The 72,089-nt window shown below is 40.0% G+C and overlaps 1 protein-coding gene across 2 annotated transcripts; it reads left to right on the top strand.

Annotated features, from left to right (window-relative positions):
• Window positions 1–33,145: 33,145 nt before the first annotated feature.
• Window positions 33,146–59,751, top strand: LOC101093921 (nuclear RNA export factor 2). Of its 2 annotated transcripts, XM_011291825.4 has the most exons (21): window positions 33,146–33,306; window positions 36,392–36,575; window positions 36,809–36,962; window positions 37,250–37,333; window positions 37,457–37,561; window positions 37,682–37,762; window positions 37,883–37,952; window positions 38,100–38,188; window positions 38,308–38,415; window positions 38,593–38,702; window positions 40,355–40,391; window positions 40,795–40,863; window positions 40,949–41,004; window positions 41,145–41,252; window positions 41,373–41,431; window positions 41,541–41,656; window positions 41,751–41,793; window positions 42,366–42,438; window positions 42,988–43,170; window positions 59,289–59,349; window positions 59,489–59,751. In XM_011291825.4, the coding sequence occupies exons 1-21, from the start codon at window positions 33,294–33,296 to the stop codon at window positions 59,531–59,533; spliced, it is 1,848 nt and encodes a 615-aa protein (XP_011290127.4). In that variant the 5' UTR covers window positions 33,146–33,293; the 3' UTR covers window positions 59,534–59,751. The 2 variants fall into 2 exon arrangements, with proteins under 2 accessions (XP_011290127.4, XP_044907031.1); XM_045051096.1 differs by lacking the exon at window positions 42,988–43,170.
• Window positions 59,752–72,089: the final 12,338 nt, after the last annotated feature.

Here is a 72,089-nt window from a genome sequence, read left to right as displayed (position 1 = left end):
AGGGTTGATGGGGTGTGGGAGGGAGGAGAGGGTGGGTGGTGGGTATTGAGGAGGGCACCTTTTGGGATGAGTACTGGGTGTTGTATGGAAACCAATTTGACAATAAATTTCATTAAAAAATAAAAATGTGTAAGCTGGAAAAAGAAACTGAGTAAGAAGTAAAATATCTGACAAAGATGAATATGTTGGTTTTATTTCCTTTCCTTTTTCTTCCCTCCCTCCCTCCTTCCTTACTTCCTCCCTTTGTTCCCTTTCTCTCTCTTTATTTGAGGTATAATTGACATATAAGATTATATTAGTTTCAGCTGTATAACATAATGATTTAATATTTGTATATATTGTGAAATGATTATGACAATAAGCGTAGGTAAAATCCATCACCAAACATAGTTACAATGTTTTTGTGGTTGTTGTTGTTGAGAATTTTAAAACCTATTCTCTTAACAACTTTCAAGTATGCAATGCAGCATTATTAACTATAGTCACTATGCTGTACATTTCATCCCCATGACTTATTTTATAACTGGAAATTTGTCACTTTTGATTCTCATCATCCATATTACCCATCCCCCGACCACTGGCCTCTGGCAATCACCAATTTGTTCTCTATATCTATAAGCTCAGATTTTTTTCTAGATCCATATATAAGTGTGATCATATGGTACTTGTCTTTCTCTTTCTGTTTTATTTCACTTACTATAATGCCTACACAGTCCATCTATTTTTTCCCAGATGATGGCAAGTTTTTATTCTTTTTATGGCTGAATAATATTCCATTGGGTATATGTGTGTGTGTATAATCACATACATATAAAATATACATTTATAAATGTGCATTCATATATGCATATATGGTATACTTTTAAATATATAAATTTATTTATTTATTTATTTATTTATATTTTTCAATATATGAAATTTATTGTCAAATTGGTTTCCATACAACACCCAGTGCTCATCCCAAAATGTGCCCTCCTCAATACCCATCACCCACCCTCCTCTCCCTCCCATGCCCCATCAAGCCTCAGTTTGTTCTCAGTTTTTAAGAGTCTCTTATGCTTTGGCTCTCTCCTACTCTAACCTCTTTTTTTTTTCCTTCCCCTCCCCCATGGGTTTCTGTTAAGTTTCTCAGAATCCACATAAGAGTGAAAACATATGGTGTCTGTCTTTCTCTGTATGGCTTATTTCACTTAGCATCACACTCTCCAGTTCCATCCACGTTGCTACAAAGGGCCATATTTCGTTCTTTCTCATTGCCTTGTAGTACTCCATTGTGTATATAAACCACAATTTCTTTATCCATTCATCAGTTGATGGACATTTAGGCTCTTTCCATAATTTGGCTATTGTTAAGAGTGCTGCTATAAACATCGGGGTACAAGTGCCCCTATGCATCAGTACTCCTGTATCCCTTGGGTAAATTCCTAGCAGTGCTATTGCTGGGTCATAGGGTAGGTCTATTTTTAATTTTCTGAGGAACCTGCACACTGCTTTCCAGAGCGGCTGCACCAATTTGCATTCCCACCAACAGTGCAAGAGGGTTCCCGTTTCTCCACATCCTCTCCAGCATCTATAGTCTCCTGATTTGTTCATTTTGGCCACTCTGACTGGCGTGAGGTGATATCTGACTGTGGTTTTGATTTGTATTTCCCTGATAAGGAGGGATGTTGAGCATCTTTTCATGTGCCTGTTGGCCATCTGGATGTCTTCTTTAGAGAAGTGTCTATTCATGTTTTCTGCCCATTTCTTCACTGGGTTATTTGTTTTACGGGTGTGGAGTTTGGTGAGCTCTTTATAGATTTTGGATACTAGCCCTTTGTCCGATATGTCATTTGCAAATATCTTTTCCCATTCCGTTGGTTGCCTTTTAGTTTTGGTGGTTGTTTCCTTTGCTGTGCAGAAGCTTTTTATCTTCATAAGGTCCCAGTAATTCACTTTTGCTTTTAATTCCCTTGCCTTTGGGGATGTGTCGAGTAAGAGATTGCTACGGCTGAGGTCAGAGAGGTCTTTTCCTGCTTTTTCCTCTAGGGTTTGGATGGTTTCCTGTCTCACATTCAGGTCCTTTATCCATTTTGAGTTTATTTTTGTGAATGGTGTGATAAAGTGGTCTAGTTTCAACCTTCTGCATGTTGCTGTCCAGTTCTCCCAGCACGATTTGTTAAAGAGACTGTCTTTTTTCCATTGGGTGTTCTTTCCTGCTTTGTCAAAGATGAGTTGGCCATACGTTTGTGGGTCTAGTTCTGGGGTTTCTATTCTATTCCATTGGTCTCTGTGTCTGTTTTTGTGCCAATACCATGCTGTCTTGTTGATGACAGCTTTGTAGTGGAGGCTAAAGTCTGGGATTGTGATGCCTCCTGCTTTGGTCTTCTTCTTCAGAATTCCTTTGGCTATTCGGGGCCTTTTGTGGTTCCATATGAATTTTAGGATTGCTTGTTCTAGTTTCGAGAAGAATGCTGGTGAAATTTTGATTGGGATTGCATTGAATGTGTAGATAGCTTTGGGTAGTATTGACATTTTGACAATATTTATTCTTCCAATCCATGAGCAGGGAATGTCTTTCCATTTCTTTAAATCTTCTTCAATTACCTTCATAAGCTTTGTATAGATTTCAGCATACAGATCTTTTATATCTTTGGTTAGATTTATTCCTACGTATTTTATGCTTCCTGGTGCAATTGTGAATGGGATCAGTTTCTTTATTTGTCTTTCTGTTGCTTCATTATTAGTGTATAAGAATGCAACCAATTTCTGTACATTGATTTTGTATCCTGCAACTTTGCTGAATTCATGTATCAGTTCTAGCAGACTTTTGGTGGAGTCTATCGGATTTTCCATGTATAGTATCATGTCATTTGCCAAAAGCGAAAGCTTGACTTCCTCTTTGCCAATTTTCATGCATTTGATTTCCTTTTGTTGTCTGAGGGCTGATGCTAGAACTTCCAACACTATGTTAAACAACAGCAGTGCGAGTGGGCATCCCTGTCGTGTTCCTGATCTCAGGGAAAAAGCACTCAGTTTTTCCCCATTGAAGATGATGTTAGCTGTGGGCTTTTCATAAATGGCTTTTATGATCTTTAAGTATGTTCCTTCTATCCCGACTTTCTCAAGGGTTTTTATTAAGAAAAGGTGCTGAATTTTGTCAAAGGCCTTTTCTGCATTGATTGACAGGATCATATAATTCTTATCTTTTCTTTTATTAATGTGATGTATCACGTTGAATCATTTGCGAATGTTGAACCAGCCCTGCATCCCAGGAATGAATCCCACTTGATCATGGTGAATCATTCCTTTTATATGCTGTTGAATTCGATTTGCTAGTATCTTATTGAGAATTTTTGCATCCTTATGCATCAGGGATATTGGCCTGTAGTTCTCTTTTTTTACTGGGTCTCTGTCTGGTTTAGGAATCAAAGTAATACTGACTTCATAGAATGAGTCTGGAAGTTTTCCTTCCCTTTCTATTTCTTGGAATAGCTTGAGAAGGATAGGTATTATCTCTGCTTTAAACGTCTGGTAGAACTCCCCTGGGAAGCCATCTGGTCCTGGACTCTTATTTGTTGGGAGATTTTTGATAACCGATTCAATTTCTTCGCTGGTTATGGGTCTGTTCAAGCTTTCTGTTTCCTCCTGATTGAGTTTTGGAGGCGTGTGGGTGTTTAGGAATTTGTCCATTTCTTCCAGGTTGTCCAATTTGTTGGCATATAATTTTTCATAGTATTCCCTGATAATTGTTTGTATCTCTGAGGGATTGGTTTTAATAATTCCATTTTCATTCATGATTGTATCTATTTGGGTCATCTCCCTTTTCTTTTTGAGAAGCCTGGCTAGAGGTTTGTCAATTTTGTTTATTTTTTCAAAAAACCAACTCTTGGTTTCGTTGATCTGCTCTACAGTTTTTTTAGATTCTATATTGTTTATTTCTGCTCTGATCTTTATTATTTCTCTTCTTCTGCTGGGTTTAGGCTGCCTTTGCTGTTCTGCTTCTATTTCCTTTACGTGTGCTGTTAGATTTTGTATTTGGGATTTTTCTTTTTTCTTGAGATAGGCCTGGATGGCAATGTTATTTTCCTCTCAGGACTGCCTTCGCTGCATCCCAAAGATTTTGGATTGTTGTATTTTCATTTTCGTTTGTTTCCATATATTTTTAAATTTCTTCTCTAATTGCCTGGTTGACCCACTCATTCTTTAGTAGGGTGTTCTTTAACCTCCATGCTTTTGGAGGTTTTCCAGACTTTTTCCTGTGGTTGATTTCAAGCTTCATAGCATTGTGGTCTGAAAGTATGCATGGTATGATTTCAATTCTTGTATACTTATGAAGGGCTGTTTTGTGACCCAGTATATGATCTATCTTGGAGAATGTTCCATGTGCACTCGAGAAGAAAGTATATTCTGTTGCTTTGGGATGCAGAGTTCTAAATATATGTGTCAAGTCCATCTGATCCAATGTCTCATTCAGGGCCCTTGTTTCTTTATTGACCGTGTGTCTAGATGATCTATCCATTTCTGTAAATGGAGTGTTAAAGTCCCCTGCAATTACCACATTCTTATCAATAAGGTTGCTTATGTTTATGAGTAATTGTTTTATATATTTGGGGGCTCCCATATTCGATGCATAGACATTTATAACCATTAGCTCTTCCTGATGGATAGACCCTGTAATTATTATATAATGCCCTTCTTCATCTCTTGTTACAGCCTTTAATTTAAAGTCTAGTTTGTCTGATGTATATAAATATATTTATAAATCCAATATACATATAATATCTGTATTTATATCTCTATCTATAATCACAATTCCTTTGTCCATTCATCCATCAGTGGACACTTAGGTTGTTTCCTTGTCTTGGCTACTGGAAATAATGCTTAAATAAATATATGGGTGCATATCTTTTCTTGAATTAATGTTTTTCATTCATTGTCATTGGACAAATACCCAGAAATGCAAATGCTGGAGTATATGGTAGTTCTAGTTTAAATTTTCTCAGAAACCTCCATAATGTTTTCCATAATAATTGGTTGCACCTATTTCCATTCCCACCAGCATTGCATAAGGGTTCCCTTTTCTCCACATCCTCTCAAACACTTGTTATTTCTTCTCTTTCTGATAATAACCATTCTAATAGCTGTGAGGTGATATCTCACTGTGGTTTTGCTTTGCATTTCCCTGATAATTAGTGGTGTCGAGCATCCATTCATATGCCTAGTAGCCATCTGTATGTCTACTTTGGAAAATTGTTTATTCAGATCCTCTGCTCATTTTTTAATTGTTTTGTTTTTTTGTTTGTTTGTTGTTGTTTTTGTTGTTGCTATTGAGTTGTGTGAGTTGTTTATATTGTTTGGATGTTAGCCAGTTATATATAATTTGCAAATGTTTTCTCGCATTCCCTCGGTGAGAAATGCAAGTGTTTTCACTTTGTTGAGTGTTTCTTTCGCTGCACAGAAGCTTTTTAGTTTGATGTAGCCGGCTTGTTTATTTTTTACTTTTGTTGCCTTTGCTTCTGGTGTCAAATAAAAAAAAAAATCATGACCAAGATTGATGTCAAGGAGCTTACTGCCTATGTTTTCTTCTAGGGTTTTATGGCTTTAGGCTCCATATTCCAGTCTGTATACCATCATCAGTCTATTTTTTTGTATGGTAGAATAGGGTGGTCCAGTGTCATGCTTTCATATATGACTGGCCAGTTTTCCCAACATCATTTATCAAAGAGCCTTTCCTTTTCCCACTGTATGTTCTTGTCTCCTTTGTCATGAATTAACCATATATGCATGGGTTTATTTCTGGGGCTCTATTCTGTTGCACTGATCTATGTGTCAGTTTTTATGCCAACACCATACTGTTCTGATTATTAGAGCTTTGTAGTATTGTAGCTTTGAAATCAGGACAGATGCTTTCTCCAATTTTGTTCTTCTTTCTCAAGATTACTTTGGCTATTAAGGGTCTTTCATGGTTCCATACAAACTTTAGGATGATTTGTTTTATTTCCTTGAAAAAAGAAAACGCCATTGGAATTTTGACAAGGATTGCATAGTATCTGTATGTTGCTTTGGATAGTATGGACATTAAAACAGTATGAATTCTCCCAATCCATGAGCACAGAATATCTTTTCATTTATTTGTGACTTCAACAATTTCTTTCATCAGTGTGTTATAGTTTTTGGTGTACAGATCTTTCACCTCCTTGGTTAAATTTACTTGTAAGTGCTGTGGTCTTTTGGATGCAATTGTAAATAGGATTGTCTTCTTAATTTCTCTTTCTCATGGTTTTTTATGAGTGTATATAAATAGTATTTGCATACTGATTTAGTGTCCTGCAACTATACTGAATTTGTTTATAAATTCTAACAGTTTTTTTTTAGTGAAATCTCTCATTTGTTTTTTTTTTTTTTTTTTACATAAAATATCACGGAATCTGCAAATAGTGACATTCTTGTTTATTCCTTTCCAGTTTGGTTACTTTTCATTTCTTCTCCTTGTCTAATTGATCTGGCCAGGACCTCCAATACTAAGTTGAATAAAAGTGGCACGAGTGGGCATTTTTGTCTTATTCCTGATCTTAGAGGAAAAGCTACCTAATTTTCACCATTGACTATAATGTGAGCGGTGGACTTGTCAAATATGGCCTTTATTATGTTAAGGTACATCCCCTGTATAACCACTTTGTTGAGAGTTTAGATAGGTGGGTGATGGATTTTGTCCATTGTTTTTCTGTATCTATTTTGATGTTTCTATGACTTTTATCTTTCATTATGTTAATGTCGTGTATCATATTGTGTGATTTGTGGACATTGAGTCATCCTTGCATCACTGGAATAAATCCCATTTGATGATGGTGTATGATCATTTTAATAGATTCGGTTTGTTAATATTTTGTTGACAATTTTTGCATCTATGTTCACCAGAGATACTGGCCTATAGTTGTTTGTTTGTTTGTTTGTTTGTTTGTTTTGTAAGGTCTTTCTCTGGTTTTGTTATCAAAATAATGCTTGCCTTGTAAAATGAACTGGAAGTGTTGTCTCCTTTTTAATTATTGCTAATATTAATATTAATATTAATATTTTGGTAGAATTTCAGAAATATTGGTATTCTTTTTTTAAAGTTTTAATTTAAATTCCAGTTAGTTCACAGACAGTGTATTATTATTTTCGGGTGTAGAATTTAGTGATTCAACACTTACACATACAATACCCAGTGCTCATCACAACAAGTGCACTCCTTAATCCTCATTGCCTATTTGAACCATCCCCCACCCACCTCCCCTCTGGTATTCATCAGTTTGTTCTCTATAGTTAAGAGTCTGTTTCTTGGTTTGCCTCCCTCTTTCTGTCCCTATGATAGTGTCTGTTTTGTTTCTTAATTCCACATATAAGTGAAATCATATGGTATTTGTCTTTCTCTGACTGACTTATTTCACTTAGGGTAATATTCTCCAGCTCCATCCATGTCATTGCGAATGGCAAGAATTCATTCTTTTTTATGGCTGAGCAATATTCCATTGTTCTTTATCCATTCACCAGTCGTTGGGCACTTGGACTGTTTGCATAATTTGGTTATTGTAGATAATACTGCCATAAACATCGGGGTATGTGTATCCTTTGAATTAATATTTCTGTATTCTTTGGGTAGTGCAATTGCTGTATCATAGGGTCCTTCTATTTTTAACTATTGGAGGAACCTCCATACTGTCTTTTACACTGGCTGCATCAGTTGGCATTCCCACCAACAGTGGAAGAGGGTTGCCCTGTCTCCAGATCCTCACCAAAACCTGTTGTTTCTTGTATTGTTGATTTTAGCCCTTCTGACAGGTATGACATATCTGGCTGTAGTGTTGATTTACATTTCCCTTATGATCAGTGATGTGGAGCATATTTTTATGTGCCTGTTGGCCATATGGATGTCTTCTTTGGCAAAATGTCTGTTTATGTCTCCTGCCCATTTTTGATTTGCATTATTTGTGGGGGTTTTTGGGTATTGAGTTGTATAAAAGTTATTTATATATTTTGGATACTAACTGTTTATCACCTATGTCATTTGCAAATAGCTTCTCCCATTCCAGAGGTTGCATTTTAGTTTTGTTCATTGTTTCCTTTGCAGTGCAGAAGCTTGTTATTTTGATCAAGTCCCAACGGTATATTTTTGCTTTTGTTTCCCTTGCTTCAGGAGACATATCTAGTAAGAAGTTGCTATGGTCGGTGTCAAAGGGGTTACTGCCTGTGCTCCTTCTATGATTTTCATGGATTCAGGCCTCACACTTAAGTTTTTCATCAATTTTGAGTTCACTTTTGTGTATGGTATAAGATAGTGGTCCAGTTTCATTCTTTGGCATGTTGTGGTCCAGTTTTCCCAATGCCATCTGTTGCAGTGACTGTCTTTTTCCCATTCGATATTCTTTCCTGTTTTGTCAAAGATTAATTGACCATATAGTTGTGTCTTCATTTCTGGGTTTTCTATTCTGTTTTATTGATCTATGTGTCTGTTTTGGTACAAGTACCGTACTGTTTTGATCACTACAGCTTTCTAATATAACTTAAAATCTGGAAATGTGATGCCTCCAGCTTTGCTTTCCTTTTTCAAGGTTGCTTTGGCTCTTTGGGGTCCTTGGTGGTTCTGTACAGATTTTAGGATTATTTGTTCTAGCTCTGTGAAAAATGCTGTTGGTATTTTGATAAATATTGCATTAAATGTGTAGATTGTTCTGGGTAGTGTAGACATTTTAACAATATTTATTCTTCTGGTCCATGAGCATGGAATGTTTTTCCATTCCTTTGTTTCCTCTTCAATTTCTTTTATCAGTGTTTTATAGTTTTCAAGAGGTCTTTCACCTGTTTGGTTAGGTTTATTCCTAGGTATTTTATGGTTTTGGTGCAATTGTAAATGGGATCGATTCCTTAATTTCTCTTTCTGCTGCTTCATTATTGGTGTATAGAATTGAAAAAGATTTCTGTATGCTGATTTTTGTATCCTGCAACTTTACTGAATTTGTGTATTAGGTTTTGCAATTTTTTGGTGGAGGCTTTTGGGTTTTCTATATAGCGTATCATGTCATCTGCAAATAGTGAAAGTTTTATTTCTTCCTTGCTGATTTGGATGCCTTTTTATTCCTTTTTGTTGTCTGATTGGTGTGGCTAAGACTTGTAGTGCTATGTTAAATAACATTGGTGAAAGCAGACATCCCTGTGCTGTTCCTGAACATAGAGGAAAAACGCTCAGTTGTTCACCATTGAGGATGATGCTGTGAGTTTTCCATATATGGCCTTTATTATGTTGAGGTATGTTCCCTCTGAACCTACTTTGTTGGGGGTTTTTATCATGATTGGATGTTGTACTTTGTCAAATGCTTTTTCTGCATCTCTTGACCTGATCCAATGGCTCTTATCCTTTCTTATATTAATGTGGTGCATCGCATTCATTGATTTGGGAATCTTGCACCACTCTTGCAAACCAGAAATAAATTCCACTTGATCGTGGTGAACCCAACGAATGGGTTAATTTTGCTGGTATTTTATTGAGGATTTTTGCTTCGATGTTCATCATGGATATTGGCCTGTCATATTCTCTCTCTCTCTCTCTCTCTCTCTGTCTTCCTTAGTGGTGTCTATATGGTTTTTGTATCAGAGTAATCCTGGACTTATAGAATTTATTTTGGAGTTTTCCTTCCTTTCTTTGGAATAGTTTGAAAGTAGTAGGTATGATCTTTTTAATTGTTTGGTAGAATTCATCTGTGAAGTCATCTGGCCATGGACTTGTGTTTGTTGGGAAATTTTTGATTACTGATGAAATTTCTTTTCTGGTTATTGGTCTATTCAGGTTCTCTTTCTTCCTGTTTCAGTTTTGGTGGTTTAAATGCTTCTAAGTTGTCCAATTTGTTGGAATATATTTTTTCCTAATGTTCTCTGATTTGTATTTCTGTGATGTTGATTGTTATTTAACTGGGTTGATTTTATTTAACTGGGTCCTTTCTCTCTTCTTTTTGCTCAGCCTGCATAGAAGTTTATCAATTTTATTGATTTTTTTCAAAGAACCAGCTCCTGGTTTCATGATCTTTTCTATTGTGTGTGTGTGTGTGTGTGTGTGTGCACTCACCTTAGTTTCTATAACATTTAATTCTGCTCTAATCTTTATTATTTCTTTCATCTTGCTAGCTTTAGACTTTAATGGTTCTTTTTCTAGCTCCATTAGGTATAAGGTTAGGTTGTTTTTTTGTTTGTTTGTTTTTGTTTTTGTTTTTGTTTTCTTTTAGATTTTTCTTGCTTCTTAAGGTAGGCCTGTATTGCTATATACTTCCCTCTTTGGACCACTTTTGCTGCATCCCAAAGGTTTTGGACCTTGTGTTTTTATTTCACTTGTTTCCATGTATTTTTTTTAATTTCTTCTTTAATTACCAAGTTGAACCATTCATTGTTTAGAAGCATGTTGTTTAATCTCCATGTATTTGTGGCCTTTCCAATTTTCCTCTCCTGGTTGACTTCAAGTTTCATAACATTGTGGTCAGAAAAGATGCATGGTATGATCATAATCTTTATTTGTTGAAGCCTAATTTGTGACATAACATGTGACTTGTTGTGGAGAATGTCCCATGTGCACTTGAAAAGAATGTGTATTCTGCTGTTTTAGGATGGCATGTTCTGAATATATTTGTCAAGCCCATCTGGTCCAGTGTGTCATTCAAAGCCATTGTTTTCTTGCTGATTTTCTGTTTAGATGACCTGTCCATTGCTGTAAGTGGGGTGTGAAAGTCCCCTACTATTATTGTATTATTCTGAATTAGTTCCTTTATATTTGTTATTGTTTTATGTATTTGGGTGCTTTCATGATGGGTACATAAAAATGTACAATTGTTATATTTTCTTGTGGAATTGTCCCATTTATTATGATATAGTGTCCTTCTTCATCTCATGTTACAGTCTTTGTTTTAACGTCTAGTTTGTCTGATATAAGTATTGCTACAGCAGGTTTCTTTTGACGTCCACTTGCATGGCAAATGTTTCTCCATCTTCTCACTTCCAATTTGCCTTTGTCTTTAGGTCTGAGATGAGTTTCTTGTAGGTAGCATGTAGATGGGTCTTGATTTTATCCATTCTCACACCCTGTGTCTGTTGATTGGAGCCTTTAGTCCATTTACATACAATGTAATTACTGATAGGTATGTATTTAGTGACATTTTATTGCTTGTTTTGTGTTTGCTTGTTTGTATGATTTCCTTCTGTAGGTTTACTCTGATGCTTTCTTCTCTTTGTCAGTTGTGGTCTTTCCTTCCTTTCCACTCAATGAATCCCCTTTAGTATTTCCTACAGGACTGGTTTAGTGGTCATAAACTCCTTTAGCTTTTGTCTGGGAAACTCCTTATGTCTCCTATTCTGAATCATAGACTTGCTGGATAGAATATTTTTGGCTGCAGATTTTTTTTCCATTCAGCACTATGAGTATACCATGCTACTCTCTTCCGGCTTGCCAAATTTCTGTTGAGAACTCCCAAGCAAGCCTTATGGGGTTCCTTTGCAAGTTAAGGACTTCTTTTGTCCTGCTGCTTTTAAGATTTTTTTCTTTATCACTGTATTTTGCCAGTGTAATTATATGTCTTCACATGAGTCTGCTTTTGGTGATTTAGGTGGGAGTTTTCTGTGCCTCCTGGATCTGGATATCTGTTTCCTTCCCCAGATTAGGGAAGTTTTCCACTATTATTTCCTCAGATAAATTTTCTGCCCTCATTTCTCTCTCTTCTTCTTCTGGGACTCCTGTAATATGAATGTTATTACATTTGATGGGGGTCACTGAGTTCCCCAAGCCTCTTCTTGTGTTGTGTAAGTCTCCTTTCTCTCTTTTGTTCAGCTTCATTGCTTTCCATCACTTTGTCTTCTAGGTCAGTAATTTGTTCCTCTGCTTCTTCCAGACTGCTGTTCATTACATCAAATGTGTTTCTTGTCTTGCCTATTGCACTCTTTATCTCTGATTGATGCTTTTTTTTTTTAACTCTGTGGTAAGGGTCTCGCTGATGTCTTCTGTTCTTTTCTCAAGCCCAGTGAGTATCCTTATGATCATTGCTTTAAATTCTCCATCAGGCATGTTATATCTGTTTCACTTAGATCCCTAGCCATGGCCTTATCTTGTTATTTCCTTTGGGATTAATTAATTCCTCTCTCTTGGCATTTTTGTCTAAGTCTCTGCCTTCTTCTGTCTTGTAAAAGTCAGTTATGTTTCTTACTCTTGAGAGTAATGGCTTTATGAAGAAGAGGTCATGTAGTGTTCAGGGCCTGGAGCTCCAGGAAGTGTCTCTGGTGTGGGCTAGGTGCATACTGCTACTGTGTTTTTGCTGCTCTATCCTTCAGGCCAATCATCTGCAGAGGCTCTCCTTGCCTGCTGTGGGCAGTGTTTGGTTCATGGCCAGAATATGGCAAGTTTTAACTGGGTGTTAAATGAGACCTGATAGTACTTCCACTGGAACTGAAGCCCTGCAGAACTCTCTGGTCAGAAGACATAGTGTGGGCAGGAGTTTCTTCTCATCTTCTGGGGAAGGGGCCTGCCACACCAAGACTGAGGCAAGCTTGACTGAGAAGGGCAGTCCCATCAGGACACAGGGATGTGGGGCTTGGTGAAAGCTAAGTAGGCAGCCTGTGTTGGCACTGCACTGCTTCCTGCATGTGGCTCTGTGTTTACGCTGAGGGTCGGGGTAGAGAAATGGCACCAGCCAACTCCTTTGTCCTCAAAGAGACGTCTCTGTGAACACTGCCTCTCAGGGAAGCACTCTGAAAAGTGCAAATGATCTCTCCCCTGTGTGTCCCAGGCATTTATCAGATCACTGCTTCCATCCTGTCTGCCTCCAGGTTATTTGCCTGCCTTCTCTTCAGGAATAGCGCATTACCCTCCACACTGTATCCCAACCAAGACTGCTGACCTTTAACACTCCAGGCTTTAGACATGTGGTGTGGGCAGGGCCTTATGGCAGTCTTCTGGGGGAGGAGCCCACCACACTGGGACTGAGGCAAGCTTGACCAAGAAGGGCATTCGTGCCAGAGTGGAGGGGTGTGGGGCTTGGTGTAAGCAAGTTTGGCAGCCAGTGTGGGTGCTGTGCTGCTTCCTGCAGGTGGCTCTGTGTTTATACTGAGGGTCAGGGAAAGGAAATAGCTCTGGCAAGCTCTTTTGGCCCGGAAGAGGCATGTCTGCGAATGCGGCTTCTCGGGAATACAGTCCAACAAGAGTGAATAAGCCCCATGTGTGCCCTATTCATCCTTCAAATCGCTGTTTCCAGGCTATCTTCCCCTGAATTGTCTACCTGCCTTCTCCCAGGAGCAGGGCGGTGCCCTCAGGGCTCTATCCCAGCCAAGTTCACTGACCTTTAAAACTCCATGCTTTAAGCCTTGTTAGTTGTAAGAACTCACAACAATCAGCCCCTCTCATTTTCCTACCAATGACTTTGGGGACATGTTGTTCTTGTGTGTTCCCCTGTGTGCTCTACTCTCTCTTGCCCTTCTTTTATGAACACAGCTCCCTACCCTCGGTAGGACCTGTGATCCATTTCTCCCCTGAGCCACATCTCCACATTTCTTATCTTCTTTGATGTGGCTTCTTCTCTCCCTTTAGTTGTGGAGTTTGCCCTGTCATGCTTCAGGTTGATTTCTGGAGTACTTATAATAATTTGATAGTTATCTAGTTGTGCTCATGGGATGATATGAGCCTGGCAACCTCTTATTTCACCGCCATCTTCTCTTCTCCTCTGTGGTATAAATTCTTTGAATATTTGGAAGAATTTAAAAGGAAGCTGTCTGGTTTTGGATTGTTTTGGGGGGGATTTTTTGTTTTGGGTTTCTTATTTATTTATTTACTTATTTATTTATTTATTTATACTATGAAATATATGGTCAAACTGGTTTCCATACAAAACTCAGTGCTCCTCCCAACAGGTACCGTCCTCAATGCCCATCACTCACTCTCCCCTCCCTCCCACCTCCCATCAACCCTCAGTTTATTCTCAGTTTTTAAGAGTCTCTTATGGTTTGTCTCTCTCCCTCTCTAACTGTTTTTATTTTTCCTTCCCTTCTCCCATGGTCTTCTGTTAAGTTTCTCAGGATCCACATAAGAGTGAAAACATATGGTATCTGTCTTTCTCTCTATGACTTATTTCACTTAGCATCACACTCTCCAGTTCCATCCACGTTGCTACAAAAGGCCATATTTCATTCTTTCTCATTGCCACGTAGTATTCCATTGTGTATATAAACCACAATTTCTTTATCCATTCATCAGTTGATGGACATTTAGGCTCTTTCCATAATTTGGCTATTGTTAAGAGTGCTGCTATAAACATTGGGGTACAAGTGCCCGTATGCATCAGCACTCCTGTATCCCTTGGGTAAATTCCTAGCAGTGCTATGGCTGGGTCATAGGGGAGATCTATTTTTAATTTTTTGAGGAACCTCCACACTGTTTTCCAGAGTGGCTGCACCAGTTTGCATTTGCACCAACGGTGCAAGAGGGTTCCCGTTTCTCCACATCCTCTCCAGCATCTATAGTCTCCTGATTTGTTCATTTTAGCCACTCTGACTGGCGTGAGGTAGTATCTGAGTGTGGTTTTCATTTGTATTTCCCTGATGAGGAGTGACGTCAAGCATCTTTTCATGTGCCCGTTGGCCATCTGGATGTCTTCTTTAGAGAAGTGTCTATTCATGTTTTCTGCCCATTTCTTCACTGGATTATGTGTTTTTTTGTGTGTGGAGTTTGGTGAGCTCTTTATAGATTTTGGATACTAGCCGAGAAGGGCTGTTTTGAGAAGGTGGGCCTGCTCAGTGGTGGTAGGACCCCTGACCAAGGTCCTGAAAATAGACCAGAAGAAGCACTATCTTGCTGTGGACTTGGCTCAAATCCTGCCTGTCTGTAATCCTGTCATCATCCCCTTCCACCAAAGGTCTTGGGAGGAGCCACACTCATCCAAGCCCTCAGTTACAGGCCCGTCAAACTTGGACCTGACTTCTGTCCTTGAAGTTGTTCTATGACTCAGTTCCAGTGCTGTTTTACTATGACCCAAGGTAGTCTCACCTGCCCAAAAGACCCAGCCAAGGGTCAAAACCCATAGACATCCCCTGTAACAGTCCTGCAGACCTGAGAACTGACTGAGCAATCCTGCTCTGCCATGGTCCAGATGAAGACCTGATCAGTCAGGAGGGACAAGACCAGGGACCCAGCAGGGACTCAGCAGAAGCAACAACCATACATACCCTGGATAACATCCTCACTAAACTCAGACTCAATTGCAGCCATTGAAGTGGTCCCACGACCTGGTGAAAATTTCAGTAATAAGATAAATAAGTCCTAGAGAATCGAGTGTACAACATTATATATGTACATGCAATGTGCACATAATAGTGTATTATTATATACATTAAATTTGCTGAGAGTAAATATCAAGTGTTCTCAAGACATACAAAAAGATGATGACTCTGTGAGATGATACATGTGTCAATTAATTTACTTTACAAAGTATACATATATAAAATAATCATTTTACAACATATACATATATCAAATAATCATGTTGTACACTTTAAATATACATAGTTTTGGGGTGCCTAGGTGGCTCAGCCAGTTGCATGCCTGACTCTTAATTTCAGCTCAGGTCATGAACTCTTGGTCATGAGAGTGAGTCCTGTGTTGGGCTCCGTGTTGACAGCACGGATCCTGCTTGGGATTCTCCCTCTCCCTCTCCCTTGACCCTTCCCCTGCTCTCTTTCTCTCTCTCTCTCTCTAAGAAAAAAAAACATTAAAAAAACAAATAAATATATACAGTTTATTTTTTATTATACCCCAATAATGCTGGAAAATAAAATAAACCTTTGCCACCTTACGGGAAAAAAAACCCAAAAATATATTATAAAGCTATCAATAAAGCATGGTACTGTCATAAGAACAGACATATTGAACTATGGAACAGAAGAGGTATCCTAGGAATTGCATCTGAAGTCAACTGATCATCAATAAGTGTTAAGAACACACAACTGGAAAAGAATAGTGCCTTTAATAAATATATAGAAACATTTTCTTGACATCGGTCTGAGTGACGATTTCTTGGATATGAACACAAAAGCACAGCAACAAAGGCAAAAATAAAGTGGGATTGTGTGAAACTAAAAATCTGCACAGCACAGCAAAGGAAACAATCAACATAATGAAGAGACAACCTATGGAATAAGAGGAAATATTTACAAACCATGTATCTGATAAGGGGTTAATATACAAAATATACAACGAACTCAAACAACACAATAGCATAAAAACAGACAGACAAACAAAAATATGTTAAAAATGGGAAAAGGACTGGAATAGACATTTCTGAAAAGAAGATACACAAATGGTTAACATGTACACGAAAAGGTGCCCAACATCACTAATCATCAGGAATACAAAACGATAATGAAGTATCACCTCACATAAGCTAGGATGGCTATTAACAACAACAACAGCAGCAACAACAACAACAAACAAGAGATAGCAAGTGCTGGTGAGAATGTGGAGAAAAGAGAACGTTTGTACACTATTGGTGGAAATACGAATTGGTACAGCCATTACTAAAAACAGTATGGAGGTTTTTCAAAAATTAAAAATAGAACTACTATGTGATCCAGCAATCTTATATCTAGGCATATGCCCAAAATGGTGAAATCGATACATACACATACATGCACGGAATCACACACACACACACACACACACACAATGGAATATTGTTCAACCTTTAAAAAGTAGGAAATGTTATCATTTGTGACAACATGAATGAACATGGAGGACACTATGCTAAGTGAAATAACCCAGACACACAAAGATGAATACTATATGATATCATCTACATGTGAAATCTAAAACAATTTAGGTAAAGTTGAACTCATAGAAGCATGGGTAGAACAGTGTTTACCGAGGGCTGGGGGATGAGGGAAAATTGGAATATGTTGGTCAAAGGATACAAAGTTTCAGTTACCCAGGATGAATAAGCTCTGGAGATCTAATGTACAACATAGTAACTATAGTTCATAATGCTCTACTGTTTTTTGAAATTTGTTAAAAGAGCAGATCTAAATGTCCTATCACAAAAAGAATGGTAACTGTGTGAGGTGCTAAACATGCTAATTAGCTTGATTGTGGTAATCATTAACCCTTTTACAACATATACATATACGAAAACATAATTGCTATATCCTCTTGGTGAATTGGCCTGTTTATCATGACCTAATAACTTCTTTGAGGCTTGTAACACTTTTTGAATGAAAGTCTCCTTTGTACGATATAAGAACAGCCACCCCTGCTTTCTTTTGGTTACCATTTGCATGAAATATCTTTTTCTATGCCTTGATTTTCAGCCTGTATGTGTCCTTTGAGCTAAAGTGAGTTTTTTGTGGGCAGCATATATTTAGTTCCTTTTAAAATCCTTTCAGCCACTCTATGTCTTTTGGTGGAGAAATAATCCATTTATATGTAAAATTATTCTTGATAGGTAAAGAATTACTATTCCCATTTTTTTCTGTTTTGTAGTTCCTTTGTTTCTTTCTTCTTTTCTTGCCATCTTCTCTTGTGAGTTGATGATTTTTTATAGTGCTATGCTTTGATTCCTTTCTCTTTATCTTTTGCATAACTCCTATAGATTTTTGTTTTGTGGTTACCAAAATGCTTATATAAAATATCTTATAGATATAACATCTATTTTAAGCTGATAACTTATCCTTGATTGTATACAAAAACTCTAAGCTTACTTCCTACTTACCTTATTGATGTCACAGTTTACATCTTTTTGTAGTGTGTGTCCATTAACAAATTATTACAACTGTACCTATATTTAATACTTTTGTCTTGTATACTAAAGGCAAAAGTGCTTTCCTTCCATCATTATAGTGTTGAGTGTTCCAAGTTTGACCCTATTCTTACTTTTACATGTGAGTTTTATACTTTGGTATGTTTTCATGTTCTTACCTAGTGTCTTTTTGTTTCAACTTGAAGAACCACCATTAGCATTTCTTTTAAGGAATGTCTAGTGGTGAATAACTCTCGCAACTTTTCTTTGAGAAGGTCTTTAACTATCTTTCATTTCTGAAGGACAGCTTTTCTGAATTGAGTATTCTTGTTGTCAGGTATTTTCTCCAGCACTTTGAATATATTATCCTGCTCTCTCCTGGCCTGCAAGATTTCTTCTGAGAAATCTGCTGTTGCCTTATGCTGTTCCCTTGTATGTCATCAGTGGCTTTTCTCTGTTTTCAAAATTTTCTCCTCATCTTGCCTTTTGATATTTTTATTATAACGTGTCTTGGTGTACCCTTCCACGGGATGATACTGTTTAGAGACTCTTGAGCTTTGCAAACTTGTATGTTCATATCCCTCAAGGATTTGGAAAGTTTTCAAACATTATTTCTATAGGTAAGATTTTCCATTTTTTCCCCCCTTTTCTCTCTTCTTCTTGGTCTCCCATCAGGCATATATGGGTCCATTTAATGGTTCAAAAAAATTCCCCATAGGCTTTCTTCACACTTTTTCATTCTTTTTTCTTTCTTTTTTTTTCTCTTCTGATTACATATTTTCAAGTTACATGTTTATGAGTTCACAAACACTACCTTCTCTTACTAGTTTTCCTCCCAACATTATGACATCCTTCAGGAGAAGGGAGAACCACAAACACAGTGTCTTGTCTTTACTAAATTCCTCAACTTTAACCACTGTGGACAATTTGGTCTGTTGCCTTTTCTTTAATATATTTATGTAGCCATGCCACATTGCAGGGGCCTAGCAAAATAATCCCAACACATGGATAGCATTGTTTGCCTAAGCCGGAAACAAGAAAGATCACATCAAATTTATTTGGTACATACAGACAAAGCTGCGGTTTCCCATACAAATCAACAAAGAGGTGTTTGGGAATTGCATGAAAAAAAAAAAACTATAGTATATATTTTCCTTCTTTATCTTTTCTGGGGAAGCACAGACAGAATATAAGTACAATGAAATCTAATGAATTCAGATTCCCCTCATGTGTAACTGCTATAATTCAGGTCAGGGGACAGGTATGATGTTTAAAACTTTGCGATAGTTCCCTTTTCAGTGCTTATTTAAATGAAGGAAAAAAAAAAAACAAGAAAAAAAATAAAAAAAGGGGCGCCCGGGTGGCTCAGTTGGTTAGGCGGCCGACTTCGGCTCAGGTCATGATTTCGCGGCCCATGAGTTCGAGCCCCGCGTTGGGCTCTGTGCTGACAGCTCGGAGCCTGGAGCCTGTTTAGGATTCTGTGTCTCCCTCTCTCTGACCCTCCCCCGTTCATGCTCTGTCTCTCTCTGTCTCAAAAATAAATAAACGTTAAAAAAATTAAAAAGAAAATAAATGAAGGAAACGTTTTTAACTAACATCAAGCATTTTATATACTACTCTTACACACACACACACACACACACACATTAGAGATAGGTTTGTATCTATACATAAACCTTAATTAGAGGTCATTACGTAGACTCAACTTTGGCTGGGTTTAATTACTGATAGTACTTGCAGTTATTTAAATGGCATTTCAAAGAGATCTCCCATGATCTCAACTTTTCAGTAGCTGCCACTGGTTTTCCAGATTTTGCAATTAGTAAGGCTGAACTAATATTACTTTCTGTTGAAAACCTGGTGGGTGACCAGAACAGAGTCTGGAGCCAGACTTCCTGTGGGTAACACTTGGTTTGCCACTTACAATATCTGTGACCTCTTAGACAAGTGATTTATATACCTCTGTACTTCACCTTCCTCATCTGTAAAATTCTATAATAGTACCTACTCTGTAGAGTTACCTCTCTTAAATGAGTTATCTCTTTAAAGTGCATGGCCCATAGTAATCACTATACACCTTTCCTCCACTCCCCAAATGAATGACTAAAACTCATTAGAATCCTTATAATTAACTTCCTTTAGACCTGCATGAAATTAAAGTCACAAATGCTTACGTGTACCTACTGCTTGGGTTCTTACAGTAGTTTCTACATTATGCGCACAATTATGGTTTGGGGGAGGCTGTATTTTATTGTTAAGTATTAATTTGCTATGTATTAAATTTCATGTGGTATTGGGAAAAAGCACATAAAATTAACACATTAAAGAAGGATGGGAGTAGGTAAAGCCCAAGCTTTTGTGCTGTGGAAGGTCACCTGGAGGCACCAGCATCACAGAAAAGACCAGCAATGTGGACAATCTCAGATCTCCAGGTCTCCTGAAGATAATATTCTCCTGAAACATGCAGATCAGACGAACGCTACTGTCAGGTGAACCCTATTGAGGCCCTCCCAGGCACAGGAGCACTGTGTGTTCCTAAAGCTGCCAGTCATGTGGATGCTGCCATCGTGTGGACAATAGTTATGTGGCAGGCCCAGCCATACCTGTCATGTCAGCACCATGGGCTTTTAAACCCAAAGGTCACGTGGTCTTTGTCTCTGTTGCCACTATGGTCGTGTGGTAGATCCAGCTCTTCAAGTCACTAGAGCATCATAGACTCCTAAACCCTGCCTGTCACCCTTCTCTCATATAACCCTTACTGGTTACCAGCATGTGAAAGCTTCAGCCCGTGATGTCATATAGGTGACCTGTTGCTTTGGGTCATGTGGATGCTATGGTCATATACCCCTCCCTCCCCCGCCCCCCACGGTACATGCCCAGCTCAGCCGTCTCTGTCATGTGAAGACTGTGGGTTATTAAACTCTATAGATCCATGTATAGGCAACAGTGTGGCTCCTACCACATGTGGCAGACAAAGCTCTTGTAATCATGTGAGCAGTGCAGCTACGTTATCACTGCTGGCTATGTGGATCCTATGGTCATGCTCCAGGATATGATCATGCGAGGCCCAGTTCTCTTGATCATGTGAAAATTGAGGGCTCTTGAACTCTGTGGTGGATCAGGAGGTCTCTGGGGTCATGTGCCCCCCCTAAGGTCATGTACAAAGGTCTGCTCTTTAAGTGTGTGCAGAGTCTCCTGAAATGTTGCTTGGTTTAGCCTTGTGAAGAGTCAGCCTGATAGGTTCAGAAGACCTTCAAAACTGTGGTCTGCACCCTGGCTCAGATGAGACTCTGGCTCATATCCCAGCCTTTCTATTAACTTTTATACCCTGCCACAGCGGGTGGTACTTGGGCAGGAGGAGTGCCAGCGGGTACAGAAGCTTATTCAAAGAACTGGTGGGAAAGGGGGCAGCCAAGCACTCTCAGGTCAAGGTCTGGCCAAATGACAGAGGGTTGGGTGTAGTTTGGGGGAGGACTTCTGAATGTGGCTTAACTTTTGTGCTCCTGAGAGAGAAGCCTGTGGGTGTGTGAGACCTGATCCTGGACTCATGGGAGCTGTTGTCTGTAGAGAGTGAAGTGGAGGAAGAGAATGGAAAAGTGGGGTGGTGGGGAGGGGGCGGCAAAGGTTCATGGACTTGTCTGTCATTTCTCAACAGCAGGGCTCTGGAAGCCGTGTGGGATCTCCCCTTCCCCACCTTCACACTAAAGCCCTACCCCTACTTATCAGCCTGCCATGTTCACTGTCTGTGCAGTGTGATGGCCTCTTCTGACATCCTCTGACCACGTTGTTATTGAAGACAACAGAGACCTCCTAGATACCAATATGTCTAGATGACTCCAAGTTTCACCTTGATTTCTGCCTCTGATTTTGTAAGATCCTCATTATTCCTTTGATATATTTTCCCAGCAAACATTCTAATCATGTGCTCAGAGTAATAGCAAAGCAGAACTAGAGTGAGATGGGGAGGGGAGGAGGGGGAAGGGGGAGAAAGAAGGAAGAAGAGAAGATGGGAAAGAAAGAGAAAGAAGGAGAGAGAGAGAGAATTTATTTTCAAGAATGTGTTATTTCAGGAAAGTGTCAAAGTAGCCACAATGTAAAGATTCAGACTTTACTTCTTATATTTAGTTTGAAGTTCAGTAGCTTTACAAAGTATATCTGGGAGTGGGGTGACAATCTTGTCGTGTGTAGGATCTGTAAGTGGCTTAAAGTAGTTCAATTCATGGCAGAGACAATTCATTTCTGGTCCTCGCCCCCTCTTCCCAACTTTCTAACCATTGTTTCTGAGACTCCTTGTTGAAAACTCCCTTCTTACCCTCCCTTGGAAAACAATAGTGAGTTGATTTAAGAAAACATCTGGTGAAATCATAGGTGTTACTCACATCTGGTATATCGTGAAAGTGATATTGAATGAGTAAAGTGGAGCAAATAGCAAGATTGTGCTTACATTTATGGAGAATTTGAATACTTCTTGACACCTGGTTCAAGGATATTGTCACTCGTGATAGTTTACACATAGCTTAAATAATCCACTTTATTTTCCTCCCATTTCAGCACTTCCAAGTTTGTTCTGCAAAACACTGTGGCCACGAAACAGCAACAACAACAAAAATGCACCCTACTTTAGAGAAGTGTGGGCCATACAGTGTGGGACTGTATGGTAAGTGAATTTCCATTCTGTAGGACATTTTTGTAGATAATATATTGATATAAAATAGGAATCTCAAAGGGGGGATAGTTTCCCCAACTTATATGGGGAGGGAACATTTTTCCACAGAGCATCTGAGGTACTTGTGCTCTTCATAAAATATTACCCTTTCCAAGCCAAATCTTCTACCACTTGGAAACCTTGTGCCTTTGTTTACTAAGAGCATTGCAATATACATTCATAATAATTGTAACCTATTCTTCTTCCCACTAAGAAGTTACTTATTGTTTTTTAATTCATTTTATCTTATCTCAATGGCCAGTCTCTCTCCTGCTTAAATATTTTAACTTTTTCATTCTTCAGAAATAACCCATTTATAAGCATGTTTCTGACAGGGTGGTGGCAGAAGAAAAAAAATAAGTAAGTACATAAGTACAAATCATTAGGAAGTCTTATCTATAGCAACAAATATAGTGCCCCCAACCCCCACTCCAGAAAGCCATATACAACTTAGCTGTTAGGATCAGCAGGCACAAATATCTCTAATTTTATACTAGCATGCCACACTTTTCAAAGGATAGTTTTGTAGTTAGTAATAATTATAGCTGCCATGTTTTGAGTCCCTATTATATGTCAAGCACTGTAATAACCTTGTCATGTAAGTTAGCTCATTTAGCCCTTGGAAAAATCCTGAGTGGGTGTTATTTTAATTTACACATGAGATATGTGAGTCAGGAGAGGCTGGGGGTATGCCATGGTAATAGACAATTCCCATATCAATGGCTTATTCCTCACTCCTGCTAGATGTCCACGGCAGGTGCACATCCACCACAGGCTGGTGGACGTTGGGAGTCTGAGCGATTCTTATTGGAATGACTTGGACATGAAAACTGACAGAGCAACTACCATCTAGAAAGTTGTCAGTCACTGTGCCTGAGGGGAGGATGGCCCTGGATGGTTTCAAACCAACAACCATACATTCTGGCTCAGAAATAACACATGTTATTCCCACCCCATTAGCCAGAGCTAATCACATACACAGCCTCGCCCAAACGAAGGGGGTCAAACAAGAAGTGCAGTTCTACCAGGTTCCTGGAACAGGGAAGAAAGGGAAACACTTGGCAAACAACACCACCGACTACTGCATGATGGAACTGAAACTCAGAGAAATTGAGTACTTGCATAAAATCACATAGCCAATAAGTGACAGAGCCAGGATTTGAATTCAGAGAGGTATGTTTTCAAAGTTGACGTTCTTTCCATACTTTTTTCTACATTGCATGCTATTATTTTAAATGAAATTCATATATACTTATAACAGAGATGCCATTACTTCAATGCTGCAATTCCCTCTTCCTCATTCATCTGATGCTCCAACAGAAAGATTGAATAGACATGACAGCCGTGCCTGAAAAGACCAGCATTGATAAGCCACAGGTCTCTTTCAAACAAAAGAATGTATCGGATATTTGAATGTCCATGATATTCAAGGATAAAAATTAAAAAATAAAACCTGATGGTTGATGAAAGGGCTGTTCTCTGATCACTTACTTGATAAAAAATAATCTTCCCATATTGTCAAGGAAAATAATAAAAATAAGAGTAGACATTAATGAAAATAACAACAGGTATGACAGAGATCAACAAAAATGCTAGATGTCAGCACTTTAGAGAGATAACATAACAAAGAAACCTCTGGCAACATGGGCCAAGAAAATTAGAGAAAAAGCACAGATATGCCACTTTTGGAATGAAAAGGTTGTCATGCTTACGGTTACAGCAAAGATTCAAAAGATAAGATAATATGAAAAAATATATGCTGATAAATTTAAAATTTAGATTAACTAGACAAATCCCAGAGAAAACTGTCACTTTCCATACTGGAGAAATAGGAAATCTTAATATTATTAAAAGTATTCTTGACCAGGAACACATGAGAAGGTAAAATTATTAGCTGATCTTAATCAGTTACATAAACGCAAAGTGAATAAATAGATTAATAGTAAACTAACTCCAGCAATGGCTAAAACAGGTAATACAGCATGATAAAGTTGTCTCTAATGCCAAGCATGCAGCAGTGGTTTAACATTAGGAGATCCATAATATAATTTATCATATTAGCGGAATAAAGGAAGGAGGAAAGGGTGATTATCATAAAATATCCAGTAAAACAGGCATACAAAAAACTAGGCAGCTGGTCAAGACTAAACAACAACAGTAACAATAATTCTCAGCCATTCATAAATAGAAAGACAGTTCTTTAAACTGACAACAAGTATTAAAGAAGAACAAACTACACCAAACATCATACTTAAGAGTGAAACATTAGAAGCTCTCCCTTTAAAATCAGGAGACAAAGATAACTCATACAACCACTTATCTTCAACATCACACTGCATCTCTTAGGTAGTACAGCAAGCCAAAATACATAAGTGTATGCATACATACATAAATTAATAAATGTGTACAAATGAAATAAAGCTGCCAATACAATGAGGTTATCTTAATGTAAATTCAAGAGAAGCTATAGAAAATTAAAATCATAGAGATTAATAAGTTAGTTGGTGTAAGACTAATATATACAAAATAACTGTAACAAATGGAAAATACCATCTTCATTCTGAATACACCATTTGCAATAGCAAAATTTGTAACATTCTGAAAAATTCTGAATCGGCTCCCTTGACAACTATTCCAACACTTGTAAACACTCATACACTTTCCTGTTCTATAGAGACTAGAAAGATAAAATCATGAAAGGAAATGTGTGTGTGTGTGTGTGTGTGTGTGACAACACATACACATTAACCAGAGCCCATTACAGCTAGGGTTCTAAATGGGATCTCAGCTGTATCATGCATATGCACCATTCTGAGACTTGGAGGTGTAACTGAATGACACGGGAGCTACGTATGGCTCAATGGCGTGGTCAGCTATGTATAATGGGAGAGGTCTCTGTTTTTTGTGAAGCAACCAAAGAGTGCCTAGAATTCAGTCTCTACTATACATGTCAATTAGCAGACAGGCAGCAGTGGTATTTCAGCTATAACAGTCCCGTAGCATGAGTAGGTTTCCCCTGACTGGGCAGCATCCAAGCCTGCTTTTCTGGCCCTCACAGAGTTTTTGTAAGCTATGTAATATATTTTATTAAAGATGTATCATTTTTATAAAATAGCTAGAATGAATTCTGGCATGGACAAATGAGAACCTTGATTAACAGGGTACTTGACACCAAAATTGGTTGCAAGCAAAGGGCCCTGAAAGAAATGGGGATCTGGGATAGATTATTCGATCTAGATGGATCTGAAGATAGTAAGGATCCAAGTGACATTAGAAGATGAAATATTGGTATTCCATGGCACATGATGGTGAAACAGCTGCCAAAGTTATCACCTGTGGTCACTTGAAATGAAATGCCTTTGACGTCAATATGAGGGTGGATCTAGCAGCAGCTTTTGGGGACTTGGAAGACATGCCTCTCCCCCACAGCATTGAGAAACATATTGGTGAGGAGGGCGTCTTCATCTTTGAATCGTTCTGAGGTGGCTGATTTGTGCAGGCCACAGGTGGGTGGAAAGGTCCTACCCTTGGCATAACCCTCATTTCAGTGGGGATGATGGGATCCTGGAGTCACAGGCCAAGTAGAAACACTTAGCCTCCTGGGTCAAGGTGCATGTCAATTTGACACAAATGGTTGTTTTACCTACAGCAACCTTTGAAGGTAGCTCATGGATCAACAGATCCTTTGGATATTGAAATATCTGAGCATCCTCTGAAGTTGCATTTGATCCATGTAAAAGTAAATGAAATATAAATAAATATACATTTATAATAAAATATAAGAACATAAAATATAAATAAAACTCTAGATATGGTGACTTGAGCCATCTTCATGGCAAATGCTGGTCCCTTAATCAATTCCCACACCTGAGCCAGAACACCATGAGCAAATGGATTACCAAGGAATAAGACCCTACAATGAAGTCACAAGTAACTACAGTAAGTATTCTTCCTGGGCTTAGTCAAAGGGACATCCAGCCATTTACCAGAGTAACTGTACACTTGCTTTAAGGACACTTGCTCTAAGCCAGAGCTCAACAAACTTTTCCTGGAAAGGGCCAGCTCACAAATATTTGAGGCTTTGCAGGTCTTTTAGCCTCTAACGAAACTACTCAAATATGCTGTTGTTAACCAAAAGCTGCCATAGACACAGCATGGCTATGTTCCAATAAAACTTTATGTATGGACACAGACACGTGAATTTCCAATAATTTTCGTGTGGCAGGAAATATTATTCTTCTTTTGGTTGGTTGGAAACCAAATACATAAATACCATTCTTAGTTTGCAGGCCATACAAAAACAGGCCGATGGCCAATCCCTGCTCTAAGCTAATGGAATCACTAGTTACCCAAAATAACACTGAGCAGAAAGTCAGCAGAATGAGGTGGCAGCCATTCGTATGGTTCTGGCAGGCATAAAAGCTGATGCTTTTTAACATAGTGGTTTTCAACCTTTGTTGCACACTGTAATCACATGAAGAGTTTAAAACCTGTAGCTGCCTGGTTCTGCCCCCAATTCTGCTTTAATTATTGTGGGTAGAGCCTGGTGCGAGTGACTTTTTTCCATCTCCTTAAGTGACTCTTATGTGTAAACAAGGTTGAGAACTACTTGACAATTTGATAAGAGTGCAAATATTTTCCATATTTAATTTTTAAATTTTATGATTGTTTTTGAATAATAATATTCCAATAAGAATGAATAGATAGCTATTCTGGAAAGTATGAAATAAGAGTTCCCATGTGAGAAAAGGAGAAGAATCTCCTTTTAAAGAAAAAAGGAGGAACGCCTGGATGGCTCAGTCAGTTAAGCATCTGACTTTGATTTCAGCTCAGGTCATGATCTCATGGTTCATGAGCTCAAGCCCCATGTTGGCCTCTGCACTGACGGCACAGAGCCTGCTTGGGATTCTCTCTCTCTCTCCTTCTCTCTCTCTGCCCCTTCCCCACCCCACCACCTGCTCTCTCTCTCTCTCTCTCTCTCTCTCTCTCTCTGTCTGTCTCTCTCTCAAAATAAATTTTAAAAAAGCATTTAAAACTAACTAACTAAATAAATAAATAAAAATGTTGAGTTTAAGAAGCCAGGCACAGAGGAGTACACGATATATGATTCTGTTTATATGAAATTCTAGAACAGGAAAAACTCATATGAGAGAAGATCAACATTTGCATGTGTCTGGAGCATGTAGAGAGATTAACTGGGAACCTTTTGGGGTGTGCTATGTGTTCCATATCTTCCTAAGGTGGTGGTTAGACCCAATCTCTCTGAGTTTTATATATAAGGAGCCTGGGATCAGGAAAAGTTGGGTGAATTGGCTAAGGTGATACAGCTTATTAACCAGCGAGAAGATACTCACATCTGCTTATCAGTGATCAATTGTTCCTATTGTGCTTTCTAGTGAGTCTATAGGAATAGTGCTTCCCACCCCCCCCCCAACGCCCCTCCCCTCAATCATTTTGCAAAATCCCGACCCAAGGACAAATATCCTTTTAGGCAAGTAAAGCATAGATATGAAAGTATACCTATTATGCGTTCTAGCCACCCATTTATAAACATGGTTGACACTCTCACATGTTCTGTCCCTTTGACTTCTTTATGATTACATTTACACATAAAAACCAAACATCTGTTAATATCTTCTTCTGAGAAACTATGCGTAATATAGTTTTATATCCTGACTTTTTTTTCTTTTCACATGATTATCATGTGGTGTGAGGAATATTTTATCTTGCTTTTTGTAATCTACCACTCAAGCCTGAACCATTTCTTGAATAATAACGTGCCCTTAAAAAAAAAAAAAACTTATTGTCAAGTTAGCTTACATACAGTGTATTCTCGGCTTCAGGAGTAGATTTCTGTGATTCATCACTTACATACAACACCCGGTGCTCATCCCAACAAGTGCCTTCCTTAATGCCCATAGTAACAGTTTTTTTTTTTCTTTTGCCCAAATTTTGGAAATGGGAACTTAAGCCCCCCACTTAATCCCTTCATATGCCTGTTTCAGTCTCTGATTTTTTTAAATTTTGGTTCCCTTCAACAGTAGGGCTGCCCTATGTAACCATTGCCACTTTATAAAATATGTAAATAGCTGACACTGCAACCTGCCCCCACACACCCATCTGCTTTCCTTCTTGCAACAACAAATGCAACTAACACACATTCAGCCCTTATTAAACCTCAGATGTTGTATAAGTACTTGACCTAGTAATAGCTAACTTCTTTGTACTGCTTGTTAGGTCACAGGCATTTCTCCAGGGGTTTTATGTATATTGCCAGATATTAACTCAATTCTTACAATTTTCTCATGAGGTAGAAACTATCACTATCCTCATTTAAGGGAAAAAATAAGGTGAGTGACCATTCAGTCAATGTTAGTTGCCCTGGACCACAGCATTTAGCACCAGGATTCAAACACTAATTGATCTGACCTCAAATCCTATGCCCATAACCAATAATGTGTGACTCTGTGTTAGGGCTGAAATGAGCACTGAGATGGCACTCAAAGTCCAGTGGGCAACGATGGGTGTGGTGTCTGGGACCAACATGCCCTGAAATCTGGCCCTCTGTCCAAGGGACCCATTTTACACTCTGTTACCCTGTACCATCTCTCCTTTCTCAGACTGTGTGGGAACCGTTTCTCTTGTCTTCAACTTGAAGATGAAGTAACAGAGACAGACAAAACACACATAGAAAGAAAGGAAGGCTTCCAGAGGGGTGCATATCACCAGGATTAATCCAGTACCTCAGAAGCTTTTTCCACTTGTGCTTCACTCTCTTCCCAATGATCACCCTCACCTTTCTGGCCCATACACCCATCCCTTGGCCTTTTTACTCTGTATGTCAGGTACCCATGTCCCTTCTTTCCCATCTCTCTTTGATTCCAGGGACAATCATTTCTACCCTTCTTCTGTCAATATCAGCCACTCTCGTCTTCATGTATCAAAGAGCTTATAAAGAAGAAGGAAATCTTGCCACTTGCACCAACATGGTTGGGGCTAGAGAGCATAATGCTAAGTGAAATAAGTCAGTCAGAGAAAGACAAATACCATATGATTTCACCCATATGTGGAAGTTAGGAAACAAAACCAGTAAGCAAAAGGAAAAAAAAAACCTGAGAGAGGGGAGAGAGAAAGAGAGAGAGAAAAGAGAAAGAGAGAGAGAGAGAGAGAGAGAGAGAGAGAGAGAGAGAGACAAAGCAGGAGACAGACACTTAACTATAGAGAACTATCTGATGGTTAGGAGAGGGGAGGTGAATGAAGGGATGGATGAAATAAGTGATGGGGATTAAGGAGTGCACTTGTCGTGACGACCACCAGATGATGTATGGAACTGTTGAATTACTATATTGTATACCTGAAACTAATATAACACTGTACATTAACTAACTGGAATTCAGATAAAAACTTTGAAAAAAGTACAAGCTTCCAGTCATAAGAAAAATAAGTATTAGGGATATGACAACATGAGGATCATAGTTAATACTGCCATATGGTATATTTGAAAGGTGTTAAGAGAGTTCTAATCACAAGGAGATGTCTTTCATGTCTTTTTCATTTATTTATTTTTTTGTATCTATATGAGATAATGAATGTTAACTAAGGTAATTTGGTAATCATTTATGTAAATAAAATAATAATACTGTATTCCTTAAACATACACAGTGCTATATGTCAATTATAGCTCAATAAAAATGGTGTAAAAATGGGAATAAAAGGGGGGCGCCTGGGTGGCGCAGTCGGTTAAGCGTCCGACTTCAGCCAGGTCACGATCTCGCGGTCCGTGAGTTCGAGCCCCGCGTCAGGCTCTGGGCTGATGGCTCGGAGCCTGGAGCCTGTTTCCGATTCTGTGTCTCCCTCTCTCTCTGCCCCTCCCCCATTCATGCTCTGTCTCTCTCTGTCCCAAAAATAAATAAACGTTGAAAAAAAAATTAAAAAAAATAAAAAAAAATGGGAATAAAAGGGCCTGTTAAGCACAGCCATATCATTACATGTATGATATATGTGTATGTATATATAATATATATATTATATATATATGTATGTAGGTATATATATACATATATATTATATATGTATGTATGTATATATATTTATATATACATATAATATATATATGTATTATGAAGTATATATTATATGTATATATATTTCAGCAAAGAATATTTTGTATGGTGAGTTTTAAAAGTGAAATATCTGGGGGTGTCTGGGTGTTTCAGTTGGTTAAGCATCTGACTTCGGCTCAGGTCATGATCTCACAGCTTGTGGGTTCAAGCCCTGTATCAGGTTCTGTGCTGACAGCTCAGAGCCTAGAGCCTGCTTCGGATTCTGTGTCTCCCTCTCTCTCTCTCTCCCCCTCCCCTGCTTGCACTGTCTTTCTCTCTCCTTCAAGAATAAATAAATGTTAATTTTTTTTTTAAAGTGAAATGTCTGGGTCAAAGGATAAGAGTGAATTTTTTTAAGAGAGAGAGAGAGAATGTAATGTGCATGAGCACGTGTGGGGAGGGGGCTGAGGGAGAGAGAGAATCCCAAGCAGGCTCCGTGCTGTCAGCACAGGCTCAAACTCATGAACTGTGAGATGATAACTTGAGCCAAAATTAAGAGTCGGCCACTTAAATGCCTTTTGAATACTTGAGCATAGTGTAGACTCTCCTGCACTGTTAGTAGAGAAATATATTGGTGTAAATATATTAGGAAATTGTCTCTTAGGAAATTGTCTCTTATAATTTAAAATATTTATGTGCTTCTTCTGGGAAGCCGTAGAGCATGGACTCAAATCTTGAAACTGCCCTAAATCTCAAGCCATGCTTCACTGGGCCATTTGTTCCCCACAATTAGAAATACCTTTTATAGAGAATGCTAGTACTTTAAATTTGAAAATCAATTCAAATATTAAAATGCAAAGATGTAAAAAAACTTATTTTTTTAATGTTTATTCATTTTTGAGAGACAGAGTGTGAGCAGGGGATGGATTGAGAGAGGGAGACAGAATCTGAAGCAGGCACCAGATCCTGAGCTGTCAGCACAGAGCCTGAAGTGGGGCTCCAACTCACAAACCGTGGGACCATGACCTGAGTCAAAGTCAGATGCTTAACCGACTGAAGCACCCAGATGCCCCTAAGAAACAAAAACAAAAACAAAAAACAAAAAACAAAAAACAAACAAAAAACATAAAGGGAATATTAAAAACAAGTAGCACAGGTGCTTGGGTGACTCAGTCAGTTGAGCATCTGACTCTTGATTTCGGTTCAGGGCATGATCTCACGGCCCTGGGATCAAGCCCTGCATCAGGCCCTGTGCTGAACATGGAGCCTGCTTGGGATTCTCTCTTTCTCAAAAGTAAATAAACATTAAAAAAATACAAGAAGCAAAAATTGGCCATATATAATACATAATACATGAAAAGAAAATGTACATTAGAGTCCAGTTTTCTGTGGCAATGCACTTTCCAACATGATTTGAAATACATGTATATGTAATCTAATTATACAAATGTAAAGCAGATAATATTAACACATGCCCATGTGCGCATGCACATACGTGCGAGTACACACACATACACACACACACACTCTTACTTTCCTCTGAGATAAGGATGATAATGCTGTCACCAAGCTGAGCACCCACAGACATATATATAGGTCCAGAACAATCTTCCTACACATACCAGACACCCAGGAAGCTATCTCTGCTGGATTTAAGGAAAGCCTCTCCTCATTTCTGTCACCAGTTTGCAAAAGCCTCCCTTTCCTACGATTAGAAAATCAGTAGTCTTAGCTATAATCAAGAGGGGGGGGGAATTAGCTCTATTTCTAACTGTACGTAATGAAAAATACTAATTTTGCAAAAGTAAAATTCAACACATGCTAGTTTTACAAGCAGGTTATGAAACAGTTCTGTAGTCCTTCCCCCCCCTCCCCCGCCCCCCGCCCGGAATAAATAGATGTGGTTAGAAATGGTTGAGATGTATGGATTCTCAAAAGTGGCTTTGTTGATCCCAAATCTACATTGTTGTCTACATTCATTTAACAAATACTAACTAGGCCCCATTATATGCCAGACACTGTCAGCTCAAAGTGACTCAACTTGCAAATCCTGTGATCTGAACAGATTTCTCCATCTAGTTCAAGACAGATCTCTCCAGTTGGTCCAAGGCACCTGGACCCTTCCCCCACCCCCAACCCCCAAGCAGGAGTGACCAGCTCTTGGTCACAAACCATCATCCCTAGTCTGCTCACAGAAATCTGTCCTGGAGACCTGAAAGTTCACCATTAAAATAGAACCAGCACAGTAGCTGGAGGAACCCTTAGGATGTTGAGGCAGACCAATAGTGAGGACACAATTTCTGTTCTGCCACGGACTTGGCTGAGAAATCCTGGGAAATGGACATAACCCTTGTGAGCCTAATATTTGTGGTCTGACAAGGGACTGTGGATACAGTCATCATGGGGTTTCTGTGAGGAGGTCAAAGAAATCTAATGAGTCTGCCCAACATTGAGCAAATGTTGGTTGCCACAGGGCAAGTGTTCATTTACTTCCCATCCTGTTCTTTCCCTACCATAGCAGGGATGGAATTGCCATGTGATCAGTGGCCTAGCAATGTTGTAGGCAGAATTCCAAACTGACACAGGAAGTAGCCATGTGAACACATGATGTCATAAAGGATACTCACGACCATTTCTCCATGGGAGGATCAGTTGGTACTTGGTGGAGCTTGAGGAGTAACTCGGGCAGCCTGGGTGAGAGATACCAACTGATTTGTGATACTCGTGTTATTGCCTTTGATTCTGGCAGAGCGACGGCAAGACGGGGATCGTGCTGAGATGCAAACCTTCAGTAAGTGGATATGCATGTGCACACGTGTGTGTGTGCACGTGGTCCCTCTGGCTTTTTTTTGTAATGTTTATTTATTTTTGAGAGACAGAGAGACAGAGCACGAGCAGGGGAGGGGCAGAAAGAGAGGGAGACACAGAATCTGAAGCAGGCTCCAGGCTCCGAGCTGTCAGTGCAAAGCCCATCGCGGGGCTCGAACTCACCAACCGTGAGATCATGACCTGAGTTGAAGTCGGATGCTGAACCAACTGAGCCACCCAGTCACCCCTTCTCTGGCTTTTTAATCATGTGCCCACTGTCCTGTGAGATTCTCAAAACAAGGCTATGCCCGAGATTGCTCTGGTCTGAATCACCTTGATGAGGGAGGCCTCTGTCCCTGTTTAGGCACCCAAATTAGCTGGTCGGTCTGGGGATTGCTGTAGCTGTTAGCTAGCTCACTTTTACACTTTCCCATTGTCGATGTTATTTCTGAAGTAATGTCACTTCTCAAAAATGACTCTGATGCCCCCATACACCATACGTTGACCACAGGCCCTTATTCCTCCTTTTAATATTTAAGTTTTTCCTTTAATTGGTGGATTTTCAGGAAAACCGGTTGGTTTCCTGCCATTCTCCAAGTGTCATCAATAAGGTTCCTCTTTGTTGTTGTTATTGTTTAGTATCATTATAAACTCATGGTCTTTTAACATGTTGATGACATCAAACCATTGTTACATTGTTTTGAGCAGAGAAGTCAAATGATTTGACTTATGCTCTGCTGCTGGTGACCTGGACCTGGAAGGCAGTATAATCCAGGAGATAGATAGATGTTGGTGTCTTGGCCAGGGTGGTGGTAATAATGGTGGTGGTAAGAAGTGGCTAGATTCTGGATGTACTGGAGAGAGGGGGTGAAAGAATTTCCTGATCTGTTAGATATGGAGTGTGAGAGAGAGAGCACTCCAGGTTGCTTTCAAGTTTTGAGGACTGAGCCATTGGCATTTCTGGGTCAAATGCTCTATCCATGTTTAATTCCACTTCCAGTGCCACACAGGAAAAGTCCCAAAGGTTGTGAGTAGCAGGATTGTCTTGACAGCAAGGCCACAGAGTGAAAGCAATGACTTCCCAGAGGAGTAAATCTGAGGCCTGGTCGTAATCACTACATCAGGGAGCAATCAGCAGTGAACAGATTTTTACTCATAATCGTGCCCTGAGACAGCATGGAGTAATTGAGGTACAAAATGTACAACACACAAACCAAGAGAGCCTTAAATATTAGAATCCAAAAGGAAGCTGGTTTCTACCAGTCTGGTTACCTTAATCCTCCCCCTACTGCCCACTCAAACCACTAGTATTATTATCTGCTGGTACAGTGTTTGAGTTTAACATGGTACAAATAAAATACCCTTAGTGAATCCACTGTGGGAGAGGGAATTGGGACTGATATTTCTGTAGATGCCAGAAAACTCCCAAATCTATAATTTACGTGGTGAATGATATATGTTGGCAGGGAGTATTTGTGGGGGGAGGGGTGAACATCAATACAACAACTAGGGGTGAATACAGGGTGAAATACCACCAAGACATGGTCTAAGTATACCTGTGGCTACAATGTCCAATAAAGTAGGCATCAGAGCAAAGAAAATTGATAAGAGACAGAAAGAGGCTTTACATAATGATAAAAGGATCAATCCACTGGGGAGTCATCATGATCCTAAAAGTGTACGAACCAAACAACAGAGCCTCAAAGTACATGAAGCAAAGCCTGATAGAGCTGAAAGAAGAAATAACCACGTATGTAATTATAGTTGGGGGCCTTCAACACCCCCCCACTCAGCAAGGGATAAAATTACTAGAGACAAAACCAGCAAGGATATAGGACATCTGAATAACATAATAAGTTAACAGGATCTATATTACATAAATAGGGCACTCCACACAATGACAGCAGAGTGCATTTCCCCCCCAAATCAATGTAACATTCATCAAGCTAGATCATCTTCTAGACCACCAAACAAACCTCCACAAATTTTAGAAGAATTGAAACCACACAGGGTGCATTATCTGACTATAATGAACCTAAATTGGAAATCAATAATAGAAGGAAAAAAAGAAGAATCCCTACACACTTGGAAATGGTAGTTGACTTATCATTCCAGTTTGTCATTTATTTTTTTTTTAATTTTTTAACGTTTTATTTATTTTTGAGACAGAGAGAGACAGAGCATGAACGGGGGAGGGTCAGAGAGAGAGGGAGACACAGAATCTGAAACAGGCTCCAGGCTTTGAGCTGTCAGCACAGAGCCCGACGCAGGGCTCAAACTCACAGACTGTGAGATCATGACCTGAGCTGAAGTCGGACACTCAACCGACTGAGCCACCCAGTCGCCCCTCCAGTTTGTCATTTAGATCCTTGTTATAGAGGAGCTGAGTTTAGGGAAAGTTGTCTCTTGAGCTGAAGGTATTTCAGGCTGGGCAAAAAGAAAGCTTACTCTGGATATTTCAAACTGAGTATTGTTGACAGCAAGTCTGGAGGGAGAGGGACAACTTAGGAGGCTGTTACATCAGTCTCACCTGACATTAAAGCTTGTACTACACCAGCAAAGGAAATGCAGCTTGCTGATTGTCAGTGGGCTCAGTTTGGTGGCTGATTATATTTGGGAAGTGGGAGAGAGATTGCCTTTGTGGTATTGGTGTGGTTGTTAAGCCTGAGATCAGGGACAATTCAGATGTCTTCCTGATGTATGGCTGGTTTCCAATCTAACTCATGGATGCACACATCTCTGTTGTTTTCTTGCCTTGTTTGTTTGCTTTTTTTAAAATAAATCCTGCATCATTCTTTAAAAGGTTCAATACAGTTTCTGCTTCCCCTGCTCATCTTCGGTCATGTCCTCCTCCTCCCCCAAGATTCCTCCCCTGATAGTGCCATCTGTCCAATAAGGCTTTCCTATCCAGACAAGCAGAGGAGTTTCCTTTCTGGGGTTTGTGGGATTGGACCCTTAGGGCAGGTTGACATTTTGCTTGCCCTACCATGGTGTTAGCCTAAGATGTGGTACATGGTACGTGGACCACTGGTGTGTCTTCAAACTTGTATTTTTGTTCCCCTTTTGAGAACCCGATGGTGGTGGTAGTTCACATCAAGGACGAAAGAAAGTTTGGAGTTCGTTCCGAGGTAATTTTGGCAAGAGGAATCCCCATGATGAACGGGATGGATATGACCCTCAGCTCTCACAACACCAGGAGGATGATGGAACTGTGATGATGAGGGATATCCAGGAGTACCCCCAAGTAAGACAGTAAGTGACCAGGCAGCCTGGTTTGCATGTAGCAGCCCCTGGGACTATGCAACCCTTTCACTCCCCTTTGGTCTTCTGTTTCTTCTCTCACTGGAAAACTGAAGAACGCTAGAAGTGGAATAATGGTTGAGCAATCCTACTTGTAGTCCTGGTTACAGAGAGGTGAGGGTGTACAGACGAAGACTTTCTTAGCATTTATGGCCACTCTCCCTCTCTCCACTTACCCTCTGCAGCACTCCCTATAGCACCCGACACAACAAGAGGAGAGCAAAATGGCATAATGAAGGCCATATCCATATTACTGTGTGGAGAGATAGAAAACTTCTGAAGAGACAAATGGGGGAGAATACACAAGATGGAACCCCAGGGAGCTGGTTCAAGATCACCGTGAGTGTCTTGGCAAGATCTGCATTAGATAGAATATCCTGGAACCCTACAAAAGGAAGACCACATTAAACAACCTTACATCAATTATTTGGAGGAGAGCTTTCCAATGGAGAGAAAGAGGGTTTAGGAAATCCATATTTCACACAAAAATAAGAAATAATGCTAGTGGTCCCTTCTTTAGAAGCCCTGTACAGCTCAGTAGAGGGTTGGAAAAGAACACCATCGGGTCTGTTTTCCAGCTTTAATTCCATGTTGTCTCTCCTCCCATCTCTTCTTTTCATCTCTAGATTCCCTATGGGGGAAAGTATGACAAGACATGGCTAGTGAATTCAATCCAGAGCCATTGCAGTGTCCCCTTCACTCCAGTGGATGTAAGGGAGGATGGTGAAGCCAGATGAGTGGACAAAGGGAAGTGGGGGGGGGGGGACTGGGAGGAGCCCACTGAGCAGGAAGACTCTATCCTTCAAAGTTATTGTTGCCTCCCTCTCCTGTAGTTTCACTACGTGAAAAACCAGGCTCGGTTCTTTGTCCAGGATGCCAGCATTGCCTCTGCATTGAAAGATGTCAGCTACAAGATTTGTGATGAGGAGAACCAAAAGGTATGTTTTGCGGGCATTACCTGTACCTAGTCCCCGGGGTGGGAGGAAAGGCCAGGGGCTGGTGGTCTTCTTTGGAATCAGGGTTCTTGGTGCTTACCCGAGCACCTCACCTTCCTGCAGATATCGATCTTTGTCATTGCCTCTAATGTACCCTACTCTGTGCGGTATAAGTTGAAGCCAAAAGAAATGAAGCAGCTAAAGGTAATGCAGACTCAAGGCCCGTTGCATGCCCACACCCAGACCCACCTCCTCTTCCTCCAGCCCCCGATTTTCCTATCCCTACCAGAGCCTCAGAGTGGATTTCTCTGCGTTTCTCTGCAGCTGACCATGCACAAACGCTATGATGTCTCCCATGAAGCTCTTGACCTCCAGAGTCTCCGCTTTGACCCAGGTACAATTGATAGCAGTAATTCTAGGGCAGGTGAGGGCACAGGGATCTGCCTGGGAGGAAGACTGAGGAATAGTAACGTGGGGAGGGGTTGATGCTGGCCCTGGACCCCTCTCAGCCTTCTGTTTGCCTCCTCTTGGCTTCCTGAAGACTTGGTGGGCCATAATATTGATATAATCCTGAATCGAAGAAACTGCATGGCTGCCACCCTGCAGATCATTGAAGAGAATTTCCCTGAGGTAAGGCCTTAGTCCCAGTGCTGTTATCAATAGTAGGGGTGGAACTCATGAGGTGGAGGACAGATTTGTCTCTGAGGCCCTAGATAGTAACTGTCACTCTAACTCTTCTTCACCAAAAGCTGTTGTCCTTGAACTTGAGCAACAACAAACTATACCAGCTGGATGGCCTGTCTGACATTATACAGATGGTCCCCACAGTCAAGATCCTGAACCTCTCCAAAAATGAGGTGGGAAGAGGGAGCCAGATCAAAGTTAGGGGTGACAGTGGGTGGCAGTGCTCATCCGAGTGATGACAGTAGGCAAGAGAAGGTACCTATGTAGAAGGGTGGGGGCTGGGGGTGCAAGGGCCCGCGTGTCTCTCTTTCCCTGGGACTCCTTCCCAGCTTCCTCCCCATATTTCTCAGCTGACCTTGGTGTGGGAGTTAAACAAGATGAAAGGGCTGATGCTTGAGGAACTTTGGCTAGACGGGAACCCCTTGTGCGACACCTTCCCAGACCAGTCCACCTACATAAGGTCAGTGTGAACCCCTCTCACCCTGCCTGGGAACCTTTGCCCCCTGGGAGCCTGAACTGTCCCTGAGAACATATGTATGAAGGAAGCTGCAACCCTGGTCCTCTGGAAGGACCTGAGGCTCCACCTTCTCCTATGTGTCCCTCACCTGTAAGGAATTTCCTTCCTCTGACCTGCTCACCTGTTTCCTGTTCTGGGGTCTGTTTCCACCTCTCTGCATTCAGCATTCATTAGCATGCCCTCCAAGCATGTTCTCTAGGAAGAAGGGCTTCTCCTCCTTACCAGGGCCAGGAGTGATCAACCTTGAGCCAGATTCTGGTGCCCTGGACTGAGAAGGTTCCTCCAGCCCAGGGCATCAGGCTGAGACAGGCCTTCCTACTTCCTGCTGAGATGGCACTTCCCTCCCTGGTTCTGAGAGGAGACCTCCTTCCCTTGCTCCAGAATGGTTCCCCCTCAAATCTCAGGCTGCCGTGGTGGCTTTCCTGCCCCATGCTGAGGGCCGAGGCTGTGAATGGCTTCCATGATGAAATCCATTCCTCTGACCCAATGCCAGGAGCTTGGCCTTCCTTGGGAGAAACTGGAGTTCCCTGAGTCAAGGGGCCTGAGACTGCCAATGAGCAGAGGCTTCCTGAAGCAGGAATGGAAGGCAGAGAGCAGAGGTGCTTGAGGAGACAGAAGGACAGGACTCTCAGAGGCACTGCCCCCTCCTCACCCACCGCCCCCCAACACGTCACATCATCCTGGCTGTTCCTTCAGAGGAGCCCTGGGTAGCCCAGCACAAGTATGAATCCTCAGGCTGGGAACTGACTGAGACAGGCACAGGTGCACAGGTGCCATCAGAAGGGAAGATGGTGGTCATAAGAGGGGGCCACAGGCCCTCAGCCACATGCTGACCTGGGGCCTGACCCTCTACTCCTTCTGGGGAAGGTGTCCTGCCCCCGTGGCTGCCTCGTTCCCCATGGCTAGGTCAAGCTGAGTTCACACAGGTGACAAAGTTTCAACCAGCATCCAATGGGCCCCCAGCCCAACACCTGCATGTTTTCCATCTCTACCTCAGCTGCCAGGGCCAGCCAGAGCAGATGAAGGAAAGGGCTGCAGCTGGGGAGCCATTTCCCCCTTCTTCTCTCTTCCTCCCTGGCCCCCACCACCATAGTAGAGGTTTTTTTTTCCTTTCCCTTTGCTTTGCTTTCTCTTCCTCCCCTGTCTCTACTCCCCTATGTCTCTGTCCCCCCTCCCCTCCTACCTTCACCCTATCTTCTGTTTTCCTCCTCCTCTCTCTCCCTCCCTGCCACCTGGATCTTGCCTCACTGACCTCCCTGCCTCAGCATCTCGGGTCATCCCTGGGGTGTCGTGGTCCTGAGGAATGCTGGGACCTTAGTGAGGTAGCAGAGCCCTGCGCTCCCACCCCATTCCCTCTTTTCTCCGGAGCCTTCAGTGGGAACCTGGAGGAAGGAAGGAGGTAGGGAAGGGAAGGTAGCCGTGGACCCTGGACTCCAAAGGTTGCTTCTTGGGTCACTGAAGAAGGGAGTGAGGGCAGTCTAGGTGGGAGCTACCCAGTGGAAAGGAGAAGGAGAGGAGGTAGGGGGGAAGGGAAGGAGGCAGGCTTTGCAATCCTGAACTATCAGTCACTTCTTTCTATTTTGGGTTTTGGACAGTGCCATCAAGGATTGTTTTCCTAAGTTGTTACGTCTGGTAAGTGCCTACATTCATCATTGTCTTTTACTAACATTGATCACCTCCACACCTACCCTCAAGCCCTTTGGGTCTTACCTAGATTATATGTTTGTGTCATACCCTTACCCATTTTAGGGGACCAGGACTCCTGTAAAAGACATGAGTATACTCTCTGGAAAAAATGTCCACAAACATGTGTGTGTACACACACACACACACACACACACACATTGCATATAATAATAGAGACTTCCAGGACCTCATGATGAAGACGCCCACTATAATCTTGTTCATGTAAATTCCAGTGCCCTTTCAGAGCTGACCTCTTACCCTCACCCTCTCTTGGGCTCATCTTTTCAACCCTGAACATCCAGGGCCACCTCCCTGGGCTCCACTGCTGACTTCCTCTTCCCCTCTCCAGGATGGCCAGGAGTTATCCCCACCAGTTACTTTTGATATTGATACACCCTACTTAATAAAGCCCTGCAAGGTGAGGAAAAATTATCAAATGACATTTGGAGTATTGAGAGGGAAGCTTTATCAGCCACATAGTCTCAAAAGTCTTTTGATTCCAGGAAAGCTACAAAGGATCTGAGATATTGAAGAGTCTAGTCTTGCAATTCCTGCAGCAGTAAGTACACCTGGGAATCTAGGGAAGTGGAAGGCTAGGATAGGTGAGGCCACCCAAGCTCAGGACTGCTGACTGTGTCTTCAAAATCTCACTTTGGGTCCAGACCACAGAGACAGACTGTCCTTATTACTCCCCCACAGGTACTACTTGATGTACGACTCTGGAGACCACCAGGGTCTCCTCAGTGCTTACCATCATGAGGCCTGCTTCTCCCTGACTATTCCCTTCAACCCGGAGGACCAAGCCCCGTGAGTAGCAAAGCTCAGACTCTGCTTCTGGGACATGTGGCTCCCCAGTGGACACAGGGCAGCTCCTAGAAACACCCACACTGGCCAGACCATCACCTCCTATTCCTCTTTCTCTCCTAGAAGCAGCTTGTGTGGGTACTGCAAGGAAAGCAGGAATATGAAGAAGCTCAAGGACCCCTGTGCGTGTGATGGGGGAAGATTGGGCAGGGAAAGGGGATGTGAAGGAGTAATTATAGGGCCCAGGGTGTGGCAAGCCCTGACCTTCGCTTGCTTCTCCTCCTCCCGTAGGCCTGTGGGTTCAGCTGCTGAAGCATACAAAACGTGACATTGTGTGCTCCCTCGGTATGCTGCCCAAAACTCAGCATGACCTCAGCTCCTTTGTGGTGGACATGTGGTTCCAGACGGTGAGCACCTGCTTCCTCCCAAGGGCAGTCCTAGAAAGCCACAGTTGGGTAGGAAGTTTAGGTTGACTTTAGCACCTGGGCTCTTCCCTTTTAGGAGATGATGCTCTGCTTCTCTGTCAATGGGGTGTTCAAGGAAGGTGAGTGTGTGTAGAGCCCCTTTCCAGATGCCTCAGTGCTCCCTCCCCGCTGGCTGAACTCCCTCTGATAACTCTCCTAGCTTCCCTGATCCCTTTCCTTCCATTCCTATTCCCACTGTGTTCTCCTGCCTCCACTCTGCCCCCAAGCCAACCTGGTCTGAGCTGGGTCTATGCCTGTATGCCCCACACAGCTTTGGCACTAGGGATAGTCTGTGGAGTTTGATAGCTGTCATCTCAGATCCTTACTCTGAGAACTACTTGGGGCAGTTACTTAACCTCTAAGTTTCCTTGTTTGCAAAATGGGGCTAATAATACCCACCTCTCGGGAAGCTGCGGAAAGTGAATCAAGTGAACTTGTGAAGAGTTTGTCACAGCACCTGTGACATAGTAGAGGCCCTATCACTGGGAGCAGATTGCTCCTACTGTTGCCATCTCCATACCAGACACCATGGATCCCAATGAACAATTGTCCCTCCCAGCATGAGTATCAAGGCATAACCTGACTGGAGAACACTGTGTGAGCATGTGAAGCATGTGTGACTCTAAGGGAGTATTGTTGTTTGTTGTTAAAGTGGAAGGAAGATCTCAGGGTTCTGTTCGTGCCTTCACCCGGACCTTCATTGTTACCCCTGCCAGCAATTCCAGGTGAGTACTATGTTGTAGGTGGGAATGCCATCCCAGCCCAGGCCCAGGGGTGTAGGAGCATGGTGGTGTAGACATCTTGGTTTTCTCAGTATTGTGGAAAGCCAACAGGTAGATATCCAAGGAGCAGTCTAGTCTGGTGGTTAAGAGCATGGGCACTGGAGTTAGAGCACTGAGTTCTCTTCCTGACCCCAGCATTCTCTAGGTGTGTATGACCTTGGTTAAGTCACATGACCTCTCTGTGACTCATTGCCTTCCCTGAAAAATGGGGATTAGACTGTCCACTCCCTTGGGCTATTGTAAGGGATAAATGTGAGTGTAAACTCATCCCTGGGCTGCAGGGTAAGTGCATATCTACTGAGGCTGGTAGATAGTCTCTGCAAAAGTGGTCTATTTGGGAGGGGTAGAGGTACCAGCCAAGCAATCTGGAGGACAGGCACAGTAGGGGTATGGAAGGAATCTGGTTGCTGAGTGGCAGTGGGAGTGAGATCATTGTTAGGGATGTGGAGTTGTACATCCATTCAGTTGCCTGAGGGCACATTTTCCCTCCAGTATATGCATCGTGAATGATGAGCTGTTTGTGAGAGAGGCCACCCCCAGTGAGACTCAGAGTGCGTTCTCCATCCGAGTGCCTACACCCACCTCCAGCTCCATGCCCACCCTCTCCCAGGAGCAGAAGGAAATGGTGCAGGCTTTCTCCACTCAGTCTGGGATGAAACTCGAGTGGTCTCAGAAGTGAGTGTTGGGTGTGCATGGGAATAAGGGTGGGTTGGACAGCAACTTGGGGAGGGGGGAGGCAGTGAATCAAAGAAACTCACAGGAAATTTGGAAAAATAACTTTTTGGAGAGTTAGCTTCCAAAAGAAAAAAAAAGTGGACCCATGGAAAAGGATTCATACTATTATACATGTGAAGAGTTTAAAAACAGTATAATGCTCAATGAGATTGTCTTATATATGGAAAATCTGAAAGAATCCACCAAAAAAATTACTAGAACTAATACACAAACTCAGCAGGGTTGCAGGATAAAAGGCCAATATACAAAACTCATTTGTATTTCTATGTACTTGCAATGAGGAGTCCAAAAATGAAATTAAGAAAACAAGCCCATTCACAATAGCATCAAAGTAGTAAAATACATGGGAACAAATGTAACAAAAGAAGCACAAATCTTATATTCCCAAATCTATAAAACGTTGTTGAAAAAAATTAAATAAATGAAAAGACACCCCATTTCCATGGGGTTGGAATATTGCTAAATATGTTAATATTGTTAAGATGGCAGTAATAGCTAGAGAAATCTACAGATTCAACACAATGCCTGTCAAAATCCTTCTTTGCAAAAATTGACAAGGTTATCCTAAAGTTCATACGTAAGTGTGCCAAAACAATCTTGAAAGAGAAGAACAAAGTTAGAGGATTCACACTTCCCAATTTCAAAACTTGCTACAAAGCTATAGTAATCAAGACTGTGTGGTGCTGGCAGATAGACAGTACATGAATCAATGGAGTAGAATGGAGAGTCCACAAATAAACCCTCACATTTATGGCCAATTGACTGTCAAATGAGAGTGTTGGAAAATAATCTGGCAGGAAGAAAAAAAGTCTTTTCAGCAAATGGTGCTGGGACAACTGGATAGAAATATGCACAACAAGGAATTTTGACCCCCTGATTCACATCATGTACAAACATAGCCTATAAATGGATGAAAGATCTAAAGGTAAGAGCTAAAACTATAAAAATCTTGGAAGAAAACATAGGCGTAAGTCATCATGGATTAGGCAAGTGTTTCTTATATATGACACCAAAAGCACAAGCAACCAAAGAAAAAAATAGATACATTGGACTTTATCAAAATTAAATGCTGTTGTGCACCAATGGACACTATCAAAAGAGTAAAAATCCCACCAACAGAGCGAGAGAAAATATTTGCCAATCACATATCTGACAAGAATATATGAAGAACCCTTGCAGCTCAACAATAAAAGGACAAACAACCCAATTTAAAAAGTGGAAAAATGGTCTTAATAGACATTTCTCCAAAGAAGATATACAAGGGGCCAACAAGCACATGAAACACCTCTCAACACCATTAGTCATTAAGGAAATGCAGAATAAAAACCACAGTGAGGGAAGAGCCAAGATGGCAGAACAGCATGGAAGTTTTTTGTGTGTCTTGCATCCATGAAATACAGCCAGACCAATACTAAACCATCCTACACACCTAGAAAACTGATTGGAGGATTAATGCAACAATCTGCACAACCTGAACCAAAGAATTCAGCAGGTACATGGAGCTGAGAGGTGAATTTGTGAAGCGAGAAGCTGCAGAGGGTAGGGAATGGCTTTTGCAGGCAGAGAGAGGATGGAGACTGGGGACGGGGGGAGGATAATATGGGAAAAGTACCCCTCCCCGAAAGCAGCTGGAGAGAAAGTAGAAAATTGGAAACAGCCGCAGGGACTAAACTAAAAAGGGAGAAAGGAGAAAGGAGAGGGTTTAAATTCCATTAAGATTGTAAACAAGGGGAGCGCAAAGTCTGCAACTCTTCAGCTCGATACCTGGCGGTGCTCTGGTGGGAAGGGCGAATCCCCAGGAACAGAGTGGGGTCCGGGAGGTTCTCGGTCCACACGGGGAAAAGAGGTTCCACTGCTGGAAGGACATTTGGTAGAGACAGTTTGAAGCCATCTGGTCCCAGCAGACCACAGAAAATGGCCATATTCGCTGGTGCTGGAACAAGGTCGTTAAGGGTGAAGCCTGGTGCCAGATGTGTGTTGTGATTTTCCATAATTCCTGAAATGCTGCTGCTACACTATCTCGCAAGCTTTTCCTGGGGCGGGCTGGCACCTGGCCATAGTCTTGGGGCACTGGCAGCAGCAGAGTCCAGCAAGAGTTCCTAGGTGCAGCCAAAATTCGGCCATTGCTTGGTGAGACCCTCCTGCAGAGGGGCAGAATGGGTCAAAGCCGCAGTCCTTCAGAAGTAAGGGGCCGGGGAAAACAGCCGCATCTGAGACAAAACTCAGGAGAGAGGTACTGCCTGGGGCCTGGTCACGGAGAGTGAAAAAGCCAGGAGTGGATGAAAGCTGAAGACAGAGGATGGGTGCACGATTCCTGATCCAAGAGAACAGACTGGGTAGCTGGGTGGCGCCATTTTCACTGCTCCCGCACGTGCGAATACACACCTACAAGCGCCACAACAATCCACCCCAGTAGGCTAGCAGAGCCATCTAGTGGAAAGCGGAGCTGTTACACTGAACCCGCCCAACTGGGCCAACCTCGCTCTTCAAGAACACAAGTCTCACCACTGGCTTAGTTAATGGACTATAAAGCACTACATAGACTGACTTCTAGGGGAAAACAAAGTAATTTCAGTCCTACTTCAATCTATTAGGTTTATCTATTCAATTTCCTTCCTTTTTTCCTCCTTTACACTTTTTTTCTTTTTCTTGAATACGGAAAGAGATAAAAATCATTTTTATTTTCAATATTTATAAAAAACATTTTTCTTTAATTTTTATTACTATATATTTTACTTCTGTGTAATTTTTTTCAAATTCAATTTTACTTTCATCATTTTATTTTAGTCTACTTCAGTGTATTCACTTTTTCAAATTTTCAAAAAAAATCCTTTTATTTTTTTCTTTTTCTTTTTTTCTCTTTTTCGTTTCTTTTTCTTGAATGCAGAGAGAAAAACTTGTATTTTACTTTCAATTTCTATTAAAATATTTTATTTAATTTTTTTACTATATTTTTTGATATGTGTATTTTTTCAAATTCTATTTTAGTTCCATCATTTTATTTTAGCCTACTAGAGTGTATTCACTTTTTCAAATTTTGAAATGATTTCCTTTTTTTTCTGTTTTATCTTTTTTCTCTTTTTAGTTTCTTCTGTTTTTTCTTGAATACAGAAAAATAAAAAAAATCATATTTATTTTAATTTTTATTAAAAATATTTTTCTTTAATTTTTTCTGCTATATTCTTTACTTTTGTGTATATTTTTTCAAATTATATTTTACCCCCATCATCTATTTTAGTCTACTTCAGTGTTTTCATTTTTTTTCAAATTTTCAAATGATTTCCTTTTTTTTCTCCCCCCCAACCCTTTTTTTCCCTGATAATCTGTCAAACCACTTTCAACACCCAGACCAAAACACACCTAGGATCTAGAATCATTTGTTCAATTTGTGTGTGTGTGTGTGTGCTTAATTTTTAATTTTAATATTTTTAATATATTTTAAACTTTAATATTTCTACCTCATTAATTCCTTTTGTCACTTCAAAATGACAAAATGAAGGAATTAACCCCAAAAGAAAGAGCATGAAGAAACGATAGCCAGGGATTTAACCAATACAGATACAAGCAAGATGTCGGAACCAGAATTTAGAATCACGATAATAAGAATACTAGCTGGAGGGGAAAATAGATTAGAATCCCTTTCTGCAGAGATAAAAGAAGTAAAAAATGGCCAGAATGAAATTAAAAATGCTATAACTAAGCTGCAATAAAGGATGGATGCACCAGAGGCAAGGATGGATGAGGCAGAACAGAGAATCAGCGATATAGAGGACAAACTTACAGAGAATAATGAAGCAGAAAGAAAGAGTGATATTAAGGCAAAAAAGCACTATTTAAGGATTAGAGAAATCAGTGACTCATTAAAAAGGAGCAACATCAGAATCATGGGGGTCCCAGAAGAGGAAGAGAGAGAAATAGGGCTGGAAGGGTTATGTGAGCAAATCATAGCAGAAAACTTTCTTAACCTGGAGAAAGACACAGACATCAAAATCCAGGAAGCACAGGGGACCCCCATTAGATTCAACAAAAACCGACCATCAACAAGGCGTATCATGGTCAAATGCACAAAATACTCAGGCAAGGAGAGAATCAGGAAAGCAGCAAGGGAAAAAAAGTCCCTAACCTACAAGGGAAGACAGATCAGGTTTGCAGCAGCCCTATCCACAGAAGCTTGGCAGGTCAGAAAGGAGTGGCAGGATATATTCAGTGTGCTGAATCAGAAAAATATGCAGCCAAGAATTCTCCATCCAGCAAGGCTGTCATTCAAAATAGAAGGAGAGATAAAAAGTTTACCAGACAAACAAAAATTAAAGGAGTTTGTGACCACTAAACCAGCCCTGCAAGAAATTTTAAGGGGGACTCTCTGAGGGGAAAAAAGATGAAAATATCTATATCTATATCTATATCTATATCTATATCTATATTGATAGGTAGATAGATACCAAAAGCAACAAAGATTAGAAAGGACCAGATAACACCAGCAGAAACTCCAACTCTACAAGCTTCATAATGGCAATAAATTCATATCTTTCAGTACTCACTGTAGACGTCAATGGACTCAATGCTCCAATCAAAAACATAGGGTAACAGAATGGATAAGAAAACAAGATCCATCTATATGCTGTTTACAAGAGACCTACTTTAGACCTAAAGACACCTTCAGATTGAAAATAAGGGGATGGAGAACCATCTATCATGCTAATGGTCAATAAAAGAAAGCCGGAGTAGCCATACTTATATCAGACAATCTAGACTTTAAAATTAAGACTGTATCAAGAGATGCAGAAGGGCATTATATCATAATCAAGGGGTCTATCCACCAAGAAGACCCAACAATTGTAAACATTTACGTGCCAAATGTGGATGCACCCAAATATATAAATCAATTAATCACAAACATAAAGAAACTCATCGATAGTAATACCATAATAGTAGGAGACTTCAACACAACAATGGACAGATCATCTAACCAAAAAATCAACAAGGAAACAATGGCTTTGAATGACACACTGGACCACATGGACTTAAAGGATATATTCAGAATATTTCATCCTAAAGCAGCAGAATATACATTCTCCTCCAGTGCACATGGAATGTTCTCCACAATAGACCACACACTGGGACACAAATCAGCCCTCAGCGAGTATAAACAGATTGAGATCATACCGTGCATATTTTCAGACCACAATGCTATGAAACTCGAAATCAACCACAAGAAAAAATTTGGAAAGGGAAAAAATACTTGGAGACTGAAGAACATCCTAGTAAAGAATGAATGGGCTAACCAACCAGTTAAAGAGGAAGTTAAAAAGTATATGGAAGTCAATGAAAATGATAACACCACAACCCAAAACCTCTGGGACACAGAAAGGGCAGTCATAAGAGGAAACTATATAGCAATCCAGGCCTTCTGAAAGAAGGAAGAAAGATATCAGATACACAACCTAATCTCACACCTTAAGGCTCTGGAAAAAGTAACAACAAATAAAATGCAAAACCAGCAGAAGACAGGAAATAATAAAGATTAGAGCAGGAATTAATGCTATTGAAACCAAAAACACAGTAGAAGAGATCAATGAAACCAGAAGCTGGTTCGCTGAAAGAATTAACAAAATTGAGAAACCACTAGCCATTTTGATCAAAAAGAAAAAAAAAGAAAGGACCCAAATAAATAAAATCAAGAATAAATGAGGAGAGATCACAACCAACACAACAGACATAAAAACAATAATAGAACACTATGAACAATTATATGCCAATAAAATGGGTAATCTGGAAGAAATGGACAAATTCCTAGAAACATATACACTACCAAAACTGAAACAGGAAGAAATAGAAAATTTGAACAGACCCATAACCAGTAAGGAAATCGAATTAGTAATCAAAAAATCTGCCAAGAAACAAGAGTCCAGGGCCAGATGGCTTTCCAGGGGAATTCTACCAAACATTTAAGGAAGAGTTAACACCTATTCATTTGAAACTGTTCCAAAAAAAAAAAAAAAAAAGAAATGGAAGGAAAACTTCCAAACTCTTTCTATGAAGCCAGCATTACCTTGCTTCCAAAACCAGACAGAGACCCCACTAACAAGGAGAACTAGAGACCAATTTCCCTGATGAACATGGATGCAAAAATCCTCAACAAGATATTAGCCAACTGGCTCCGACAATACATTTAAAGAAAATTATTCACCACGACCAAGCAGGATTTATACCTGGGATGCAGGGCTGGTTCAATATCCACAAAACAGTTAACATGATTCATCACATCAAGAAAAGAAAGGACAAGAACCGTATGATCCCCTCAGTAGATGCACAGAAAGTATGTGAAAAAATACAGCATCCTTTCTTGATAAAAACCTTCAAGAAAGTAGGGATAGAAGGAGCATACCTCAAGATCATAAAAGCCACATATGAACGACCCAACGCTAATATCATCCTGAATGGGGAATAACTGAGAGCTTTCCCCCTAAAGTCAGGAACAAGACAGGGATGTACACTCTCGCCACTGTTATTCAACATAGTATTGGAAGTCTTAGCCTCTGCAATCAGACAACACAAAGAAACAAAGGCATCCAAATCAGCCAGGAGGAGGCCAAACTTTCACTCTTTGCAGATGACATGATACTTTATATGGAAAACCCAAAAGATTCCACCAAAAACCTCTAGAATTGATTCATGAATTCAGCAAAGTTTCAGGATATAAAATCAACGCACAGAAATCGGTTGCATTCCTATACACCAACAACGAAGTGACAGAAAGAGAAATCAAAGAATCGATCCCATTTACAGTTGCACAAAAAAACATAAAATACTTAGGGATAAATCTAACCAAAGAGGTGAAAATTCTATACACTGAAAACTATAGAAAGCTGATTAAAGAAATTGAAGAAGACACAAAAAAATGGAGAAAGATTTCATGCTCCTGGGTAGGAAGAACAAATATTGTTAAAATGTCGATACTACCCAAAGCAATCTACGTATTCAATGCAATCCCTACCAAAGTAACACCAGAATTCTTCACAGAGCTAGAACAAATAATCCTTAAATTTGTATGGAACCAGAAAAGACCCCGAATAGCCAAAGCGACCCCGGAAAAGAAAACCAAAGCAGGAGGCATCACAATCCCAGACTTCAAGCTATACTACAAAGCTGTAATCATCAAGACAGTATGGCACTGGCACAAGAACAGACACTCAGATCAATGGAACAGAATAGAGAGCCCAGAAATGGATCCACAAACGTATGGCAAACGAATCTTTGACAAAGCAGGAAAGAATATCCAATGGAATAAAGACAGTCTCTTCAGCAAGTGGTGCTGGGAAAACTGGACAGCGACATGCAGAAGAATGAACCTGGACCACTTTCTTACACCATACACAAAAATAAACTCAAAATGCATGAAGGACCTCAATGTAAGACAGGAAGTCATCAAAATCCTCGAGGAGAAAGCAAGCAGAAACCTCTTTGAACTTGGCCACAGCAACTTCTTACTCAACACGTTTCCGGAGGCAAGGCAAACAAAAGCAAAAATGAACTACTGGGACCTCATCAAAATAAAAAGCTTCTGCACATCAAAGGAAACAATCAGCAAAACTAAAAGGCAACTGACAGGATGGGAGAAGATATTTGCAAATGACACATCAGATGAAGGGTTAGTATCCAAAATCTATAAAGAACTTATCCAACTCAACACCCAAAAAACAAATAATCCAGTGAAGAAATGGGCAAAAGTCATGAATAGACACTTCTCCAAAGAAGACATCCAGATGGCCAACCAACACATGAAAAAATGCTCAACATCACTCATCATTGGGGAAATACAAACCACAACCACCATGAGATACTACCTTATACCTGTCAGAGTCGCTAACATTAACAACTCAGGCAACAACAGATGTTGGCGAGGATGCAGAGAAAGAGGATCTCTTTTGAATTGCTGGTGGGAATGCAGGCTGGTGCAGCCACTCTGGAAAACAGTATGGAGGTTCCTCAAAAAGCTAAAAATAGAACTACCCTATGACCCAGCAATTGCACCACAAGGCATTTATCCACGGGATAGAGGTGTGCTATTTCAAAGGGACACATGCACCCCCATGTTTATAGCAGCACTATCAACAATAGCCAAAGTATGGAAAGAGCCCAAATGTCCATCAATGGATGAATGGATAAAGAAGAAGTGGTATATGTATACAATGGAGTATTACTCGGCAATCAAAAAGAATGAAATCTTGCCATTTGCAACTACCTGGATGGAACTGGAGGGTATTATGCTAAGTGAAATTAGTCAGTCAGAGAAAGACAAAACTCATATGACTTCACCCATATGAGGACCTGAAGAGACAAAACAGATGAACATAAGAGAAGGGAAACAAAAATAATATAAAAACAGGGAGGGGGAGGAACAGGGAAGAGGGCGTTATAGGAGGACGTTGGGCCCACCGCGCGTCCTGCTGATCACTTAGATTCCACCTACACCTGCCTAAATAACCCAGAAAACCACCAGAGGATTAGCAGAATGGAGTCTCTGGAGCCAAGCGCAGACGAGAGGCCCACAGAAGAGGGTAGGAAAGGCGGCGAGGCGGAGTGCCCTCCACAGACTGGCGGGAGGGAGCCGGGGCGGAGGGGCGGTGTGCCGGCCAAGCAGAGCCCCAAGTCTGGCTTGCAAAAGCGGAGGGGCCAGACGGAGTGTGTTCCGAAAGCAAGCGGGACTTAGCATCTGGGAGGTCATAAGTTAACAGCTCTGCTTGGAAAGCAGGAAGGCTGGAGGACAAAGGGAGGGAGAGTTGCTGAGCCCTGGGATGACAGAGCTCAGTTTGGCGGGGAACAAAGGCGCTAGCCAGCGCCATCTCCCTCGCCCATCCCCCAGCCAAAATCCCAAAGGGAACCAGTTCCTGGCAGGGAACTTGCTTGCTTCGTGCAAACACCCAAGCTGTGCTTCTGCGGAGTCACCCCTCTGGCAGCGGGCCTGACCCCTCCTGCTGCCACAGGGCCCCTCCTAAAGTGGATCACCTAAGGAGAAGCGAGCTAAGCCTGCCACTTCTGCCCCCTGCCTACCCACCCCAGCTGATACGCCAGATCCCCAGCACCACAAGCCTGACAGTGTGCATGTAGCCCAGACAGGCCATGCCACCCCACAGTGAATCCCAACCCTAGGAGAGGGGAAGAGAAGGCACACACCAGTCTGACTGTGGCCCCAGCGGTGGGCTAGAGGCAGACATCAGGGCTGACTTTGGCACCGCCCACGGACTCCAGTTATACACCACAGCACAGGGAAAGTGCCCTACAGGTCCACACCACTCCAGGGACTATCCAAAATGACCAAACGGAAGAATTCCCCTCAAAAGAATCTCCAGGAAATAACAACAGCTAATGAACTGATCAAAAAGGATTTAAATAATATAACAGAAAGTGAATTTAGAATAATAGTCATAAAATTAATCGCTGGGCTTGAAAACAGTATAGAGGACAGCAGAGAATCTCTTGCTACAGAGATCAAGGGACTAAGGAACAGTCAGGAGGAGCTGAAAAACGCTTTAAACGAGATGCAGAATGAAATGGAAATGTCCACGGCTCGGATTGAAGAGGCAGAGGAGAGAATAGGTGAACTAGAAGATAAAATTATGGAAAAAGAGGAAACTGAGAAATAGAGAGATTAAAAAATCCAGGAGTATGAAGGGAAAATTAGAGAACCAAGTGATACACTAAAAAGAAATAATATACGCATAATTGGTATTCCAGAGGAGGAAGAGAGAGGGAAAGGTGCTGAAGGGGTACTTGAAGAAATAATGGGTAAGAACTTCCTTGAAATGGGGAAGGAAAAAGGCATTGAAATCCAAGAGGCACAGAAAACTCCCTTCAGACGGAACTTGAATCAATCTTCTGCAGGACATATCATAGTGAAACTGGCAAAATACAAGGATAAAGAGAAAATTCTGAAAGCAGCAAGGGATAAACGTGCCCTAACATATAAAGGGAGACCTATAAGACTCGTGACTGATCTCTCTTTTGAAACTTGGCAAGCCAGAAAGTATTGGCAGGAGATCTTCAATGTGTTGAACAGAAAAAAATATGCAGCCGAGAATCCTTTATCCAGCAAGTGTGTCATTTAGAATAGAAGGAGAAATAAAGGTCTTCCCAAACAAACAAAAACTGAAGGAATTCGTCACCACTAAACCAGCCCTACAAGAGATCCTAAGGGAAATCTTGTGAGACAAAGTACCAGAGACATCGCTACAAGCATAAAACATACAGACATCACAATGACTCTAAACCCGTATCTTTCTATAATAACACTGAATGTAAATGGATTAAATGCACCAACCAAAAGACATAGGGTACCAGAATGGAAAAAAAAAAAAAAAAACAAGACCCATCTATTTGCAGTCTACAAGAGACTCATTTTAGACCTGAGGACACCTTTAGATTGAGAGTGAGGGGATGGAGAACTATGTATCATGCTACTGGAAGCCAAAAGAAAGCTGGAGTAGCCATACTTATATCAGACAAACTAGATTTTAAATTAAAGGCTGTAACAAGAGATGAAGAATGGCATTATACAATAATCACAGGGTCTATCCATGAGGAAGAGCTAACAGTTATAAATGCCTATGTGCCGAAAACAGGAGCCCCCAAATATATAAAACAATTACTCATAAACATAAGCAACCTTATTGACAAGAATGTGGTAATTGCAGGGGACTTTAACACTCCACTTACAGAAATGGATAGATCATCTAGACACACAGTCAATAAAGAAACAAGGGCCTTGAATGATACATTGGATCAGATGGACTTGACAGATATATTTAGAACTCTGCATCCCAAAGCAACAGAATATACTTTCTTCTCAAGTGCACATGGAACATTCTCCAAAAGAGATCACAAACTGGGTCACAAAACAGCCCTGCATAAGTATACAAGAATTGAAATTATACCATGCATACTTTCAGACTACAATGTTATGCAGCTTGAAATCAACCACAGGAAAAAGTCTGGAAAACCTCCAAAAGCATGGAGGTTAAAGAACACCCTACTGGGGCGCCTGGGTGGCGCAGTCGGTTAAGCATCCTACTTCAGCCAGGTCACGATCTCGCGGTCCGTGAGTTTGAGCCCCGCGTCAGCCTCTGGGCTGATGGCTCAGAGCCTGGAGCCTGTTTCCGATTCTGTGTCTCCCTCTCTCTCTGCCCCTCCCCCGTTCATGCTCTGTCTCTCTCTGTCCCAAAAATAAATAAAACGTTGAAAAAAAAAGAACACCCTACTAAAGAATGAATGGGTCAACCAGGCAATTAGAGACGAAATTAGGAAATATAGGGAAACAAATGAAAATGAAAATACAACAATCCAAATGCTTTGGGATGCAGCGAAGGCAGTCCTGAGAGGAAAATACATTGCAATCCAGGCCTATCTCAAGAAGGAAGAAAGATCCCAAATACAAAATCTAACAGCACACCTAAAGGAACTAGAAGCAGAACAGCAAAGGCAACCTAAACCCAGCAGAAGAAGAGAAATAATAAAGATCAGAGCAGAAATAAACAATATAGAATCTAAAAAAACTGTAGAGCAGATCAACAAAACCAAGAGTTGGTTTTTTGAAAAAATAAACAAAATTGACAAACCTCTAGCCAGGCTTCTCAAAAAGAAAAGGGAGATGACCCAAATAGATAAACTCATGAATGAAAATGGAATTATGACAACCAATCCCTCAGAGATACAAACAATTATCAGGGAATACTATGAAAAATTACATGCCAACAAATTGGACAACCTGGAAAAAATGGACAAATTCCTAAACACCCACACTCTTCCAAAACTCAATCAGGAGGAAATAGAAAGCTTGAACAGACCCATAACCAGCGAAGAAATTGAATCGGTTATCAAAAATCTCCCAACAAATAAGAGTCCAGGACCAGATGGCTTCCCAGGGGAGTTCTACCAGACGTTTAAAGCAGAGATAATACCTCTCCTTCTCAAGTCATTCCAAAAAATAGAAAGGGAAGGAAAACTTCCAGACTCATTCTATGAAGCCAGTATTACTTTGATTCCTAAACCAGACAGAGACCCAGTAAAAAAAGAGAACTACAGGCCAATATTCCTGATGAATATGGATGCAAAAATTCTCAATAAGATACTAGCAAATCGAATTCAACAGCATATGAAAAGAATGATTCACCATGATCAAGTGGGATTCCTTCCTGGGATGCAGGGCTGGTTCAACATTCGCAAATCAATCAACGTGATACATCACATTAATAAAAGATAAGAACCATATGATCCTGTCAATCGATGCAGAAAAAGCCTTTGACAAAATTCAGCACCCTTTCTTAATAAAAACCCTTGAGAAAGTCAGGATAGAGGGAACATACTTAAACATCATCAAAGCCATTTATGAAAAGCCCACAGCTAACATCATCCTCAATAGGGAAAAACTGAGAGCTTTTTCCCTGAGATCAGGAACACGACAGGGATGCCCACTCTCACCGCTGTTGTTTAACATAGTGTTGGAAGTTCTAGCATCAGCACTCAGACAACAAAAGAAAACAAAGGCATCAAAATTGGCAAAGAGGAAGTCAAGTTTTCACTTTTTGCAGATGACATGGTACTATACATGGAAAATCCAATAGACTCCACCAAAAGTCTGCTAGAACTGATACAGGAATTCAGCAAAGTTGCAGGATACAAAATCAATGTACAGAAATCAGTTGCATTCTTATACACTAACAATGAAGCAAGAGAAAGACAAATAAAGAAACTGATCCCATTCACAATTGCACCAAGAAGCATAAAATACCTAGGAATAAATCCAACCAAAGATGTAAAAGATCTGTGTGCTGAAAACTATAGAAAGCTTATGAAGGTAATTGAAGAAGATATAGAGAAATGGAAAAACATTCCATGCTCATGGATTGGAAGAATAAATATTGTCAAAATGTCAATACTACCTAAAGCTATCTACACATTCAGTGCAATCCCAATCAAAATTGCATCAGCATTCTTCTCGAAACTAGAACAAGCCATCCTAAAATTCATATGGAAACACAAAAGCCCCGAATAGCCAAAGGAATTTTGAAGAAGAAGACCAAAGCAGCAGGCATCACAATCCCAGACTTTAGCCTCTACTACAAAGCTGTCATCATCAAGACAGCATGGTATTGGCACAAAAACAGACACAGAGACCAATGGAATAGAATAGAAACCCCAGAACTAGACCCACAAACGTATGGCCAACTAGTCTTTGACAAAGCAGGAAAGAACATCCAATGGAAAAAAGACAGTCTCTTTAACAAATGGTGCTAGGAGAACTGGACAGCAACATGCAGAAGGTTGAAACTAGACCACTTTCTCACACCATTCACAAAAATAAACTCAAAAAGGATAAAGGACCTGAATGTGAGACAGGAAACCATCCAAACCCTAGAGGAGAAAGCAGGAAAAGACCTCTCTGACCTCAGCCGTAGCAATCTCTTACTCGACACATCCCCAAAGGCAAGGGAATTAAAAGCAAAAGTGAATTACTGGGACCTTATGAAGATAAAAAGCTTCTGCACAGCAAAGGAAACAACCACCAAAACTAAAAGGCAACCATCGGAATGGGAAAAGATATTTGCAAATGACCTATCGGACAAAGGGCTAGTATCCAAAATCTATAAAGAGCTCACCAAACTCCACACCCGTAAAACAAATAACCCAGTGAAGAAATGGGCAGAAAACATGAATAGACACTTCTCTAAAGAAGACATCCGGATGGCCAACAGGCACATGAAAAGTTGCTCAACGTCCCTCCTTATCAGGGAAATACAAATCAAAACCACAGTCAGATATCACCTCATGCCAGTCAGAGTGGCCAAAATGAACAAATCAGGAGACTATAGCTGCTGGAGAGGATGTGGAGAAACGGGAACCCTCTTGCACTGTTTGTGGGAATGCAAATTGGTGCAGCCACTCTGGAAAACAGTGTGGAGGTTCCTCAAACAATTAAAAATAGATCTTCCCAATTACCCAGCAATAGCACTGCTAGGAATTTACCCAAGGGATACAGGAGTGCTGATGCATAGGTGCACTTGTACCCCAATGTTTATAGCAGCACTCTTAACAATAGCCAAATTATGGAAAGAGCCTAAATGTCCATCAACTGATGAGTGGATAAAGAAATTGTGGTATATATACACAATGGAGTACTACAAGGCAATGAGAAAGAACAAAATATGGCCCTTTGTATCAACGTGGATGGAACTGGAGAGTGTGATGCTAAGTGAAATAAGCCATACAGAGAAAGACAGATACCATATGTTTTCACTCTTGTGTGGATCCTGAGAAACTTAACAGAAACACATGGGGGAGGGGAAGGAATAAAAAAGAGGTTAGAGTGGGAGAAAGCAAAAGCATAAGAGACTATTAAAAACTGAGAACTGGGGGTTGATTGGGGGTGGGAGGGTCGGAAGGGTGGGTGATGGGTATTGACGAGGGCACCTTTTGGGATGAGCACTGGGTGTTGTATGGAAACCAATTCGACAATAAATTTTATATATTGAAAAAAAAGAAAAATGGAGGGGGACAAAACAGAAGAGACTCATAAATATGGAGAACAAACTGTGGGTTACAGTAGGGTTTGTGTGAGGGGGATTGGCTAAATGGGTAAGGGGCACTAAGGAATCTACTCCTGAAGTCATTGTTGCACTATATGCTAACTGATTTGGAGGTAAATTTTAAAAAATAAAGAAATTAAATAAAAAAAAACAGTGAGTTACTACTTCACACCCACTAGAATGGCTTTAATCAATAATCGAGTGATAACAAGTGTCAGTGAGGATGTGCAGCAATCGGAGTTCTCATGTATTTGTTTGTGAGAATGAAAAATGGAGCAGTGGTTGGGGAAAACATTTGACAGTTCCCCAAAATGTTAAATATGGAGTTACCGTATGACCTAGCAATTCCACTCCTAAGGATCTACCAGGAGAAGTGAAAACATATGTTCACTCTAAAACTTGTATGGGAATGTTCATAGCAGCATTGTTCATTATAGCCAAAAGGCAGAAACAACCCAAATGTCCTTTAGCTGATGAATGGATAAATAATTCTGGTATGTCCATAGGATAGAATATTATTCAGTCATAAAAAAGAATACAGTTCTGATATATGCCATGACATGGATGAACCTTGAAAACATTATGCTAAGTGAAAGAAGCAAGCATCAAATGGTCACATAGTGTGTGATTCCATCTATATGAAATGTCCAGCATAGGCAAATCTACAGGGACCAAAAGCAGATTAGTGGTTTCCAAGGCCTGGGGAAAGGGGAGGAATAGCGAGTCATGTCTAATGTCTAGGGAGTTTCTTTTTGAGGTGATAAAATTATTTGGGAATTAGATAGTGGTGATTGTTGAGCAATCTTGTGGATATACTAGAAAACACCGAATTCCACGCTTTAAAATGTTATGTGCACCGGGGCGCCTGGGTGGCTCAGTCAGTTGAGAGCCCAACTTTGGCTCAGGTCATGATCTCACAGTTCGTGAGTTGGAGCCCCACATGGGGCTCTGTGCTGACAGCTCAGAGCCTGGAGCCTACTTCCGATTCTGTGTCTCCTTCTCTCTCTGCCCCTCCCCTGCTCGTGCTCTGTCTCTCTCTCAAAAATAAATAAACATTAAAACAATTTTAAAAATGGTATGTGCATAAAAATAATAATAACAAAATGGTATGTGCATTATAGTTCGATAAAAATGACTGGAAACTTGTACTTTTAAAATTTCCATCTATCCTCTTGAATGTTTTTCTTTATCAATGTATATTAAGCTCCTGTGTTCTTGAATGTTTTTCTTTATCAAAATATCTTAAGTTCCTGTGTTCTTTTGGAGAACTCCAATTTTCTGTTTTTAAGTCTAATGGGCATGACATTTTGTGTCAGATGTGATAGACATTTTCCCTAGGTCTTTCTTCATCATTACACATAGTGCTCATACTGGTGGTACATGAATACCAGCAAAAAGGTGACATATATTTAGCGTTGCATGGTCAGCGTCTCTGTACTGTGGTACTAATGGAAGTCATCTGTCCTCCCACTCCAGGTGCCTTCAGGACAATGAGTGGAACTACACCAGAGCTGGTCAGGTCTTCACTATGCTCAAGGTGAGGTCTGGGATCCATTAAGTGGGTTACAGATGGGTGCTTCTGGGACTTCAGGAAGGCCAAGAAGGTGGAGGCTGGGTGGTCTGGGAATGAAACTCTGTGATCTGGTTCTTCTGACATCCCAACTCCTTCCCTCCAGAACGAGGGCAAGGTCCCAGAGGAGGCCTTCAAACAAATCGCCTAGAAGAAGCCTTGGATGTCCATATCATCTTGGTTGTCTTTTATCCAGCCTGAGGCCATGCTCATGACTGGGGATGGAGGCCAGGCTGACCAAGAAGCCAAAGTTACCTTTGGCTAGCAGGCCAGGTAACATAACCACCTGAAGTATTAGTTGTTCTGTGTATTTCCCCCACTCATGATTGCTGTTTATCTTCATAATAAAGAATGATGCTGCACGTTGTATGATGTGTGTCCTGGATCGCTCTTCCCCTGCCTTGACCATGAGGCAATGGGTCCAGGACTGAGAGGCCCTGCCGTCTCCTCCACATTATTCACACTGGCAGTCCCCTGACAGTACACCAGGCTTGACTTCATAGGTAGTGTGTCAATAAATTCTGATGAAAAGGGACACACACTGCTTTCAGGGATTGGCCTTTGGAAACAGTGTGGCTCAGTCAGATGCTCTACCTGGAGGCGTGCAGAAGCAGCCATGTGACCTGGAACAACAGGGGCTTTGCAAGGGTTGCCTACTGGCTAGTGAGGGCTGTGGAAGGAAGGAAGATGAGGACTCATCTATTTTACTTCTTATTCCTGATCATTTGAATGCATTCAAAGGCACACCATCAACAGTTTTATGACTTGCACACAGATGAATGGGAAATGGGCCTTTTCAAACCTCTCACCATGCTTGCATTTGTCTTCTCAGCCATCCACTATACTTCCTCCTCCCCCTTTCTGACGGTGCACTGTGGAAGGAATCTCATTTTAGCACCTGAGAGTGAGGGAGAGTCAGCCTGCCTGCCCAGTGCATTTCTCAGACCGCTGACAAGGGTGCTCTGTGTCCATGAGCTTGGGGTGGGGTGGGGTTCAGGCATTTAGTTTCACTTCCAGGTAGACAACAATAGCACCCAGTTTCACGTTATGTCCAGTCCTGTGAGACCTTTCCCAATGACTGGCAATTAGAAGTACAGAATCGCAGACAAGAGTTGAAAGGGACACTTGTGCAATTTATTTTCCACACTTCTGTAACGTTTGGAACTTTAGACCACCAGCAGGCACATTTGAAATTTTTGAAATTAAAATAATGGTGGTACATGAATAACAGTATAATAGTATAATGACAGTACCAGATTTCAAGTTGCCATCCTATAAGTGATGACACAGGTGAGGTACCACCAGTTTACAAATTATGCCTCTATTATAAGGTCTCACATAAGTTATTTCCTACCACCTGCTACTTTTCAGTTCTTCATGTACATTTACACGAGGAATCCATATAGTGGTGTGTGAATTTCTTGGAAATATGAACTAAGGGAATAACTGCTATTACATAAGGAGTGATTCCATGTTATTCCATGTAACGCCTCAATGATCAAAGGCAAGAAGTGCAAAGACAGTGACCACAGTGCACACCTCCCTGCCACATCATGGGGAAGAGAGGTACTCTCACGTGTTAGCGAGCAGTTGCAGTATCTGGCTCAAATTAGGCTCTCCAAGCTGTCTGAGTTCCCTCATGGGCAGGGACCATGGAACCCATCCCATGGCCCCTCTACTTCCTCTCTCTACATCATCAGGCTTCCACATTCTTGGTCTCCTTCTCTAGCCATCTCAGATGTCCCAGTCTTCCAGTCACTCATTCTTCTGCCAATTCCCTCAATTCCCTTGGTCCCATGATCCTGGGCAAATTCTATTCCTGCTGTTTGCCTCCTCATATACATGTCTGTGTGCAAACTGTCCTTCAGGACAAGTTTTTGGACATGTAAACACTGAGGCGAAAGGTATGAGTTGTAAGATTGTTTTTGAAATGGGGAGGACAACAGTTACTCTCATACGTTGTTTCTGAGCATGTAAATTGGCATAGCCATTCTACAGAATCATTTGGAACAATTTACTCATAAATGCACACACACATAAGCATATGTACACACGGTTTTATATAAAGGGAATCATAATGCTGACACACTTTGTATGCATTTCAGATTAGCTGTCAAATTTATTGACATGGATTTGTTTATAATACTTCTTATCCTTTCAGGTTTTGTGGAATTTGTAGTGATGCCTTTTATTTAATTGAGGTGAAATTCACAAACATAAAATTAATCATTTTAAAGTGAACAATCCATTGGTGTTTAGTACATTTAAAACGCTGTGCAAAAAACCACCTCTATCTGGCTCCAAAGTATTTTCATTACCCCAAAATGAAACCTCATACAGTTTAGGCAGTTATTCCCATTTCTTCCTCTTCCTCAGCCCCAGGCAAACAATCTGCTTTCTATCTCTATGTGTTTTCTCTTCCGGACATTTCACATAAATGGAATCATACTATATGTGAGTTTTTGTGTACAGCTTCATTCACTTAGCATAATGTTTTCAGAGTGCATTCACATTGAAGCCTATTTCAGTACTTCATTCCTCTTTCTGGGTGAATAATATTCCAGTGTGTGTATATACCACCATTTGTTTATCCACTCATCTCTTGATGAACATATGGGTTGTTTCAACCTTCTGAATATTGTGAATAAAGCTGGCATGAACATTCATGTACAGGCATTTTTTGAGCACCTGTTTTCAATTATTTTGTGTATATACCTAGGAGTAGAGTAGCTGGGTCATATGGCACTTCTGTGTTTAATTTTGTTAGGAACCATCAAACCGTTCTCCACAGCAGTGGAAACATTTTACATTCCCACCAGCAGTGTACAAGAGTTCCAATTTCTCCACATCCTCACCAACACTTTTTAAAAAATTACAGCCATTGTAGTGGGTGTGAAGTGGCATGTCATTGTGATTTTGATTTTCCTATACCTTTTGACTAATAAATATATTTTCTTCTGAGCACTGCTTTTGCTTGCTGTGTCCCACAAGTTTTGGTATGCTATGTTTTTGTTTTCAATAGTCTAAATGTATTTTTTAAGTCGTCCTCATGATTCATTCTTTGACCAATAGGTTGTTTAACTGTGTGTTGTTCATTTTCCACATATTTGTGTGTTTTTCAGTTTACTTCTGTTATGGATTTCTAGTTTCACTCTATTGTGGTCAAGAGAAGATACTTGGTATGATTTCAATCTTTTAAAATTTATTGAGAGGGGCGCCTGGGTGGCTCAGTCGGTTAAGCGTCCGACTTCAGCTCAGGTCACGATCTCGCGGTCTGTGAGTTCGAGCCCTGAGTCGGCTCTGGGCTGATGGCTGGGAACCTGGAGCCTGCTTCCGGTTCTGTGTCTCCCTCTCTCTGCCCCTCCCCCGTTCATGCTCTGTCTCTCTCTGTTTCAAAAATAAATAAACGTTAAAAAATTTTTTTAAAAAATAAATAAAAAAATAAAATACAATTTATTGAGAACTACTTTTGTGACCCAACATGGTTTTCCTGGAGAATGTTCCATATACCCTTGAGAATAATGTGTATTCCAGTGTTATTGAGTGAAATGTTCTATATATGTCTGTTAGTTCCAGTCAATTTATAGTGTTAGTCAAATCCTCTATTTTCCTATTGGTCTTCTGTCTAGATGTATTATCCATTACTGAAAGTGAGATATTGAATTCATGAATTATTTTGTAGAACTGTTTGTCCCTTCAATTCAGTCAATGTGTGCTCCACATATGTCAGGTCTCTTGTTTGGTGCATATGTTTATAAGTATTATATCTTCTTGATTGATGCTTTTTATCAATATCTAATGATTTTTTTCTGCCCCTTGCAACATTTTTTTTTTTTTTTACCTACAGTCCATTTTATCTGATTTAGGTATGGCCACCTCAGCTCTCCTTTACTTACTGTTGCATGGAGCAACTTTTTCCATTTCAACTTCTCTCTTTTTGTATCTAAAGGCAGTCTCTTGTAGATAGCATATAGCATCGTTTTTTTCTTTTTAAGTTCTTTCTTCTTTTTTTTTTTAATTTTGTAAAGTCTATTTATTTATTGGGGCACCTGGGTGGCTCAGTCAATTAAGCGTCTGACTCTTGATTTCGCCTCAGGTCATGATCTCACAGGTTCGTGAGATTGAGCCCCATGTCAGGCTCCATCCTGTGCAGAACCTGCTTGGGATTCTCTCTCCCTCACCTCTGTCCCTCCCCCGCACTCTCTGTCTCTCAAAATAAATCAGGAGATCTGAGTGGTAAATTTTCATTATTTTTATATCACCTAACTTTTTAATAACTGAGGTAAAATCCCTATTATATGGTTGTTTTATCACTTATTATTTCTTTAGTTTTTTCAGTTTATATTGATCAATGATGTATTGTTCCAATCTTGCAAAAATACGTAATATCTTTATGTGTGAATCTACATTAGAATTGGCCACCAAATCCTACATAAAATCATCTCACTATATATACAAGATGTGAATTAAAGTTGTCATACAGCATGCAGTATCAGAACTTTCATCAACTTGCTTTTTAAAATATATACCAAACTCTAAATGTATTCTATAACAAAATAAATTCAATGAGCTATTATGCTATGTGTTATGATCATTTTAATTTATATTCTTTTTTAACCAAAAATTACATGCACCATATCCAAATCTTCTTGTAATATATTTATTCCAGCAACTGTTATGCCATTTTCTCTTTTGCCACACAATATGGAACCACATATGGCAATGATGCAATTTTCTCACAACAGTCATTTAGCAATTAGGAAAAAAACTCAACATATTCATGTCTTTTTCATTTAGTTGATAGTGTACACAAGACTTGCTGACAAGCTTAGCCTTGTGTGTTTTCAATTGTCTTTTAAATTCTGAAGGTTTTAAACATTCATTGTTAATTATTCACACAATACCATAATTCATATTAAAGCCTTTATTTCCTTTCAGTTTTGAAAAAGTATGTTTAAAATAATTTTCAACATAAGAATGTATTTTTTAGGAATAATATCCAAAGTTGAGGTTTACTGTATGTATGGGAAAATCCCCTTTGTTTTTCTTATTTGCTTGTCCAGATCAAGAATTTAACCATGAATATGCCACTTCATTTTTTCTTCATCATTCAAAATAATACATTTTAAGGACATTTGTATTTGTTAAATTAAAAGGTCTCAAACATAAAAAACATCCCACTTGATAATCTCAATTCCTCTAAAAACCCAAATTTCAAAACAGATATTATGACAAATGTGAAAAAACCTCCCCCCACACCTTACTTCACCAATAACTGAATTATGTTATTATAAAATTAGACTGTATGATTTAAATTATCTCATTAGAGTAATGGTTAAATTGAAAACTAAAATGAGATATCAGTTAGCACCCTATGGAATGGCCAGTCCCTCCACGACACAGGCATTCGTAATACCATTCCTTTGATTCTTTCACTGGACTTGATGGCTTCAGTATTTATTGTAATGTACATAGTTGTTGCTACCTGTGTACTGATTTCAATTTTCCCTTTTCTATTGTTTTATAACAAAAGTGTTAGTCATCACCCAATAATGTTGGTTTAATGGCCCACTAATGGGTCTCAACCTGTACTTTTGGAAAAATCTCTTCTATAAAATGTACTACAAGATGACAGTGTATGGAAAGCTGGCACATCAGTTATGTTTAAGGTGGGGAATATAGATTTCCTGAACTCTGGCAAGGTAGATAAGTGGAGGTTGGCTAAAGAGGCTTCTACTATACTTTTATTTGGAAAGATTCTTTCCCCTCTTCCTTATGGCTAGTATCATTTTGGGATGATATCAAGCACTAAATAATGAAGCCATTTTGAGTCTAGGATGCAGCTGATGAACTTAAAAAAGACACAAGGTCTTGGAATCTCAGTATTAGGACTGACCACTGAATTCTCAATTCCTGCAAGCTGTTTTCCTGACTAACTACTAGGGGAAAAAGCCTGAGCTTCACTTCTTAAAAAAAAAACACAACTATTATTGATGCATAATATACATACAATAATGTGTACATATCTTAAGTGTAAATCCCAATGGATTACCGCATATGTATAAATACATGCAACCACTGACCAGGTTAAAAATATGGGATATTTCCAGTATTTCAACAGTGTTCCTCATGCCTTAAACTGATTGATACCACCCAAAACTTGACCTCTATCATGATAAATTATTTTTTATGCTTTTTTGAACTTCATATACATGAATCTTACTGTATATGCTCTCTTGCATATGGCCCCTTTCAGCATTATGCCTGTGGCAAATATCTATCTATATTGCTATGTAATAGTCCATTTCATTAATATATTAAGATATTTTGTTTATTAAGCTCTTAATAGACTTGAGTTGCTTCCATTTTCTCGCAAACCAGAAGGGAGTGGCATGATAAATTCAAAGTGCTGAATGGGAAAAAATATGCAGCCAATTACCTTATCTAGCAAGGCTATTATTCAGAATAGAAGAAGAGATAGTTTCCCAAATAGAAACTAAAGGAGTTTGTGGCCACTAAACTAGCCCTGTAAGAAATATTAAACGGAACACTTTGAATACAAAGGATAGATATGGCTTTTATGATGTTAAGGTATGTTCCTTATATCCCTACTTTCTTGAGGGTTTTTATCAGGGAAGATGCCATATTTTGTCTAATGCCTTTTAGGCATCTATTGAAAGGATCATATGGTTCTTATCATTTATTTTATTAATATGGTGTATCACATTGATTGATTTTGAAATATTGAACAAGTCTTGCAGCCCATGAATAAATCCCACTTGAGCATGGTGAATAATTCTTTTAATTGACAATTGAATTTGATTTGCTAGTATCTTGTTGGGAATTTTTGCTTCCATGTTCATCACGAATATTGGCCTGTAATTCTCCTTTTTAGTGGGGTCTTTGTCTGGGTTTGGAATCAAGGCAATGCTGGCATTGTAGAATGAGTTTGGCAGCTTGCCTTCCATTTCTATTTTTTTGGCACAGTTTGAGGAAAATAGGTATTAACTCTTCTTCAAATGTCTGGTAGAATTCCCCTGGGAAGCCATCTGGCCCATGACTCTTGTTTGTTCAAAGATTTTTGATGACTGATTCAATTACTTCGCTGGTTATGGGACTGTTCAAATTTTCTATTTCTTCCCATTTGAGTTTTAGTAGTGTGTGAATACCTAGGAATTTGTCCATTTCTTCCAGATTGTCCAGTTGCTGGCATATAATTTTTCCTAGTATTCTCTTATCATTGTATTTCTGTGGTGTTGGTTGTGATCTCTCCTCCTTCATTCATGATTTTATCTATTTGGGTCCTCTCTCTCTCTCTCTCTCTCTCTTTTTCTTTTTTTTTTTTTTTTTTTTTTTTTTTGAGAAGTCTAGCTAGGGGTTTTATCAATTTTGTTTATACTTTCAAAAAATCAGTTTTAGTTTCATGGATATGTTCTACTGGTTTTTGTGGGGTTTTTTTGATTCTATATCATTAATTTATGCTCTAATTTTTATTATGTTCATTCTTCTGCTGGCCTTCGGCTTTATTTGCTGCTCCTTTTCTACCTCTTTTAGGTGGAAAGTTAGATTTTGTATTTGGGATCTTTCCTGCTTCTCAAGATAGGCCTGAATTACAATGTGTTTTTCTCTTAGGACTGCTTTTGCTGCATCCCAAAGGGTTTGGACTATTGTATTTTCATTTTTGTTTGCTTCCATGTGATTTTTAGTTTCCTCTTTAATTTCCTGGTTAACCCATTCATTTTTAGTAGGATTTTTTTAACCTCCATGTGTTTGAGGGCTTTCCAAATTTTTTTTTGTGGACTATTTCAAATTTAATAACGTTGTGATCTGAATATATGCATGGTATGATCTCGATCTTTTTGTACTGTTAAGGGTTGATTTGTGACCCATTATTTGATTTATTCTGGAAAATGCTCCATGTGCACTCTAAAAGAATGCATTTGGTTCTCCATCCCTTCATTTTCAATGTGAAAGTGTCTTTAGGTCTAAAATCAGTCTCTTATAGGCAACATATAGATGAACCTTGCTCTTTTATCCATTCTGATAACCTGTGTATTTTGATTGGGGCATGTGATCCATTTATATTCAGATTGATTGCTGAAAGATATGAATTTAGTGTCATTGTTTTATCTGTAGATTTCATGTTTCTGGTGATGTTCTCTGGCCCTTTGTAGTCTTTGCTGGTTTGGTCTTTTTTTTTTTTTTTCTCCACTCAGAAAGTCCCCTTAGAATTTCTTGCAGGGCTGGTTTACTGGTCACAAACTCCTTTAGTTTTTGTTTTTCTGGGAAGTCTTTATCTCTCTTTCTATTCTGAATGACAGTCTTGTTAGATAAAGGATTCTTGGTCGCATATTTTTGCTATTCAACATATTGAATATTTCTTGCCACTCATTTCTGGCCTGCCAAGTTCCAGTAGACAGGTCTGCTACTAACCTTGTGTCTACCCTTGTAGATTAATGACCTTTTTTCCCTTGCTGCTTTCAGAATTCTCTCTTTATATTTGCATTTTACAAGTTTCACTATGATATGTCTTGGTGTTGACCTGATTTTGATGATTTTAAAGTGAGTTGTCTGTACCTCTTGGACTTGGATGCCTGTGTCTTTCCCCAGTTAGGGGAATTCTCAGCTATAATTTGTTCAAATAAACCTCCTGCCTCTTTTTCTTGCTCTTCTTCTTCTGGGGCTCTTATGATACAGATATTGTTTCATTTAATAGTAGAATCACTTAGTTCTCAATATCCCCTCATGCTCTAGTAATTTCCTTAGCCACATTTATTTTCAGCTTCATTGTTTTCCATAATTTTATCTTCCCTTTCACTTATTCTCCCCTCTGCTTTTTCAATCCTCACTGTCACTGTATCTAGTTTAATTTACATCTCAGTTATGGCATTTTTAAATTCAACCTGACTGGTTCATAGGTCTTTGATCTCTTCAGCAAGGGTTTCTCTGGTGTCTTCTATGCTTTTTTCAAGCCTAGCTAGTAGTTTTATGACTGTTGTTCTAAATTCGTATTCAGATATATTGATTATATCTGTTTTGAGCAATTCTATGGCTGTGATTTTTTTCTTGACCTATCTTTTGGGGAGAATTCCTCCATCTTGTCATTTTGGCTAAGTTTCTGTATCTTGAGCGTTTTAAAAGCTTTTTATGTATTCTGCACCTGAGAGTACTAGTATATTAAAAAGAGGTAATACACTGTCCAGAGCTTGGTATTCCAGGAAACATTTCTGGTGTATGTTGTATGCACTCTGCTGTTGTGTTTTAGCTTCTCTTTCCCACAAGTCAGTCCTCTTCATAGCTCCTCCTTGCTTGTAATGGTGGAGTGTTTGGACCTTTAACTAGATGTGCTTTGATTTATTTGTTGAAGTAACCCTGGGGAAAAAAGGGGGATTGTAGCCTAATCGCATAAAAAGGGAAAAAGGAAAGGGGACAAAAGAAAACCAGAGAGTCAAGAAACTATAAGGCTGATTCCAAGGAAAGACAAAAGAAAAAAACTGAAAAAAAAGCAGAAGGAAAAAGAAAAGAATAGAAAAACCTGATGAAAAAAATTAAAGATAAAAAGAAATGACCAAAAACAAATTAGAAACTATGAGCCTGATTCCAAAAGAAAAAAAAAAAAGGAAGTAAAAAAGAAAAAAAAAGAGTTATCTGTTGGTATCTGGATGATGGTGGCTGTGCTGGTCTGAAGGAGAGGCCAGCTACATTGGCTCAGTCCATCTTGCCCCAGTAAATAAGCAATTGCCAGGCACAGAGGGGCAGTGGTTGGCCTATGTGGGCCCGCTTCCACCGGGGGCATCTGTGTTGCTCTCTGAAGTCCCACCATGTTGGTATTGAGGGAAAATGGCGTCACCCCAATCTCTCATCCCTAGACTGGTTATCTCAACCCCTGCCATTCAGGCATCCCTCACAGAATACTGAGGGCAGTCAGCTTGCCCTGTGCCACAAGTATCCTCTACCTTCTCCTTGACCCACAGCTGGGATTCAAAACCTGAAGTCTTAAAGGACTGGACACAACATGACACTACTGCCCTCCTCCAGTGTAGAGTCTCTCTACCCTGCTGATGAATAGCCTTTGCTGGTACCTGCAGGGTCCTTTGTCCTTGGGGAGGCAATAAACCCTCTTGCAAAAGTACTCCATGAAGGGCACTGTTCCCTCCCAGTGCTCCCTGGAGATTGCTACACCATGCTCTGCACTCTGGGGCCAGCTCCCTCCTCCACAGGAGGGTACACCATGTCTCTTCTCTGGAAAAAGTCACACACTTCCAAAACCTCCAAGTTTGGGCTCCAGAAGCTGTTTGCAAACAACCGGAACCCTCAGTACTTCTGTTCCCAGCCCATGGTCCAGAAATGTGTTTCTTTTGTGCTAACTCGATGCCATACTATCTCAACCCTTCTCCCTTTCTCTCATTTTAATCTCTCCACAGAATGGGTTCCATTCCTTCAGTGGCCCCATAGTTTTCTCTTCCCCAACTCACATCCACGCATCTCACACCTGCCAAGCTGTCTCTCTCCAACCATGGAGATCTGTCTGCCACTCTGCAGATCAATTTCCTGAGTGTTCTAAGAAATCTGACCCCAATACAATTGTGTGAGTGATGTAGGAAGCCCAGGTCACCTACTTCTCCACCATCATAAATTCCTTCACTAAACATGAATATTTCTGTAAAAAAAAGCATTCAAGGAACTATATATATATATATATATATATAAATATAATAACATATACCTCAAACATGGGAGAAGGGAGAAAAAAATAGGTTCAAACCTAAATAGTCATCAACTTAAAGTAGACTGCTATATGCAGAAGAGGTTATACACAAACTTAATGGTGACCACATATCAAAGTCCACTAATAAATATGCAAAGAATAAAGAGGAAGAAATCCAAATACATCACTAAGGAAATCAGTGAAGGAAAAGAAGGACAATAAAGCATCAGAGAAAATCTTCAGAAAAAGTCACAAAACAAGTAATAAAATGGCAATAAATACATATCTATCAATAATTACTTTGAATATAAATGGACTAAAATCTCCAATAAAAAGACATAGGGAGACAGAATAGACAAAAACACAAGACCCATCTCTATGCTTCCTACAAAAGACTCATTTTAAACATAAAGACACCTAAAGATTGAAAGTGAGAGGATGGAGAAACATCTATCCTGCAGATGGATGTCAAAAGAAAGCTGGAGTGGAAATACTTATATGGGAAAAATAGACTGGTAAAAAAGGCTCTAACAAGAGACAAAGAAGAACGCTATATAATAATAAAGGGAACAATCCATCAGGAAGATACAACTTTTTTTAATTTAAATTCAAGTTAGTTAACATACAGTGTAGTCTTGGCTTCAGGAGTAGAACCCAGTTACTAATCACTTACATATGACTCCTAGGGCTTATCCTGAAAAGTGCCTTCCTTAACAGGATAGGTGTTCTTCAAAAAAAATGTAAAAAAAAAAAAAAGCAAATAGAACAATTGTAAATATTTTTTCACCCAACATAAAGCACCTAGATACATAAAACTGTTAATAAGAAAAAGAAAGAAACTATAATAATACGATAATAGTAACACCCTGCTTATATCAATGGAAAGATCATCTAAACAGAAAATCAACAAGGAAATAATGGGTTTGAATAACACATTCGAACAGATGGATTTAACAGATATATTCAGAACATTCCATCCTAAAACAACAGAATACACATTCTTTTGAAGTGCATATGGAGCATTCTCCAGAAGAGATCATATATTAACCCATAAAAAAAAAACTCAACAAATTCAAGAAGATCAAAATCATACCATACATATTTTCTGACCACAACACTATGAAACTAGAAGTCAACTGCAAGAAAAATCTGGAAAGATCACAAGTACTTGGAGGTTAAATAACATGATACTAAACAATGAACAGTCAACAAGGAAATAAAAGAAGAAATAAAAAAAATTATGTAGAAACAAATGAAAATGAAAACACCATGCTCCAAAACCTCAAGGATGAAGCAAAAGCAGTTCTAAAAGGGAAGCATATCACAATACAGGCCTACCTCCAGAAGCATGAAAAATCTCAAATAAACAACCTAATCTTACACTTAAAGGAGCTAGAAAAAGAACAGCAAACAAACCTAAAACCAGGAGAAGGAAGAAAATAATAGATTAGAGCAGAAATAACTGATATATAAACTAAAAAAAAGCAATAAAACAGATTAATGAAATCAGAAGATGGTTCTTTGAAAAACATCAATAAAATTGATAAACTTGTAGCCAGACTTATCAAGAAAAAAAGAGAAAGGACTCATGTAAATAAAATCACAAATGAGAGAGGCAAAATTATAACCAAAGCCACAGAAATACAAACAATTGTAAGAGAATACTATGAAAAGCTGTATGCCAACAAATTGGGCAACCTACAAGGAATGGATAAATTCGTAGAGACCTATAAAGTACCAAAACTGAAACAGGAAGAAATAGAAAATTTGAACAGACTGATAACCAGCAAAAGATTAAATCAGTAATCAAAAATTTTCCAACAAATAAAATTCAGGACCAGATGGCATCACAAAGGAATTCTACCAAACATTTAAAGAAGAGTTAGTACCTATTCTTCTCAAACTATTCCAAAAAAGAGAAAATGATGAAAAACTTCCAAGTTCATTCTATGAGGCCAGCATTACACTCATATGAACACAAGGTAAAGACACCCACTAA

The sequence above is a fragment of the Felis catus genome, chromosome X (genome assembly GCF_018350175.1).
Source record: "Felis catus isolate Fca126 chromosome X, F.catus_Fca126_mat1.0, whole genome shotgun sequence".
Classification (NCBI taxonomy): domain Eukaryota; kingdom Metazoa; phylum Chordata; class Mammalia; order Carnivora; family Felidae; genus Felis; species Felis catus.
Note: the sequence above shows the minus strand (reverse complement) of the source record. Positions and strands in the feature narration are given on the sequence as shown.

Excerpts from the sequence above, each read along its gene's own strand:
- LOC101093921 (XM_011291825.4), top strand. Across the intron at positions 37,763-37,882 it reads AAGAAATGAAGCAGCTAAAG|CTGACCATGCACAAACGCTA; the intron begins GTAATGCAGACT and ends GTTTCTCTGCAG. Across the intron at positions 41,005-41,144 it reads GTCTTGCAATTCCTGCAGCA|GTACTACTTGATGTACGACT; the intron begins GTAAGTACACCT and ends ACTCCCCCACAG.